This window comes from Myotis lucifugus, unplaced genomic scaffold (genome assembly GCF_000147115.1).
Source record: "Myotis lucifugus unplaced genomic scaffold, Myoluc2.0 scaffold_214, whole genome shotgun sequence".
Classification (NCBI taxonomy): Eukaryota; Metazoa; Chordata; class Mammalia; order Chiroptera; family Vespertilionidae; genus Myotis; species Myotis lucifugus.
The window spans coordinates 973,930-1,046,018 of record NW_005871262.1 but is presented as its reverse complement, the minus strand read 5'-3'; positions in this window follow the sequence as shown (position 1 = coordinate 1,046,018).

The following is a 72,089-nucleotide window of genomic DNA, read 5'->3' as shown; positions in this document are numbered from 1 at the left end:
ACACACACACACACACACACACACACACACCCCAAAAAAACAATAATCCAGAAAATAACAAGTGTTCACAAATATGTAGAGAAAATGGAATCATGTGCACTGTTGGGGACCGGGTGTAAGCTGACAAGGTCCTTGCACCTGAAGGGGCTAGCTAAGCTGGGACCCTTACCCACACAGTTTTCCCAGACTTGTTTGGATGGCGATTATCAGTAGAATGAGAGCAACCTTTGTAGAATGAGAACAGCCTTTCATGGCTTACCAAGAAATCTGTAACTATTTACTGAGATTTGCTGTACCGAGAATTTGTCCTTCTGCTGTGTCTCTCCCTTAGAGATTAAGAGGAACAAAGAATACATTCCTCTTGACAGACCTCCTATTCAGTGTCGTGTGTATAAATAGAATCGTGTGGCTAATAAACTTGCTGTAGTTCCTCGAATGAGCTGCAGTCCTCCTGATCCCGCTTTCCTATCTTTCTTTCTTTTCTCAATTTCCACCTCCCTACCTCAGCCCGGCTCAACCTATCAGGCTGGCCCTGACAGTGCACTGTTGATGGGAATGTAAAATGGTGCAGTTTCTGTAAAAAACAGTTCGTTGGTTCCTCAAAATTAAACATAGAATTATCATATGATACAACCATTCCACTTCAGGGTACATACCCCAAAGAATTGAAGACAGGTATGCAAAGAGGTATTGTACATCTATGTTCATAGCAGCATTATTTAAAACTAGAGGCCCGGTGCACGGATTTGTGCACGGGTGGGGTCCCTTGGCTTGTCCAGCGATCGGGGCCAATTGGGGCCTGTCTCGCCCAGTTCCAATTGGGGCTAATTGGGGCCAGCAGGCCGGGGTGTGTGTGGGGGGGGTGGAGGAACCATGTAAGGTTAGCTGTGGGAGTGCACTGACCACCAGGGGGCAGCTCCTGTGTTGAGCATCTGCCCCATGGTGGTCAGTGCGCATCACAGTGACTGGTCGACTGGTTGTAATGGTCGCTTAGGCTTTTATATATATAGACTAGAGGCCCGGTGCACAAAAATTTGTGCACTCGGGGGGCGGAGAGAGAGGGGTCCCCCAGCCCGGCCTGTGCCCTCTCGAAGTATGGAACCCCTCGGGAGATAACGACCTGCTGGCTTAGGCCTGCTCCTGGGTGGCAGAGGGCATGCCTAATCCCTAAGTGCAGCTCCTGGTCAGGCTCAGAGCAGGGCTGATTGGGGGGTTGGGCACCGCCCCCTGTCACACTCAAGGCAGGGTCGATGGGGAGGTTGTGGCACCACCCCCTGTCACGCACAGAGCAGGGCCGATCAGGGGGTTGGGGCGCTGCCCCCTGTCACTCACAGAGCAGGGCCCATCAGGGGGGTTGGGGCTCCGTACCCTGTCACACACAGAGCAGGGTCAATCAGGGGGTTGAGGAGCTCCCCCCTGTCACTCACAGAGTAGGGCCGATAGGGGAGTTGGGGCACCGCCCCCTGTCACACACAGAGCAGGGCGGATCAGGGGGTTGGGGCGCCACCACTGTCACACTCAGGGTAGGGCCGATGGAGAGGTTATGGCTCTACCCTGTCACACACAGAGCAGGGCCCGTGGGGGGGGGGGGTGGGTTGGGGCGCCGCACCCTGTCACACACACAGCAGGGCCGATCAGGGGGTTGTGGAGCTCCCCCCTGTCAAACACAGAGCCGCAGGGCAATCAGGGGATTGGGGAGCTCCCCCCCTATCAGGCACAGAGCAGGGCTGATCAGGGGGTTGGGGTGCCTTTCCCTGTCACGAACAGAGCAGGGCGAATAGGGAGGTTGTGGCCCCGCCCCCTGTCACACACAGGGGGTTTGGGAGCTGCCCCCTGTCACGCTGATCCCGGTGCCGGGAGCCTCGCTGCTCCACTGATCCCGGTGCTGGGAGGCATATTATCCTTTTACTTTATAGAATAGAGGCCTGGTGCATGGGTAGGGGCTGGCTGGTTTGCCCTGAAGGGTGTCCTGGATCAGGGTGGAGGTCCCCACTGGGGTGCCTGGCCAGTCTGGGTGAGGGGCTGAGGGCTGTTTTCTGGGTGGCGAGTGACTAAAGCTTCCAACCGCTCCTTGTTTTCTTTTCTTTTTTTTTTTTTTTTTTATTCTGGGCCAGCTTTAGCTCTGAGGCCTCGGCTGCTGAAAACATCGATACAATGTTTCGGTCCGCCTGACTTTCAGTCCGGCTGATTTCTGGGGTTTTGTTTAGCTTCTTATTTGCAACATAGTACATAGTTGCTTAAACTTGCAGCTGAGAGGCCGGCAAGTGAGGCGGGGAACATTTGAGTCCGCAGCAAGCAAGCCTCATGCTTGCTTCAGTGCCTGGCTGCCGGCCGCCATCTTGGCTGACAGTTAATTTGCATATACTCACTGATTAGCCAATGAAAAGGGTAGCCGTTGTACGCTAATTACCATGTTTCTCTTTTATTAGTGTAGATAGCCAAATGGTGGTAGCAACCCAAGTGTCCATTGATGAATGGATAAACAAAATGTGATATATACATACAATGGAATATTATTCAGTCTTAAAAAGAAAGGAAATTCTCACACATGCTATAACATTACTGAACCATGAGAGCATTATTTTAAGTGAAATAAGTCAGACACAAAAAGACAAATGCTCTATGATTCCACTTATATGAGGAAACTAGTGTAGTCAAATTCATAGAAACAGAAAGTAGAAAGGTAGTTACAGGGGGTCCTATGGTGTGTGCAGGGCATGTGAAGAGTGGGGAGTTATTGTTTAAAATATATGTTTCAGATCTGCAAGATGAAAATAATTCTAGAGATGGATGTTGGTGCTTAAAATGGTTAAGATGTAAATTTATGTTATGTGTATTTTATCACAAGAACAATAAAAATATTGAGAAAAGAAACTTAAGAATATAACTCAGCATGGTGGGTCACTTATCGAGTCTTAAATAACATTTAAAAATATTTTCATGCAAATTATGCTTAGGGAAATCCCTTCTTGAACCAACCACAAGAGACACACACACACACACAGATCTGGACTAGCCGGGCTCCCTGGTGACCACCAACTCACTGGCTCTACTGAATTCAATTATTTTCTTTAACCTCTAAAGCACTTGATGTGGTCTACAAACACAGCCACTGAGAAAGCCTTCCAGATGTCCCCTCAAACCCTTCCCTGATCATGGTTCACATCTCCTCTAAAGTTCAATCCCTTGTTTCTTCTCCGGTATGCCTTCTTGCTCTGTAGCATTTTAAACCCTCTCAAAGGCAATAGCCACACCATCTCATTTCTTACCTTCTAGCAGTGGAAGGAGAGATGGGCCAGGGCTATCTGACCAGGCTGGGTTGTGGGGGGGTAGAGAGTGGGGCATAGATCTTTTCCAGAGGACCCAGCTGTTCTCACACCCACTTGCAGCACTGGCCTGCAGGCAGCCCATGAATGAGACGGGGAGAGGAGAGACCACTGGCTGCCTGCAAGATGCCAATTCAGCAGGAGTGGACTGGAAGCTTTTCTAAGCGACGTTGTGGGGCCAAGATCTGCACTGTGAAAACAAGGTCCAGAGTTGGGGCTAATGAGCTTCAGATTCATAAGCAATAACAAAATACTTTTGTACCAGATGCTGTCAGTGCCCCTTCGGCCTGCCCTGGAAGTTATCAGCAGAGAGTTTCAACATGTTGATGGCTCCCTGCAGCTTTTAGCCTGAGGGCAGCGGCTGATTGGAGTTAACAACCCCTCAAGTCTCTCCCCATAGCAAGGAGCAATGGGGGTGTTGCATAGGTGCCCCAGTGTCCTCGCCCCTTGGTGGGAGGAGTCTGAGGTGTTAACTCCACATTGAAGCATCTTTTGTTGGCTGTCCTTCTGGCCAGGCTCCCCTGCCTCCCACTCCTGCTTCCTAAGATGTCTACCAAATATTCTACTTGCCCCCAAATCCTTGTCTCAGCATCCGTTCTGGGAGAATCCAGCCTAAGGTACTTTTCCTTCAGGAATCTCAACAAAAGTTTAATGTTATTATAGTTTTCCTAGTACACAGCTGCCTCCATAAGTAAAGCAGAAATTTAATTTAGTTCTCTAATGTCAAACATCTGAATATTTGGCATATTTAAATCTAAAAGAATCCACTGACATTTCCTTATTTAATTTTTCAATATGAATGCTCACATATAATGTCCAAGAGAGGAGTCAAATGCGTTCCTTTCTTTCCCTTCCTCCCCCCCTCTCTCTCTCCCTCTACCCCTTTCTTTCTGAATATGGAGCTGCTTTTTAATACTTTCTTCAGTTGGTCTGGAGGCTAAGGAAATAAGTCTGTTTTTTTCCTGAGATCCTTGCAGACTCATACATTCTGATTTTTTTTTTTTTACATAAGAAATTTCACAGGCCATCCTGTGAAAGGGGCCATTCAGTCCCAGAAACCCAGAAACCCATTAGCACCTGAAACTTCCTTCATCACTTTAGGGAAAGACAAGGGTCTGGTTGTTGAGCATGGTGCCCGCAGGGACTGTGAAGAAGGCACTTCATTGACAATCTATTTTCTGACTAAACCGAGGTTCTCATGACCCGTTAACATGAAAGGGGTGATCTTTATTTATTGGGAAACTGAACAATATCACTTGGGAAACTGAATGTTGTTTTCATTTTTTTAAAACATGTTTTTATTGATTTCAGAGAGAAAGGGAGAGGGAGAGAAATAGAAACATAAACGATGAGAAAGAATCATTGATTGGCTGCCTCCTGCATGCCCCACACTGGGGATCGAGCCTGCATCCCCGGCATGTGCCCTGACCGGGAATCGAACCGTGACCTCCTGGTTCATAGGTTAACACCCAACCACTGAACCACACCAGCTGGGCTTGTTTTCATTTTAAACATGTACCTATTTAAATATTTCTTACGCAAACAGAACACATTGGTGTTTACCTAAGAGGTAGACCTAATTTGTCACTGTGGGAAATGTTGAAAGTTTTGTTAAATTTTTAAAGATTCCCTTTTAGCTGAATATTGTAAACATAATTAATGTAAACAATGGTGAAATCATTATGTGAGGCATTAGCAAAACTGCTTTGAATTGTCACAGCTCAACATTGGCTTTACATTTATTTTTACCTTTTAGATATTTTTTGTTTCTGAAGTTTTGCACCTGCTCTTAAGATTTGGCACAATTCTGAAAAAAAAAATAACAACACGCAAAAGAATCAAAACAAAATGTTGCATTACTTAAACATACGTTGAATTTGAGAGAATGGCTGTTCATCTAATTAATTAATTCAATAACATTTACTGAGCTCATGCAATATCCCAGGCACTGGAGAGGCAGAGAATACAGTTACAAAAGTTTCAAATGGGGAAATAAATGCACGTGGGCTTCTTAAGGAGCATTGGCATCTATAATAATAAAAGCATAATATGTTAATTAGATTGGACAGCCAAATGACCTTCCGGACGTCATTCTGGACATTCTTCCGGATGAAGCCGTGGTGGCAGGGGCCAAGGCAGAGGCGGTTAGGGGCGATCAGGCAGGCAGGTGAGTGGTTAGGGGTGATCAGGCAGGCAGGCAGAGGCAGTTAGGGGTGATCAGGCAGGCAGGTGAGTGGTTAGGAGCCAGCGGTCCTGGATTGTGAGAGGGATGTCCGACTGCCGGTTTATCCCCCAAGGGATCCCAGATTGCAAGGATGCAGGCCGGGCTGAAGGACATCCCCCCCTCCATGCCTTGTGCATAAATTTCGTGCACCGGGCCTTTATCTCTATATATAAAAGCCCAATATGCAAATAGACTGAACAGTGGAACAACTGAACAACCAGTCACTATGACGTGCGCTGACCACCAGGGGGCGCATGCAGAACATGATGGGCATTGGCTGCGGCGGGATGGTGGAGCAGGTGAGCAGGGGCACCAGACCAAAGCGGGGTGCTGGTCGCTGTCATCGGGGTGAGCCTCTGGTGGTTACTGAGAATTCTTTGCTCCCGTGCGCCACGGTCCCACCAGGTGCTTGCACCTGCTGTTGGCACCTGGCACCGGTCCTGATTGCTTGGCGCTGTCAGCGGGTACGAGCAGCAGCTGCCAGCTCTGATCACCCCTGAGGGCTTCTCCACTTCCCCCTGCTCCTGAGGGGCGATCAGGGCAGCAGTTGCCGCTCGCACCCACTGATGGTGCACCCACTGATGGTGCCGTCAGTGGGTGCGAGTGGGGCTGGTGCCGTCAGCACATGGGAGTGGTGGTGGTGGGAGCAAGGCTGCCGGCAGGCAGAGGACCATGGGCCGCAGTGGGAGGGTCTAGGTGGGGGCGCGGAGGGTGGGCTGAGACCCGCCCCATGCCCACCGCAGCCTCACGGCCCACAGTTCTTTTCAAGGTACATGAATTCATGCACTGAGCCCCTAGTTTTCAATATAAATACATTAAAGATGAGAAACACCATTCATCTTTTATGCATTTTTGTATTTAATTTAGTAAAATATTAGGACTTTTTTCCATTTAGAAACTAATATTACATTGGTTTCCCCTTTCAAACCAAAGTAGAAAAAAGGTTTCAAGTGCTGTTTAATTATCAGAGGAAATAATCATGGAGGCACTGTTTGGCCCCAGGTCACTTTCTTGGGAACATTTGGTATCCTGAACAAGGCTGAAACCTAACAAGTAAACAGAAAATGGGCCCTGGGTTACCAACATAGGGGCCTTAATCTCAATAAACTGATGTGTTTTCCTCCGGCCCCAGTGACCCTTGCCCTACACACAACTGTTACAGTCAATGCGATGGCTGCCTGGTCCTTGCAGGCTTCTTACAGCACCTGGATAGAAACAGGGGACTGTCCAAGGGAGGCATATATGTAGCAGCAAAGGTGACAGGTCTAAAAGGAAGAGAGAAGACAAAAATGTGAAAAGCAGGAAAAAATAGGAAAAAATATAACAATCTGAAGCGAGTTCTATCAGACATTTTCTTGGCTGGGTTTGGAGCTGGAAGCAGGGACGCCAGTGGGTTCAGACATGTTTAACATAAGAAACATTCAAACCTGTAAAGAATTTCTGTGAGTTTGTTTGAGCCAAACTGTTGACAATTGCCGGGAAGCAGAATCTCAATGGATTGGGATAATGCTCCGGAGAATGGCAGCTTTGCACCTTGTTTTATACATTACAATCAAAGAAGGAGATGTAAGTGGGTTACAGGAACTCCATTGGTGATAGAGTAGAGAGGCGGGAGAAAGCAAAGCAAGGAACCCTCTGGCATTGGATAAACAGTAAAATGATAGACACACACTTCTTTTACATAGGTGGGTGCAGGAAAGTTAACAGTCAACAGTGAACTCAATGACAATGAGGGGATTTGTGATCTCCACAGAGCAGTGCTTGTGCTTTGAGGGGTCCAGAAAAAAGGAAAATTGCTTTGACATTCCAATAATATGTTATCGTAGATGCAAAAAGACAACAGGCTCAGTTAAGGTAAAGATTGACCTTTGTCAGGGAAGATACCAGCCTCGGACATGACTACCCACTATAAACTGCTTTTCAATTTAAAAAGTTTTAATGTCAGACCATCCTTTGTGGTTACTTCAGGTCTCTGAGTTTGCAAGGCCACCGCGCAAGCCTTCCCTGAGCTTGTCAGGTAGCATGTGGCCCCTTTTTGCCCACAGGCACCTGTGAAGCTGAGGTGGGTGGGACTGAGCAGGGACTCAGAGGGCTGTAGGCAAGAGAGACACTGAACTCTGAGACAAGCCAGATAGAGACAGATGTCAGGAACAGGGTGACACCTGCCGTGACAGTCCGAAACCAACTCTGCTCAAACTGAGTTACGGCGTTCGACAGAAGGCCCTTCTGGAACAGAAATCTAGGAAGGCCAAGTGGGTCTTACCCAGGGAGCAGCAGGACCAGGGCAGACCAGCGGGGAACCAAGAACCCCTCCAGGCAGCTTCTCCTGCTCACTCCAGGTGCTGCGCTTTCCTCCTCTAATGCTGAGTCTTAAAGCATCAGCCTTGGGGGAAGCCTGTCACCTGAGTGGGGAGGACTTTATGAGAGATTTTCTAGGTTCCCCAGATACCCCGCAGAATAGGTCGCCCTAAGAGTCATTTCCTACTGCTCAGGTGCAGGCACTGGTCTAGATACTAGGGACATAGCAGGAATACAGATGCATTCTCTGCCTTCCTGAGGTTAAACGGATGGATGGAATCAATATACAGTTGAACACGACCTTACACTTGTTTTGGAACTTGGTTACAAGCACTTACATAATTAGCAAATATTACTAATGATCACTGGGAAAAATTAGGACGGTAGCGAAGTTTGCTGACGGAGTCCTCCCTCTCTCACCTCCCCATGAGTCCCCTCTTGGAGCAGATTGTTCTGTGTCCCACAGATGCCCTTCCTGGAGATATTTCTCAGTGTTCCAGGGTTTCTTCCCTCATCTTCCTAGTGTTCTTCCTTCTTCTTCAAAACCTCCTCTCCTCTCTCTTATTCATCAGGTTTTTTTCCTTCTAAAAACTCAAAGCTCTAGTTCAGCGGTTCTCAACCTGTGGGTCGCAACCCCTTTGGCGGTTGAACGACCCTTTCACAGGGGTCGCCTAAGACCATCCTGCATATCAGATATTTACATTATGATTCATAACAGTAGCAACATTACAGTTATGAAGTAGCAACGAAAATAATTTTATGGTTGGGTCACAACACGAGGAACTGTATTTAAAGGGTCAGAAGGTTGAGAACCACTGCTCTAGTGAGTCAAGTTATCCATGGGTATGTGGATATGAATTAGCCTATAGCACAGTAAAACAAGCTAGACAAGACCTGAGTTCTACATTCAGCTCTTCCGTATACCAGTAATGTGACCCTGGTGAGAAATGTAACCTGCCTGAGCCTCAGCCTCCCAATCTGTACAGTGGGGATAACAGTGGTTACTTCTGGTCAGTGGTGGGAGGATTAAGTGTCTAGCACATGGTTGGAACACAGAGTAAATTCTGTTCTCCATCTTTCTCATTCACTGTCCTGACATTTGGTTGAGGGTGATGACCCACTTAAATCTATGAAAGAGACTCTACTGGTAGAAATGTCTGGTGAAGTGCGGCTGATAGGAGAGATGTGGCGCCATCAGAACGGCTGGAAAGCCTCACATCCCAGCCTACAGGCATCTCACTTCTGGGCTGCATGAAGGGCCGGCCAGCCGCCAAATGCCCAAAACACTGTGGCTTGTGGCTCAGGCAGCGTCCGTGGGATAAGGTGGACCCTGGTAATGAAGCCACCTTAGGTCAGTGAGCGGGGAGGTGCAGAGCTGTTGTTGGCTCTGCAATGAATCGCCCCGGGAGGGAGAGCATATTTGAGTAAGTGGTGTTTTTAAAACTTGGATATTGTAGGAATCCCTTTTAAGGGGGAAAAACAAAACCTTTGTTCCTAAAAGTGTGCGTGTTGTGTCACCACGGTCAGTGAAGTTCATGAGAGCACTGCCACTGCTGTGTGGAGAGTGACAAGACAGGAGAGGTTTTAGCTTCCAAGGGCAGCACACTGTGGGATGGAAATGCGGGGAATCTGGCTTGTTGTGCAGGCTCATCTCCGAGCCAACTTGCTGTCTGCTTCCTGGTTGGAAAGCCTCCTGAAGAGGGATTTGGGGCAGTCTCATTCCTCAGAAGTTTCTGATTTTATTCAGATAAGAGGAGCTCCAGTCTGTTGATTTTTTTGTGTGTCTGTAGCTAGTTTTATAGCAAATTGACATATTAAGAAACCAAAACTAGCCCTGGCCTGTGTGGCTCAGTTGGTTGAGGGTCATTCTATGCAATGAAGGGTCACTGGTTAGGGCACATACCCAGGTTGTGGGTTCGATCTCCAGTTGGGTGTGCATGGGAGGCAACTGATTGATGTTTCTTACATCGATGCCTCTCTCTCTCTCTCTCTCTCTCTCTCTCTCTCTCTCTCTCTCCCCCCCTCTCTCTCTCCCCCCATCTCTCTCTAAAACCAATAAAAACACCCCCAAAAAACCCAAGACTATAAATAATACTACATCAATGCTTTCCAAAAACCTCTGAAATTTTTACTACCTGGGATAGCAAAAACAATTATAATAGACTATGTCTTTTATTTTTTTGTTTTGTTTCCTTTTTATTGGGCCCCCAGTGCAGGGCTTTGGGCAAAGAGGTGGTGTCACTCCCACGGGTTGTTACTGGAGTGATGTTTTGCTGCTAATATGAGTAAAGCACATGATGTCTCAAAGCCAACCTATGATGCACCAAAGTTCCTTCACTCTGACTTCAGTGTCTCTGCGCCAAAGGGTGTGGAATGGCAGAACCACATCGCTTAGGGAACCTGGGCAGAGATCATGGGCTTTGAAGGAGGGGAGCCCCGAGGACAAGGCTATTTGTCTCTGGACCTGCGGGGCTCTGTCTTTGTGCTTTGAGGTTAGTTGTTTTGTTTCCTAAATCTCTTGACTTTATTGGCACAGGCCTGCAAGCCGGGAAATGGTACAGAGCTGCACAGAATAAACAGTTTCCCCAATTCCCACTCTCAACCCAATGTTTTCTCAATCCCCCTTAGGAAGAAAAAGAAAAACAAAGAAAGAAAACACAAAAAGCTTTGCTTACACCAAACACTGCCTCCTGCCACAATGGGCTAGTGCCACAGAAGCCATGCCTGGCCGTTCACTCAGAGTCCTGTTCCTGTCACCATGCCTTCTCCCGGTCCAGTCCCGTGGGCCCTCCTCTGACTCCTGGAGCCTGAGGCCCCTCCGGTCCTGTCCCAGGACTCCAATCCCTTCTTCCGAATGAATGCTTTCCCAGCTCCCAAAGGATTTCCTTTCCTGAAACTGGTTCCCTGATTTGTGTTTTCACTCACACCACTTTCTTAAAAGGCCTCTGCCCCATTCTCTTATGAACATTTAAAGAACACATTTTGAGCAAAACTTATTTCAAATACAATTGCTATCATCATGATTAGCGAGTTATTAATATGAATAAAGAGAAGAGAGCAAAGGGAAGCCAGACATTCTGAGCATGGTCGCCTGGGAAGCTTCCCCAGGAAGCTAGAGCTTCACACACAGCATTGCTCCTCCAAGGGGATCCACACCCCTCCCTTCCTCCACCCAATACTGGATTGTTGGGGGGAGACCAGGGAGATGGGCACATATACAGTAGAAATCGGAGTGGTGCCGAAGAGTGCTGGATCATATGGTAGTTCTATTTTTAATTTTTTGAGGAAACTCCATACTGTTTTCCATAGCAGTTACACCAATTTACAATCCCTCCAACAGTGTACAAAAGCTCCTTTTTCTTTACACCCTCACCAACACTTATTTGTTGATTTATTGATGACTAGAGACCCGGTGCACAACATTTGTGCACTTGGGGGCGGCAGGAGTGGGGAGTGGGGGGTGAGAGGGGTGGGGGGTAGGGGTTGTTCCCCTCAGCCCAGCCTGCGTCCTTTCACAGTCTGGGAGCCATCAGTTGGACATCCTTAGCGCTGCCACGGAGGCGGGAGAGGCTCCTACCACTGCTGCTGTGCTCACCAGCTGTCAGCCTGGCTTGTGGCTGAGTGGCGCTCCCCCTGTGGGAGCGTACTGACCACCAGGGGGCAGCTCTTGCCCCAACCCCCATCATCTTGCTGCCACTGCTGGTAGCCTCCCTTTGCAGGAGGTGACTGGAGGGCAGATCAGGGTACTGCTGGCAAGCGGCCAGCCCCACCCCCCGATCGCCATCTCCTCCCTCTGTCCGCTGGCCCCCACCTTGGCTGGCTTGGCGCTGCTGCTCACTGACCCTGCCCGCCGCCGACCTGTTGTTCTGCTGTTCAGTCGATTTGCATATTAGGCTTTTATTATATGGGATAGCCATTTTGACATGTGTGAGGTGATATCTCATTGTGGTTTTAATTTGCATTCTGCTGATGATTACTGATGTTGAGTATGTTTTCATATGTCTGTTGATCATCTGTATGTCCTCTTTGAAGAAGTGTTTATTTAGGCTTTTTAAAATTGGATTGTTTGTTATTTTTGGTGTTAAGTTGTATAATGTCCTTATATATTTTGGATATTACCCCTTATTGGATGCATCATTGGTGAATATCTTCTGCCATTCAGTAAGGTTGTCTTTTTGTTTAGTTGATGGTTTTCTTTGCTGTGAAAAGAACTTTGTAGTTTGATGTAGTCCTATTTTTATATTTTTTCTTTCTTTCCCTTGATTGAGGAGACATATTTAAAAAAATATTGCTAAAAGCAATATGAAAGAGTTTACGGCTGTTTTCTTCCGGGAGTTTTATTGTTTCAGGTCTTACATTTATGTCTTTAATCCATTTTGGATTTACTCTTGTATATGTTGTGAGAAAATGGTCTTGTTTCATTTTTTTTGCATGTATCTGTCCAGTTTTCCCAATACCATTTATTAAAGAGACAGTCTTTACTCCATTGTATATTCCTCCCTCTTTTGTCATAGATTAATTGACCATGTGGGCATGGGTTTATTACTGGGTTCTGTCTTCTGTTTCATTGGTTGATGTGCCTGTTTTTATACCAGTACCATGCTTTTTGATTATAATACCTTGCAGTATAGCTTGATATCAAGTAGTGTAATCCCTTTTTCTCAAGATTGCTTTGATTATTCAGAGTCTTTGTGGTTTCATATAAATTTTAGGATTCTTAGTTCTATTTCTGTTAAAAATGCCATTGGATAAGGATTTGGATAAGGATTTGATTGAATCTATAAACTGCTTTGAGTAATATGGACATTGCAATGTTAGTTCTTTCTATTTATGACCATGTTTTAGCCTTCCATTTATTTGTATCTTCTTCAATATTTTATTTAATGGCGTATATAATTTTTCTAGTACAGGTCTTTTACTTCCTTGGTTAAATTTATTCATATATACATATATACATAATTTTGATGCAATTGTAAACTGGACTATTTTTCTAATTTTTCATTCTGATCATTTGTTATTAGTGTATAAAAATGCAACCAATTTCTAAATATTACTTTTGTATCTTGCTACTCTACTAAATTCATTTATTAGTTCCCATAGTTTTTTGGTGGATTCTTTAGGCTTCTCCACATATACTATCATGTCATCTGCAAATAATGACAGTTTTACTTCTTCCTTTACAATTTGAATGCCTTTTTTTCCCTTATCTGATTGTTGTGGCTAGGACTTCCAATATCATGTTGAATAAAAGTGGTGAAGGTAGATATCCTTGTCTTATTCCTCTTCTTAAAGGAAAAGCTTTTAGCTTCACTATTGAGTATGGTGTTAGCTGTGAGTTTGTCATATATGGCCTTCATTATGTCGAGGTATGTTCCCTCTATCCTCACTTTGCTGGGAGTTTCTTATCATAAATAGATATTGGATTTTGTCAGATGCTTTTCGGCATCTATTGATATAATCTTATGATTTTTATCTTTCATTTTGTTTATGTAGCATATCAACCTAATTGATTTGTGGTTATTATACCAGCTTTGCATCCCACATATGATCAAGTCCAAGTTCTCTTCACTGGGAAAGACTGCCCCTTGATCCTCAGATGCAAATATGTTTAATGTTATAGAAACCTGTGATGTGACCCTTGTGAAGTTACAGAATTTACCAGGCAACCGAAAAATACGCAGGAGTACCCGGAGATACAGGAAAAACCCATTTATTTTCAGATGTTTCACATGTACTAGTACAGTGACTCAGAGGGTCAGTTCTCCAAATCCTGAATAAACCAATATGGAGGGAGCTTTCTCTGTATACCCTTTGTTTCTTTGTCCCCCAAATAAGGATCAGACTTCCGGACCTTTCACAGACTTTGCAAAAAGCCCCATGTGTTGGCATGGGGGCCATGAGACCACACCTAAAAGGGGGCCGTGAGATCACACCTAAAGGCCTGGCCTGGCGCCAAAGCTGATAACCCTCTCCAGGGGGTTGTGTATTGTTCATGGTTTATGGCCTCTGTAAAATGTGAGTATTTAGGTAAACAGGTCTTGCAAGACCAGATAATTAAGGAAGGGGCAGTGACTAAGACTATAGGCTAACAGGAATGTGCATTAGGGATGCTAATTAACTAAATACAGAGTAAGGCTGCTGGTCTACCCCCGCCCCCCCCCCCCCCTCCTTGGCCAAATGTCTTATTTTCCTCATCAAAGTGAGCATGATGGTGGGACCCTTCTCACAGGGAAGGTGGCTGTGTCCCCTTCTGACCAAGGTACGCAGGATAGAAGCTGCTTAGGTAGCACGGGGCAGTTAAAGGAGTGCTGAGCCTGGATGGGTCGATTCCAGGCTTTGACACTTAGCTGTGCCTCTTTAGCAGCTGCTCTGAGCCTCAGGTTATTCATCTGTAGATTGAGGATGGAAATGTGGTCAATTTAGGGCCATGGGGTCTGTGAGCACCAAGATGAAGTAAGGTTCTGCTACGTATTTGTAGAAACCATGAAGGCCCGCGTGATTGCAGCCTTTGATGTTGGCCATGGGGATGTGAAGAAAAGCTGTTCAGATGGAAATGCTATTCACTTAAGCAACTGGATGGGTTCTCTGCCCATAGTAAGTGATAGGGTTTCATTTGTTCTATCAGAGATGAGTGGCCAGCATTTCCCTGGGCTGACACCCAGACCCTTGCCTCGTGAAGGAGCCAGAAAAGGCATATCTTGGAGCCCAGCCTGGAAATGAGCTTCTTCCTTCTGGGAGGGGTGTGGTGCCAACTGTGCTCAGCCAGGAGGAAGGGCGGGGCCTGGAGGAAACCGGAGTGGCTGGGCCCATCTCCTCCCCCATCTTTGCTGGTTTCACTGGTGCCAGAGGCAACTGCTTCTGTGTCCATTAAATCTGTGCTCCCTGGTCAGCAATGCCTTCCAGGTCTTATCAGTGATGAGTGACACCGGAGGACAGACTGTGACAGAGGATGGTGAATTGTGCGAAAGAACAGGATGGAAATGTTTGGAATAGGCTGCCAGGGCTGAAGGCTCAAATTTATTTTCCCAAGTTGTTCTTGTTATTAATGGCAAATGCAGAGTGGCATGCATGAGGATGTGCACTCCTGGGTTCTTTAACCTGTGGCCTTTCCCTCAGCAAGCCCTAGATGGGACAGTCAGAGTCACCGTGAATTGAGCACTTAATCTGTTCAGCACTTTCTATGCATTTTCAATGGCATCTCTATTTTAAGATGATGATCTGCCCTGCAATCCCAGCTTTTCTTTTAGCTTTCTCTCATTGCTCACATGAAAATAAAGCCACTTTCCTGACATATGGTTATTTTCAGATACTCCCCTGCATGAGGGCTTGGCGCATTAGAGACAGATCTTAGAACAGGTCAGAAACCATGCAATGGAAGGGCAGCTAGGAGAGGCATCGCAGTTATAGGAACTGGCCTGCAGAGGCTCCAAATTCTCAAACAGCTGTGGGAGGAGGCGCCTCCTTGCTTGATCCAGAGTGGCCTCCTTGTCCCATGTTGTGTAATATGGAAGTTACGCCGTTTCAAAGCAGAAAGAGGGCGTTGAACTCTCCCAGATGCAGCGTCAGAACATGGTGTCAATGGTGTTTAAGGACAGCCCTGGCCTATCTGGGCATGCTGGAGCCCCCACGGACCTGCTCATGGAGAAGCAGTTGTCCAGCTTTCAGGATTCACATGAGCCAGTTGTTAACTACAGCCATTATTTAAAAAGTAAATTAGCCCTAGCCAGTTTGGCTCAGTGTATAGAAGGCCTGCGGACTGAAGAGTCCCGGGTTCAATTTTGGTCAGAGGCACATGCCTGAGTTGCAGGCTCAATCCCCAGTAGGTGATGTGCAGGAGGCAGCCGATCAATGATTTTTGTCATTGATGTTTCTATTTCCCTCTTCCTCCCTCTCTGAAATCAATAAAAATATATTATTTAAAAAAGTAAATGATATAAACACACAGTTAATAAACCACATTAGAACGAAGGTAAATAATTACCCCAAAGGCATCACTTTCTATTTTACAATTTTCCATTATTTATGCTCTTAAGTTTAATTTTACTATTTTTATCTATGTGGCCAGAATATTATATAATGGTGGCTTCTGCATATCTTTTCCCTATTGTGTATTCAGTGCTATCACTTTGGTAACCTGGCCACAGTGGGAGCATTTACAGCACAGAAATCAGCAAACCCTACAAATTGGGACTTTATTCTTGTTTTCTGGAGTGCCAGTTTTCAACATTTATCAGCACCACTGCCTCCACCCCAAGACTATGCATCAGAATGTCTACGAATGGGCCTGGACTTCGGTCAAACCCAATAGGCAGGAAAAAAATAAAATAAAGTGGAGAGGTTGACCTAATTGAGTGGTGAAGGTGTAAGAAATAAGTTTTCTCCACAGATGGTGGGAATGTAAACAGACACAACTAATCAGGATGATGATTGGTAATATCTATGGTCATGTGCAATACCAATGGCCATATAGTTTGACCCAGTGAATTTCCTTCTAAGAATTTATCATAAGAAATAGCAAGTGATCTAAGATATGTGCATACTGATGTTCATGATGATGATTAAAGTATTAAAAACAGAAGTGACATGTATTGGATACACTGTTTAATACATTTTACACTATATACAGGTGGGAGTCTATGCGATGGTGATGCAGAGCTGCACATTCCAGAAGGATGAGAAGATTGGATCATCCAAAGCCAATTACATGGGTGATGAGAACAAACTTTAATTCTTATATGTGGGAAAACTATGTTGGGTCCCCAATTCTGACGAATTCATGAGAGAGAAAGCAGAGAGGAAGCCACAGCCCTAATATTTTCTGAAGGGCAAAGCCTCAGGGGTAGGAGCTGTTGGAGGTTCTCAGCTCAGAGGTTCAAGAAGCTGGTGGAGGCACCCAATGTCCTTCAGGGAGTTTTATGTGGGAAACTGCATCTGAAAGCCCTAGCTGATCAGCCCCTTTCTCAATGAGATACTATCTGTGGGGTGAGGGACAGAGCAACAGGCACCCCTACACCCAGTAAGGAGGAGTGGGAAGAAGGCAGCATTCTTATCTCAACTACATCCAGCACCTGTAGTGCAGCTCCTGCTTTAGGCTAAAGTAAGTACAGCCCCAAATGCATAGGTGAGCACATTGGCCCCATGAAAGATAGGCATTGGGTTCAACCAATAAAAAAGACACTTGAGGAAAAAGAGCAAACACAATGTGATTTTGGCATGCGTACACATGATACAACACAATAATGGCATATGGTGAAAGTAGCTTTTCAAATATGTGGGGAATTTTGGTATATTCAATCATGATACTTCAATTCAATTACAACACTTAGATATAGCTTTGGGGAAAATCCAATTCTTCTTATATCTTATATTATTAATATTTGTAGAATGTATTTTTGAGAGAGAAGTAAGTATAAAAACAAATCTGTATTTGGAATGCATATAACATTGATATAAATAAAGCAAATCCATAAAAATTATTATAAAAGAAGTGGAAAATTTAGATTACATAAAAATAAATAAATTTTTTTATGATTAAGGGGATTATAAGCAAAGTTATGACATTATTTTCCTACCTTTTTACATTTTATATGACACCTACATGATACACACATTTAATACAGACTATTAAAAAAGTTCAAAAATTATTTTACCCCCAGCTGGATGGCTCAGTTGGTTGGAGCATTGTCCCATACACCAAAAAGGTTGGAGGTTCATTCCCTGCTGGGGAGTGCACAGGAGGCAGCTGACTAATATTTCTCTCTCACATTGATGTGTGTTTTTTTCTCTCTCTCTCTCCCTCTTTCCTCTCTAAAATGAATGAAACATCCTTGGCTGAGAATAAAAATAATGATTTTAATTTGCATCTCTTGGATGTGATTAGTAGCATTGAGCATTTTTTCATGTCTCTTGGCCTTCTGTATGTCCACTTTGGAGAAGTGTCTATTTAGATCCTTTGCCCATTTTTAAATTGGATTGTTGTCTTCCTTTTGTTAAGTTGTATGAGTTCCTTATATATTTTGGAAATTAACCCCTATTGGATGTATCATTGCCAAATATGTTCTCCAATACAGTGGGCTCCTTTTTCATTTTGATGGTTTCTTTTGCTGTACAGAAGAAGCTTTTTATTTTGATGCAGTCCCATTTGTTTATTTTCTCCTTAGTTTCCTTTGCCCTAGGAGATGTATCCATAAACATATTGCTACAAGAGATGTCTGAGACTTTGCTGCCTATGGTTTCTTCTAATTTTTTGTTTGTTTCATGGCTTACATTTGTCTTTTATCCATTTTGAGTTTATTATTGTACATGGTGTAAGTTGATGGTCTACTTTCATTTTTTTTGCATGTAACTGTCCAAACCTGGAGAGTATTATGCTAAGCAAAATAAGCTAGTCAGAGGAATACAAGTACCACATAATGTTACTCATATGTGGAATCTAATGAACAAAACAAACTGGTGAACAAAATAGATCTGGAGACATAAAAGCATGGAACAGACTGACAGATCTCAGAGGGAAGACGGCTGGGTGGGGAGAGATTAACCTGGTGAACTTATATGCATATATGCGTAGCCCATGGCCACAGACACCAGCGTGGTGAAAACCTGGAGGAGCGAGTGTGGGGTGGAGGGGGTCAATGGGAAAAAAAGGGGGGCATCTGTAATACTTTCAACAATAAATTTTAAAAATTTATTTTAAAGGCTAACAACATAGGGGCCAGGATATGTCTGAGGTATTCACAGCAGAGGAAACTCACCAGCCAATGTAAACATCACTGGTGTTCAGGGAAATTCAAACTCAGGCCACCATGAGATGATAATTTTCACCTCTTGGTCTGGGAAACAGTAAATGTGTGATGATTCCACATGTTAGCAGGTGTGGGAAAACAGCTGCTCCAATTTGGGAAGAACAAATCAGTACAGCTATTTTGAGAACATTTTGATGTATTTATTAAAATAGAGAATGCACACAATCTTTGACTCAGCAGTTCTATGTCTCCGGGTCCACTCTGGAGAAACCAGTGCATGCCAGAGGCCTCAGGAAGATGTCCACTGCAGTTCTGTTTACCAGCGTGAAATCACAGCCAATGAATGGGGCATAAGTGAATGTGAGGCCCATGGGGAGGGGACCCTGCTCATTTTCATGTGGCTCGAATCTTTTGCAATATATTCAGGTACTGATTAAAAACTAAATTATAAGTTGCTAGGTGAGAAAAATAGATTACAGAATGAACTTATTTTTGTAAAAAGATTATTCATTTTCTATCTTTTTCTACACAAAGACAGGTTTTCTCTATAATATATATTTTCAATGCATATCATTGCTCAGTGACATAAGCACCCTGGTTGGTTGCGGAGTACGGTGAGCCGTAGGTGTGGCAGAGTTCTGGGCAGACCTGGCTCAATAAGGGAAAGGCCAAGGCGGGGCACCAGAAAGGGGTGCTCCAGGGACACTGTGGGCTGTGGGCTATCCAGACCCAGGTTCTCTGCCAGAATCTGCTCTGCTTCCTCAAGGTTAGAGCATCCTCTTCACTCTTCATTGGGGTCTGTGTGGGGACCACCTGCTGTGCATTACACAGACTCTCCCCAACCCCCCACACCAGGTTCTGCCATGGTCCATTCTCTTGAGGGGTCTTAATACAGTAAAGCCAAAATCCAGGGTGGACATTCCCGAGGTTGGTAAGGACCCTGGCAAACAAACACCTGGCCGTATCCACCCCAGTGGCTCCCTGCTGGTGGGTTTGAAGGGGGAGGTCATCACCACCTCACTCACCTGGCCCTGTACCTCCTGGGGTTGTTGCTGGAAGTTTGGAGGCTCTAGCTGCCAAGGCCTCTCAGCGGGGATCCAACAGAGGAGAACTAGACAAAGGTGTTTAAAAGTCACAGCCTGTGGTGAGGAGAACTTTGTCCCAAGATGACTATGTCATTTGTTGAAAAGTCTGGCCAAAGGCTTATGAGGAGTTTCAACCACCCCAAGGGAACTGAAGACCCTAGATCTGCTGTGACTCCAAGCAGTTTCCATCTCTTTGATATGTGAGCCTTCACTGAATGTCCACAGCTGGCCAGACAGATGTGGCATTCACACTCCCCAAGAGGCAGGAAACATGGCTTAAGTGGCCTGTGGATGAAGCACAGGCCTCGGGACTCCCGCATCCCAGAGATGAGAAACCACCACTAAAGTGTATAACAAAAGGACACACAGTTTTAGGTCTTGGACAAAATTCTAAGTAGTATGACTTCAGAAAACAGCTGAATCCTCAGTTTACACAGATGGGCTGTGTCAGAAACATGGGTGCTAGGACAAGACATCTGCTTTTGTTTCCAGGATCAAGGAGATTTCCTGAAAACCAGAGCCCTGTTCCAGGTGTGTGATCGGGAACAGAGGCTGATACCTTATTACGTGAACCACCAGGGGTCATCCTGCACCACGAGAAGTAATCAGTGAAACTAGGAGGCTAACTAAATCTAATATATATATATATTTTAATCCTCATCCGAGGATATTTTTCCATTGAATTTTAGAGTGGAAGAGAGAGGGAAAGACAGAGGAATATCGATGAAAGAGAAACACATCGATTGGTTGCCTCCTGCAACCAGGGCCCGCCTAGGGAGCAGCCTGCAACCGAGGTACATGCCCTTGACCGGAATCGTATCCAGGACCCTTTGGTCTGCAGGCTGACGCTCTATACACTGAGCCAAACCAACTCAGGTTAAAACAATATAGAGAAGATTTTTCTCAAGTATTAATGCAAAGTCTGAACAAATGCTGTGGCTAAAGGAAAGGTGTACATGTGTCCCAGTGAATGTGAGCTATGTGCTTAGAGTTGCTGATTCACACCCAGCCACTGTCAGCCCTGGAGATAGCGATCGCAAATTCAGCAGATTCTTCTGAAAAACACAGGGTTGGATCAGAATGTCCTGTGAGGCAGACCAAAGGCTACTTCCATGGTCCTTTGCCAAAATTTCATACCAAATTTAAGGCCCTGACCCTGGCACTGATTTTGCAAACTACAACCGAAGCTCTGGAAAAGTGGATGGAGAGGCAGGAGAGGAAGCAAGGGTAGCAGAAGCAATGTGCTTCTGTGCAGGGCCTAAGTGGCCAGGGATGACTTCCAAGACCGAACCATTCCTGTAATCCTCAGTGAAAACTCAGCCCAGCCTCAAGCTGCGATGCGGACGTACTAAGTGGCCCAGCTCCACTTGCATTCGGCATGTGGCTATTCTGTGCTGATCATGTTGTTATATAGGAAGCCACCTCTGCAGCCTGTTCCCTGCTCCCATTCCGTTCTCCTCAATGGAAGGACCACACTCATCTCTTTCTTATGTTAGTCTCTTAGAAAATATTTGTGTCCTCCAATTCTTACAGAGCAGTGACCCAAAAAGCAACAACAGGTATAAGAGCATGGTGTTGGTGACACAGGCCAAAAACTTGGGAGGGATCCAAGCAAGTGTCTCAAGAACTCTGTCTCTTGTCTGTAAGATGGGATTGCAAACCTCATCTCTGAGGATGTGTGTGGTGACCTCAGGTGATGAATGCAAACCTTACAAAACTGTGCTACTGTTGGTATTAATTATGAGAGGCCTGGTGCACAGATTTGTGTATGGGGAGGGGGGTTCCTCAGCATAGCCTGTGGGGATCGGGCCGAAACCAGCAGTCCAACGCTGCTTGCTGCTCCTGCCTGCCACTCCTGCTCATCCTGGCCCTGATGTGCCTGCTGCCACTCCGCTGCAGTCTCCCGGCTGTGGCGGCCAGCCATGGGCCCTGTGTCTGGCACCCGTTGGTCAGCTGAGAGAGCACACTGACCACCAGGGGGCAGTTCCTGCATTGAGCATCTGCCCCCTGGTGGTCAGTGCGCATCATAGCGACTGGTCGACCGGTCATTTGGGTGTTCGGTCTCTTAGGCATATCTATCTATCTATCTATCTATCTATCTATCTATCTATCTATCTATCTATCTACTGTTATCCTTTGTTTGATGAATTCAACAGCTGTTAGGATTTGTGCAGCAATGCTGGGACTCCATAAAGACAAGGTAGTTCATGGCCGTTCAGCAGACTGTTTCAGTCTGATTCTCTTATTTATGACCAGAGAGGAAAGGCTAGGACAGAGAGGGACAGCTCTAGACTATGGGACTTGTGGGCATCTCCTAGGACATAAGGCTGACCACTGAGGGATCCGTGGGCAAGAAGGGATGTTCTGCCAACTCAGGCCAGCAGAACATTCAGACAACTCAATCACCCACCCTCCCTCCCAAGGGCCATCTTGGTGCCAGTCCCTAAACTGGACACCAGGGGCAAGTGTGAGCCAGGCAGGTACCAGGTCTGTCCTCTGAGCTGGTGAGTTTGGGTTAAACAAGTGGTTTGTACTAGAGGTGATGCCAGGAAGCACAGGTAAGGGTGAGGAGGGTGAGGAGGTTAAGGGGGGAGGGTAGGTGCTTGTATGGGTGTCTAGAGCTCAGTCCTGTGAGATTTCAAGAATCAGTACACGTGTGTATACAGACACAGAGACACAAACACATTCATATACAGATACACACAGAGACACACACACAGACACACACACACACACACACACACACACACACACACACACACCTCAGCAATGTCCCTTCCTAGGGCCAAAGAGGCCCAGGATTTTACACCACTCACAGTCGCTGGGTGAGGGTTGCTGCTGGGTGATTTACAAGCGTTTCTGGTCTGTTGGATGTGAACTTGTGTGTGTGCACACACTTGTGTGTCCATGTATGCACACACCTACAGCTCTGAAAGAAAGCTGTCAGCACAGAATTGCAAGCAAGGACACTGGAAGAGGGCAAGGGCCAGCTACCGGGTGAGAGGTGATGCTGGCAGCTTGTGCTGCACTCAGATGGGCCGCAGGAGGCGATGAGTACCACAGAGAGTGCCGAGGTTAAAAGAGACTGACTGTCAGAGGGGCAAGGAAGCGTCCCTGGGGTGTGGTGGCTCAGTGAGAGGGAGGGTGGGGCAGGGGGGAGACTGGGTAAGGGAACAACCGTCACAAACGCCTTGAGTGAGGACAAGGGCATTCCCATTTTTCCTGAGTTTTTAGAACTGTGTTAGAGTCCCACCCGTGTTTAAGATCTCTGGTCTCAGTGGAGCCTGGAGGACAGGGAAGGGAGAGGCCATGCAGAGCCCGGGAAAAAGCTGTAGTCCTGGCAGGATCATGGTTTGGACTGGGGCTGGGAGAGAGGGAATGTGGGTTGTTGGGAACGTACTTAGGAGTGAGAATGGACAGACGGGCCTTGGAGCTGACTGGAGGTGGGAGGTGGCAGCGAGGGAGTGGTGGAGAGCCACTTTCACTGCAAGGAGACACTCAGCTCAGCATCACTTCCATTCCTCCTCCCTTCCTGGTGGGCTCCGCTCTGCGCATCGCCGCAGGCTTCCTGATCCCTGCCCTGGCTGTGGCCCCCCGGGTGTGGGCGGATCACACCTTCTTTAGGGCATCTCCTATGAGCCCCAGCCCTGCGTAGGGCACTTGCTTATTGCTTCACCGTGGCTGAAAGTGCCACAAGGCTTAAAAGCCTTATTTTTGAGAGCTGTGAATAAGACATATCGTCTAAATGGGCAAAGACAAGTTCAGCACAATAAAGACTCAAAAGGTGAGAATTTTAACTTCCATGGAAATGCATTCCAAAAGAGACAGCCACTGGGGTTCCGGGCGTTCTTTTCAATCTCAAGAGAGAGCCTCGTGTCCTGCCGTTATTTCCACTGTTGACACAGATTGCCCTGGTTGTATATGAACGTCACATAAAGGTCCCTCGATCATGCGGTTCCCCCTGTACCTCTCCTGCTGGGAACATTGTACTGCAGGGGAGAAAATGAAAGCCAAGCAACTTCTAGGAGGGAGCCCTTGGTCTTTTGGGGAGGAAAACCCTGTCTTCCTCTACACGGGGTCCTAAGGTCCAGGGCATAAGTGATAGGTGAGAGGAGGACTGAGGATTAGAGGGAAATGCCGTGTGGACATGTGGGGAAAATCACTCAGGCAGAGGGAATGGCAGGTGCAAAGGCCTGAGGCAGGGAGAACATCTGGAGGGGGATACTTTTGTCTCCTTGATTAAGAGAAGAAAAATCAACCAAAAAGATGAGTTCACGTGTCACCTCTGACACGCATGTCATAGGTTCGCCATCACTGGTCTAGGGCATAAGTGATAGGTGAGAGGAGGACTGAGGATTAGAGGGAAGAGCCGTGTGGACATGTGGGAAAATCACTCAGGCAGAGGGAATGGCAGGTGCAAAGGCCTGAGGCAGGGAGAACATCTGTAGGGGGATACTTTTGTCTCTTTGATTAAGAGTAGAGACAGAATGCTAATTAAAACAATAAGATACAATTTCATTTCTGGCAAAGTGACAAAAATTAAAAGTTCAAAAATCCAGTTCTTAGAGAATGGGTGGGGAGTTGGGAGTTCTCAGGCACTACCTACGGGGGTAGGAATGTGCGTGGCAGAAAGGCCGTGGCAGGGAGAGCAGGCAGGAGGCGACTGCAGTTATGCTCAGGGCTGTAGCAGCAGGGGTAGTGAACACAGCACTCTAGGGCAGTGATAGCGAACCTTTTGAGCTCTGGTGCTGTGTCACATATAGAAATTTTTTGATATTTGCAACCATAGTAAAACAAAGACTTATATTTTTGATATTTATTTTATATATTTAAATGCCATTTAACAAAGAAAAATCAACCAAAAAAATGAGTTCGCGTGTCATAAGTTCGCCATCACTGCTCTAGGGCCTCCACCGTTGACCTTGGCAGTAGCTCCCCATTGCTGACTCAGCTGGGCCAGAGGCTTCACGGACCCCACACTCATGCTAATCCCCATGTGGCTGCCTGCTGATCCAATCGTAGTCATCTCCCATGACGGAGCATGAACCCAGCACAGAGAGGACAGGAGGGGAAGGGAAGTGGCTGCACACTTGCATATGCGCACGTGTGTGTGTGTGTGTGTGTGTGTGTGTGTGTGTGTGAGAGACTAAGCTTGGCACACATGGTACCCAGGGTCATGAGCCATAACAGCAGCTTCTATTCACACAGCAGCCTGGACATAGACTTCCAAATGTTCTATTGGGCCCGTGGACCTGAGAAGGGGTGGAGAAATACTTCGGAAAGAAGCAATGGAACAGACACGGTAGAACTCTGGGTGGAGGTAGGGTAGCATTAACACATTCCTAAGTAAGAATCATGGAACTGTTCCATGGAAGTGGGAATGACACAGAGGTTGAGACCAGACCACCAGCGCCCAGTGCTGAGTTTACCTGTCAAGCTGTGTGGTCTTTGCAAGTTCCTTATTGTGTCTGTGCCCAGTTTTCTCCTCTGAACGAGGGGGACAAGCACAGCACCTGCCTCACAGATTGTGAATCAATGTTCTGCTGTCACATCGATGTTTCTCTTTCTCTCCTTCTCTCTTCCTTTTTATCTAAAAATCAATAAAGAATCTTAAAAAGAGAGGGGTTCTATGGATAGTAATCTCACAGGATGATCCGATTATAAATTCCTAACTGGGCATGGTGGGTTGTCAGAGTCACCCCCAGAAATATAACCTTTTTGTACAAGGTTTATCTTTGTCTTAAGCAAACCCTGTCCATTGTTTTTGTGCATCTAGGTTAACACACTTTTGAAATAAGCCTTAACCACCTTCAAGAAAGCACATAATCTTGTTAACTATCCTTTAATCCAATCCCCACTTTGTTTTCTCTCACCTTCATGCAACCTTCCTTTTATTCCTTCATTAATTTTAAAGGCATAAAAGAAGCTGAAAAGCCATTATTCTTGGGAGCATTTGCAAACGTGCTCCCCTGCATATGTCATCAGTTTGGCTCAAATAAACTTTTATAAAAATTCTCTGCATTCTTACATTGACATTGTGCAACCATCTCCACCACCCATCTCCAGAAATGTTTAATCTTCCCAATCTGAAACTCTGACCCCATCAAACAGTAACTCCACATTTTACCTGTTCCTCAACACCATTCATTTTTTAAAGATTGATCCTCATAAAAAATATACATCAAACTACAAAGTTTTGTATAGCAAAGAAACTATCAACAAAATGAAAAGATAACCTACTGAATGGCTGAAGATATTCACCAATGATATCAATAATAATAAAAGCATAATATGCTAATTAGACCAGATGTCCTTCCGGATGACCTTTCAGATAAGCTACGGCCAGAGGGAAGCCTGGGTCCCGGGTGCCAGAGGGAAGCTGGGGAAAGGAAGGCCTACTCTTGCATGAATTTTGTGCATCTGGCCTCAAGTCTATATAATAAAAGCCCAGTGACCATTACAGTGGAATGACCAGAATGAGTGGTCACTATGACGGGCACTGACCACCAGGGGGTATATGATCAATGCACACATGCCATGCACATATCTTGGTGTGATTGAATTTCAGAGGTCTATATCTGGATCATCTAGAATTTAAATTGCTGAAACATGGCAAGCCCAATAGTCAACATTGCCTGATATTTCCAGTGACTCTTCAAAGCTGTTCTTCAAATTTCTACTCTCCTCGGTAGTGTCTGAGAATTCACAATTTCCCACCACGTCTCCAAAATTTGTTAGTGTGGTACTAGACTTTTTTTAAGTTTTCAATTTCATATTAATTAATTGTAAATAGAAAAAGCCATTATTCTGTGAGTCTTTCTCCTGTGTGTCCCTTTATTCTCCCATTACCCCACACTCATGCAAAGACAGAACGCTTCACTTCTGACACTCTGGTCACTAGATGTGTGAGTTTACCCCCCTCCCTGCTAAGTAATTTTCTGCAACATTAGTGGGGTGTCCTATAATTTAACTCAGTTCTGGCACCATCTACCTGGAGACAGTGTCAGATCCCACAGATTAAGGGCTCAGTCCCACAAGTCCGCTCTCACCCACTTCAGATGCCCATCACTATTAGTAATTTATCCACAACTTCTGTCTGATTTGACTTCCGCTTTCTCCTAATTTGCTAGAGCTGCTCACAGAACTTAGGGAAATCCTTACTTAAATGTACCAGTTTATTAAAAGGCATGATAAAGGATACAGATGAACAGCCAGATGAAGAGATACATAGGGTGAAGTCTGGGAGGATTGCCAGTGCAGGAGGTTTTGGCCCTGTGGAGCTATGGGTAGGGTGTCACCCTCCTAGTACATGGATATGTTCATCAGCTGGAAGATCTCCAAATTCCATATTGTTAGGATTTTATGGAGGCTTCCTCACATAGACATGATCAATTAATCCTGTTTTTAGCCCCTTTCCCCTTTCTGGAGTGAAAATTCCAAGCTTCTAATCATGGCTTGGTCTTTCTGGTGACCAGCCCCCATCCACTAGTCCACTCAGAGTCATCTGAATAGAACAAAACATTTTCCTAGTGTTCTTATCTCTTAGGAAATTACAAGGGTTTCGGGAACTCTGCAGGAACTGAGGGTAGAGACCTATATATATTTTCTATTATCTCACACTAACAATTAGGGCAATTAAGAATTTTTAACAGCTAACACAACTGTATTTCTATTTCCATTTCCCATTGTTCTAATTGTCTAATCTTTTTGTGTGTGTGCTGGGAAGGTGAATCTGATTTTATTTTTGTATATTTTACCTTTTGGGGTGAGTGTATGTTTAATGCAAATTATCACACAAACTTTGAAGGTTCTGATGGGGGTATGAAGAATAAATAGGAGAGATAAAATATTCTGAATTATAAATTATTTAACAGAATCAGAATCAGAAATTAAGCCAATGCACCAGGATATGACCTGAACATTTTTACCTAAATGCTTCAATACAATTGGATTTGCTGTATAAATATTTAATTTTCACTTCATTTTGGTCATTCTTTTATTTCTTTTTATATTGGGGTCACAGGAAGAGCAGGAGGTGTGGTGTGATAAAGAAATGATCACATTGTCATCTGTTCAGATGCTAGGAGGTCCTAGGTGATGCATTAAAATAGGGAAAAAACAAGAGGAAGTGTAAGAATGGGAAAGTGTGTTGGTTAGACCGCTTAACACCCCAAGCAAAAAGGAACACTTGACTCAAATGGGCCTGAGACAAAGAAGGCATTCTTCCAGCAGCTCTGAGCGTGGGCTGTGCAGGCCCAGGCACACTGTATCCCGAGGCCCCGGGGGACCATATAAGCAGGTGCAATTAAGGCTTCATGTGCAAGCACAATAGCTCCTGTTTTCATCCACAAGGCCTATTTCCTTATAATGAACACCTCTGATATAGGGGATAAATAAGATTAGTTATTAGAAAAAAATGTAATAGAAACAAAACTTTAGCTTTTGCCCAATCCAGCCTGAGGCAAGAGCTTGGCTCATTGCATGTTGTGCAAATGTCTTCTGGACAATTGGCTTCCTGAGATAATCTCAGAACAGGGATCTACAGGAACCATTATTAGGACTAGTTAGTTACTGGCTCTTAGCAGAACTTATTCCACAGCTCACTTAACTGACCCATATTTATTTGGGAAAATTAAAGGGGTGAAGTCCCCCACCTCGCATCCTGTGCCATATTCCAAGTGGGGAGTGCATGCGGCACGGGGAAGGCAGGGCGATGTAGCCTTGGGGTGATTTTGTGGCCAGACGGTGATGGATTGGAATTCTGGAATGACTACCACACCTGGGTCTGTGAGCAGGAAACCCACATTCCCAAAGCTGTGGTTTCTGTATCCATGTGGTGAGTTATCAAATCTAACCACCTCACAGGATTTGTTTTAAGGAATAACAAGGATGACGTTGCAAGGAGAGCATGGACAACATGTAGCACAGTGTCCCACAAATAGGCACGGTGACAATAAGAAGAAGAGCCAAGATGATGGAGAGCTCATCATTTCTTTCTTGTAATGGCATAGACAGAAATCTGAGTCCTCCCTTGTCCGTGCTCCTTCCTCCTTGGATGCACAGGCAGGCAGCCACCACAGGTATTTTCTCATCCTCTTGGATATCCTGTGTGAGCTGCTTCTTAAGATCTGGCCAGTGCTTTTAGAATGCAGTCCTCTGAGCATTCTGATATACCTCTCTGAGGTGGTGACCCCGCAGCTCTTCGGCCTCCTTTGGGTGGGTGGGTGGGAGGGAAGGCCTGGTCAGCTTTGTGGGGACATGTGGAGGATACTGGGGGAGGTAGCCCTGACCCAGAACCTCACATCTGCTCTCGGGACTGATTCCTTTCAGGAAAGGCTGACTTATCTGGTGTTTCAGTGATGGAAATCCCTGCTACCTGGTACAAGAGACCCCGGGGCCTGACCAGGTTAGTAAAGACTACTTGAGACATCCTGAGCTGATGAGCATTGTTAGGTGATTAGAGCTTTTTTTCCAAATACCAGTTTTAAATCCACCTCTTACAGGGAACTCTGATAACTTCTGTTGGTATTGCTTTTTTACTTCTCTAACTTTTTAAGTACTTTTCTACTTGACATGTCATTAGTGACCTACTGTATGTGCTATGATTCAGTTGATCTTTGTAATTTAAAGTTACATTGGATAAAATGTGGTAAATGTCACTGCAGTAGGATCTGTTGCTGTGCTGCCCATGTCTCCTCACCATTAACACTTCACCAGTCTTCCAACTGCTTGTATGGGCATTTCTTTGCCTGTGGACTTTCTCTGGACGCCTGAGACAGCTTTGCTGGCCACCGACAGGCCAGGAGCAACTCTCAACCCGCAGCTGAAGGGAGTGGGTTTGTAGCTCTCTCATCTCTCAGGGTTATAACAACTGTCTGCTTTACACTGTTTCTTAGAGTTCCCCAGAAGGATTGTACCCCAGTTGCCCTCAAGCTATCTTACTTGATGAGACACCCTTTATTTGCTGCCTTCTCTTCTTAAATCAATTTCCCACTCCCCTACCTGGGCTTCTGGGCTTACCTTCCAAATAAACTTGCACTTGGAAAAATTAAAACCATCATTAAAAGTGGGACCCTATAATTCCATATATGAGCCCCTATAATTCTATCTTCCAGTTAAGAAACCAAATGAAAAAAGATGGCGGTTTATACAAAATCTCAGAGCAATAAATAAGCTAGTTATTCCCAGACATCCTGTGACTTCAAATCCACATACCTTATTATCAGCCATTCCTGTAGACTGCCAATATTATTTGATAATAAACTTATGTAGTGCTTTTTTCACATTCCAGGAAAAAGACAGTCAATACTTTCTTGCTTTCACCTGGGAAGATTACAAGTTCACGTGGACAGTATGTCCCAGGGATATACGAAAAGTCCCAACTAATGTCTTTAATACTAAAAATTGATTTAAATGATGTTAAATTTCTTAGAGATTCCACTCTAATCCAATATGTGGATGATTTCATATTATTGTCTAGAAAATTACTAGATTCCCCAAAGGACACAATATACTTATTACAGCAGCTAGTTATAAAGGAACATGGATATCAGAAATAGGCTCTAATTCTGTTTAGCCCAGGGAAAATACTTTGGTTACCTCATATCTAAAGATGGCCTACTAATTAACCCTGGAAGACTCAGAAGAATCCTAACTCTTAAAAAACAAAAACAATAAAGCAGCTTTGAGTATTCTTGGGTTTGACTGAATATAGTCACAATTGGGTTTCAATTTTTTATTAATGGCCCAGCCTCCATATGTCTTAAAATAAAATTGATCTGATCCAATTAAGTGGAACCCAGAAGGAAAACAAAGTATAAAATCTCTAGAAGATAATTTAAAACTTTCCGTCTGGGACACCTTAATTATAAAAATTTTAAATAAAAAATATAGATCATCATGCTATTGTGATCTGAGAAGATGCTTGATGTGATTTCCATCTTCTTGAACATGTAGTGACTTAGTTTGGCTATTGATCTCTCCCTTAAAGTCCTCCAGAAGTTGTTAAGTATATTTAGGTGCTGCTATATTGGGTGCATATATGTTGACCAGGGTTATATCCTCCTGTTGAATCAATCCCTTTAATATTATGTAACGACCTTCTTTGTTTCTTTTTTGGTCCTTGGTTTAAAGTATATTTTTTCAGATATAAACATTGCTACCCTCCTTGTCTTTGTTTCCATTTGCTTGAAAAATTTGTTTCTATCCCTTAACTTTCATCCTGTGTGTTTCTCTTGTTCTGAGGTGGGTCTCTTGTAGACAGCATATATATGGGTCATGTTTTCTTATCCATTCACAGTTACCTTATGTCTTTTGACTAGAGCATTTAATCCATTACATTTAAGGTTATTATTGATAGGTACTTCTTTATTGTCATTTTTATTCTTTATGCCTATGTTTCCCTTTCTCTCTCCTTCTCCTTCTCCTTCTCCTTCTCCTTCTCCTTCTCCTTCTCCTTCTCCTTATCCTTCTCCTTCTCCTTCTCCTTCTCCTTCTCTTTCTCCTCCTCCTCCTCCTTCTCCTTCTCCTTCTCCTCCTCTTTCTCCTCCTCCTCCTCCTCCTCCTCCTCCTCCTCCTCCTCCTCCTCCTCCTCCTCCTCCTCCTCCTCCTCCTCCTCCTCCTTCTCCTTCTCCTTCTCCTTCTCCTTCTCCTTCTCCTTCTCCTTCTCCTTCTCCTTCTTCAAAAATGCGTTAACATTTCTTGCAAGGCTTGTTTGTGGTAACAAACTCGTTTAGTTTTTTTTCTTTTTCGTCAGGGAAGCTCTTTATTTCACCTTCAATTTTCAATGATAGTCTTGCTGGATAGAGTAGTCTTGGTTTCAGGTCCTTGCTTTTTATTACCTTGAATATTTCATGCAAATTCCTTATGACCTGAAGTGTTTCTGTTGAGAAATCAGCTGACAGCCTTATGGGAGCTCCTTTGTAGGTAACAAACTGATTTTTTCTTGTTACCTTTAAGATTTTCTCTTGGTTGCCAGGCCAGTGTGGCTCAATGGTTGAGCATTGACCTATGAACCAGGAGGTCATTGGCTCAATTCCTGGTCAGGACACATGCCTGGGTTGCAGGTTTGGTCCCCAGTGGGGGGCATGCAGGAGGCAGCCAATCCATGATTCTTGCTCATCATTGATGTTTCTCTCTCTCTCTCTCCCTCTCCCTTCCTCTCCGATATCAATAAAGATATATTTTAAAAAAATTCTCTTTGTCTTTAATTTTTGACATTTTAATTATGGTGCATCTTGGTGTGGGACTTTTTGGGTTCTTCTTGCTTGAGACTTCCTATGCTTCCTCAAGTCATGTGACTTTTTCTTTCAACAGGTTAGGGGAGTTTTCTGCCATTATTTCATCAAGCAGGTTCTCCACCCCTTGCTCACTTTCTTCTTCTTCTGATACTCCTATGGTGTGGACATTGTTTTGTTGCACATTGTCTCAAAACTCCCATAGACTATCCTCCTGTGTTGTAATTGTTTTTTTTTTGTTTGTTTGTTTGTCTGATTGAGTGATTTTTTTTCCTACCTTGTCTTTAAATTCACTGATTCAATCCTCAGCTTTCTCGCTTCCTCTAATTGGTTGTTCATTCCCTCCAGTGTATTCTTTATTACTACTGTGTCATTTTTCATGTCCAACTGGTTGTTTTTCATAGTTTTTATATCTTTTTTCATGCTGTTAAGCATTCTTATAAACATTACTCTGAACTCTATATCTGATAAATTTCTTATCTTCATTTCATTTAGCTCTTCCTCTGAAGAATTCTCTTGTTCTTTAATTGGGGGCCTTTTTACTTGTCTCCCATTTTGGCTGCATCTTTGTGCTTGTATCTATTTATAAGGTATATCTGCTATGACTCCTAGTCTTGGTGGGCTGGCCTTTCATAGTTGGTGTCTTATAGGACCCAGTGGTATAGTCTCCTTGATCTTTTGAACTGGTGCTCTAGAAATGTCTCTTGTATGGGTTATATGTGCCCTTCTATTGTAATTGGCTTGTGATTGCTGTTGTTCCTTTCATGGGTGGGCTTAATTTTCAGGCTTGTTGGCTATAAGCCTCAACCCCAACCACAGCTCCTGACAGAACAAGAAAAGACAAAATAAGACCAAACTGAAAATCACACACACACACACACACACACACACACACAAACACACAGAATAAAAACTAATAACAAGAACCAAAAATATTCCACCACCAATGAAAAAGAATAAGAAAAGAAAAGAGGGGAAAAGGGGAAAAGGGAAATAAAAAGGAATACTATAGTACAATAGATCAAAAGAATTAAACAGAAAGGAGCAAATGTAAGGAGATAATGTGAAGGAAAGGACAGTGGAGAGAAGAAAGAGAAAAATAAGAATAGAAGAGAAGCCGTAACCGGTTTGGCTCAGTGGATAGAGCGTCAGCCTGCGGACTGAAAGGTCCCAGGTTCGATTCCGGTCAAGGGCATGTACTTTGGTTGCGGGCACATCCCCAGTGGGAGGTGTGCAGGAGGCAGCTGATCGATGTTCCTCTCATCGATGTTTCTGACTCTCTATCTCTCTCCTTTCCTCTCTGTAAAAAATCAATAAAATATATTAAAAAAAAGAATAGAAGAGAAGATGAGAAATATATATATGTGTGTGTGTAAAATAATAACAATTAAAAAGGTTAATGAATAAAATAATATATGGGATAGGAAGAAAAAATGAAAAAGAAATTAAAAATAAAAAAGCAAACAAAGAAAGAATAGATGGAGAAAAAGGAAGAGAGAAATGAGGGATATGAGAAAATAAAAGATAAGCTGGAACAAAGTTAAATCAAAATAATCTAATCTAATAAAAGAGAAACATGCAAATTGACCACACCTCCGCTAAGCCCAAGCCATGCCCACCAGCCAATCAGAGCGACTCTATGCAAATTAACCCAACCAAAATGGTGGCCAGCAGCCACGGAGCTGGAGCAAGCAGGAGGTTTGGTTGCCCCGGCGATGGAGGAAGCCAAGCTTCCTGCCTGCCCTGGCTGGCCTTGGGCTCCACTCAAGGCTACAAAGTTTCAATTATAGAAGATAAATAAATCCCAGATACCTGCTTCCAGCCAGCCTCTACTGGGAGCTTGGGTGGCTGGGGGCCATGGCCAGCCTGCAAACAGCCATCAGCCCCTCATCCAGGCTGGCCAGGCACCCAGTGGGGACCCCCACCCTGAAGGGGCTGTGGCCAGCCTTCAAACAGCCATCAGCCCCTCACCCAGGCTGGCCAGGCACCCAGGGGGGACCCCCACCCTGACGGGGCTGTGGTCAGTCTGAAAATGGCCCTCAGCCCCTCACCCAGGCTGGCCAGGCTCCCCAGCAGGACCCCCACCCTGATCCGGGACACCCTTCAGGGCAAACCAGCCGGCCCCCACCCATGCACCTATCCTATATAATAAAAGGGTAATATGCAAATTGACCCTAACAGCAGAATGACTGGGGATGACTGGTCACTATGACACACAATGACCACCAGGGGACAGACGCTCAATGCAGGAGCTTCCCCCTGGTGGTCAGTGCGCTCCCACATGGGGAGCTCTGCTCAGCCACAAGCCAGGCTGATGGCTGCCAGTACAGCGGTGGTGGTGGGAGCCTCTCCTGCCTCCTCAGCAGCATTAAGGATGTCTGACTGCAGCTTAGGCCTGCTCCCTGCTGGCAAGTGGACATTCCCCGAGGGCTGCCAGGCTGCCAGAGGGATGTCTGACTGCAAGCTTAGACCCAATGCCCTGGGGAGTGGGCCTAAGCCAGCAGGTGGTCATCCCCTGAGGTGTCCCAGACTGAGAGAGGGCACAGGCTGGACTGAGGGACCCCCCCCAAGTGCACTAATTTTTGTGCACTGGGCCTCTAGTATTAATTAATAAGCATTTATGTGGCAAGTGCTAGGAGTAGATTCTAAGATAAATGAAAATCTTGATTGCTTCAACCAGAGTGACTCCTTTGAGAAGCTGCCCTGGTTAGGCATAAGCAGGATCTCCTCATGTAAAGGGCTTCAGCCAACCTTCCTGAGTGCCTGGCCTCACCTCTTTGCCCCTGGCCTCTCATTATACACCTCCAGTTGCCCATCATACTTCTCTTGCCTCTGTAGATGATACATCACTTTGGTCTTGTAAATAGTCCATTCTCCAGTTTTTAGTCACATCTTTCTCCCGGGCTGAGCCTTCATCTTTCTTTTTTGTGTTGGCACATATGTAGACAGCTCCTTGGAAAATGACCCTTTTTATGTTCAAAGGCCCCCAGGACACTGCCAGCCTGCCCTCACTACCTCAGTAAAAGCTGGGGAGTCTAATGTTGAGTTTGGACTTAAGACCCCTTCATATTGTCTGAGGTATCAAGTAGCATCATGAGCAAAGGACTATGGGAATAAGGGTGTGAAGGTAAATTTTGTGTGTTGGCTTGACTGGGCGACTGGATGCCCTGATACTTGGTGAAGCATGATTTCTGCATGTGACTGTGAGAGTGTTTCTGGAACAGATTAGCATTTGAATCCATGGACAGAATAAAGCATGTTGCCTTCCCCAATGTGAGTGGGACTTCTTTACGCTGTTGATGGCCTGATAGAACAAAAGGGCAGAGGAAGGTTGGATTGGCTCACTCTGCCTGCCTGCAGAGCTAAGGCATCAGTCATCTTCTCCTGTCTTCAGTGCTCCTGGTCCTTAGGCCGTCAGACCAAGACTGCGATCTTCACCATTGGTTCTCTGGCTCTAGGTCTATGAACCACACCCTCAGCCTTCCTGGGCCTCCAGCTTGAGGACGGCAGATTGTGGGACTTCTCCACCTCTACAGCCACATGAGCCAACATCTCATAATAAATCTTTCTTGATTGATCAATAGATATAAATATCTATCTCTATAGATATATCTTTAAAAATACCAATCATCTACCTGTCTCTCCTATTGGTTCTGTTTCTCTGGAGAACTCTAAGGCAATGGGGATGGGAGAAATGGCTTCCTCCTGGGAGGTCAGGGAAGGCTTCCACAGAGAAGGGACAGAGAAGTGAGTCATATAGTATATGTGATGTCTGCATAAGCAAAGGTGTTCCAGTCTGCTGGTACAGCATGAGCAAAAGTGCAGAGACAAAAAGGTGCATGACATTGAAGTAAAATCTAAAAAAGTTAAAACACATTTCTCTCACAAAGATTTTGGTCTCAAATATTTATTTAGCTTATTAATAAGGGAACCAATGGAGTAATAAAATTGATTCAAAAGATCTGAAAAACAAATAGAGACAGTAGATAAAGGGACAATAAAACAAGATAGTAAAATTATATACAAAATTGGTTAATGGCCCATAAAATAGTAAAACTCTTATCTTTGAGGTTATCTACTTAGCCAGAATAATTTGCAATTTATCAATATTCATCAAGTTACCATCTGCTTTATAAAGTTTATTCTTAATCAACAGTAAGTGTAAGTCAAGCAAATTAGTCATTTAGTGCTGTGTAACAGAGCACCCCAAACTCTGTAGCCTAAAACAGGAAAATTAACTCTGTTTCTGAGTGCTAGGAATTGGAAGCAGCTATGCTGAGTGGTCCTGCCTCAGGATCCCTGAGGAGGTGGCAGTCAAGTTGGAAGCTGGAGTTGCAGTTTTTGGAAGGTGCCAGAGGACTCACGTCCAAACTTACTCAGGTGTCTTTTGGCAGAAGGCTCCAGTTCCTTGCCACAGGGTCTCTCGATAGGGCCACTCACAAGACAGGGCAGCTAGCTTCCTCGGAGGAGAGTGATGAGAGAAGAAGGAGAGAGACAGGGACAAGAAGAGAGGGATAAGAAGGGAGAAGAAGGAGAGGGAGGGGAGAGGAGAGAAAGGGGGGGGAAAGAGAGAGAGAAAGAGAGAGAGAGACCAAGAGGAGGGGAGGAGGACCCTAGATGGAAGTCCTAGTCTTTTTATAATCTAATCTCAGAAGTGACATCCCATCTCTTCTGCTGTGTTCTCTCTCCAGGAGCAAGTCTCAGGACAGCACATTCTAGGGAAGGAAAATTAAGCTTCACTCTTTGGGGAGAAGGGTCATCAAAACCAGCACATTACCTCCCTTGGAGGGTCTGATGCCCACAGGCAGGCCTCTAGACGATGCTCTGGCATGATTTTCAGAGGATCATAGGGCAACCTTTTGACTTGTCTCCATGTTTTGTTCACTTTTTGTAGCAATGGCCTGTTTGGGGAACACCAGATGGTCCAGCTGGGCTGGGCTGAAATGTGCCCCCAAAACCAGCTGAGGCCTTGTCCTGTCGCTGGTCCCCAGTGTGGCTTTGTGACCCGAGAAGGCCTGGCAGCCAACCAGGTCAGTGTTTTAAGAAGAAAGGGCATATCGGGCCCTTGCACAAAGGGAGTTGAGAAGCTAGGGAGAAACCTTGTCTGTGGAGCCTGAGGGAAGGATGTGGTGGAGGAGGCCTGGGAGCTATGGAGGAGAAGCTGGCGTTAGAATCGCCAGGCACAGGGGCTGACCAAGCGCTGTTGAATATCACAGAGTGAGTGGATGGCAGAGGAGGATGGCACAGGATGAAGTCGGTGGAATGGCTGGTGTCTCACACTGCCAGCCCATTTTTGCACAAAGAGTAAAGGGAGAGGGAGCCATGAAGTGTGTCTGGGCAGCTGACTGAAGAAGTCCCAGGTAGTCCAGACTATAAATGTGCTGATGCCTTGGCTCAGGGACTCTAGAGTGCGCCCAGATTTCCTCCTCCCTCAAGGGGGAAGGGAGGGTTGGAAGGGCAGCGATTTTCCTGGGGTGAGGGGTCACAGAAAGTTCCCCGTGACTGGAGAGCTACTTTGCCCCAGCAGCTGGCAACAAACAAGCAGCCAGCAAGGCACTGGTACCAAGACCCCAAGGCTTGGGTGGAAAACACCAGGTGTTGGCAGGCTGTGGGCAGGGGCAGGAAGTTCTGTCTTGTAGATAAGGTGCAAACATTTCCTGCTGGAGTCAGACAAGCGCTTCCCGCCCCGGCACATTCTGGAGCTGGTGGCACCTTTCCTCCAGCTGCTGGAATTCCACCTCCCCAGTCTGGTGCACATTCCTCCAGAAGATATGGTGGGAACCACTGTGAAGCCACAGCTAGCACATTCCTCAATTTTTATTTCTGGAAGAAGAAGAAACTCACATGGTCATTCAGACCACACCTCCAGGTGTCAGTGGGTGGGAAGTTGTGCCCACTGGACATGATAGTGTGTGTCTAATTTGGTTATTCTGCAAGCTGACCCCAGGGAGAGCGTTGGGGCAGGTAGCGCACCTGGGGTGGTTCCAGAAAGCAGGAGGGAAGGTGGGGAAAGTGAGATGGGATGGGGAGAGGAGCCAACATGGTAAGGGATGTGTATGAGCAGGAACTTCGGGGCCTGTGGACAGGGACCGGGGTCTCTGTTTGCCATCACATGTTGTTCATCATCGGTCCACCTGAACCACATGCTTGCATGGGCCTAGCACTGGGAATGTGCCTGCATTTATTTTATTCATCCAAAATATGTTTATTTACTTCTTACTGCTCCTGATGTCTAAAAGTGTTGTTCTCTCAGAGTTAGAGTGTAAACTGTCAAGTTTCAAGTTCATTTCTTACTTTCTTTCACTTACCCCATCATCTCATTGTCAGTTTTCTGGGCAATTAAGACAATCATGAAGAATATCTGCTCCTCAAGTGCTGACAGACCTAAGTGGTGTGTGTGTGTGTGCGTGTGCACATGCAATGTCTATATGGCAGGGAGAGCATGTGAAGATGCCATGGGGGGCAGGGGAAGGGCAGAGAACAGAGGTGCTTCCTCCGCAGACACCTGGGAAATAACACCCCCAGGCCTGACCATGGAGTCCCTTTTCCTCCTTACTTAGGTACCAGCACTTATTTACTTTGTCTGACATCTGAGGTTCTAACTTGGGTATCATTTCTATATTGGCCCTTTAATTAAAATAACCTCCATATATTTCAGGTCCAGGCAAGAGCAAGTAAGGAACAGGCAGGCCAGATCTCAGGTGAGGTGATGGCCAGGGAGCACAGGTGGGCTTCTCTGGGCTATGGTCTGGCTCTGGACAGCCCAGAGTCTGGTATCACATGTGGCTCCTTGTGGCCACCGCTCAATGGAACCACCTGGGCCACCATGATCCCTGAAAACTCATCTCTAATATATTAATACTAGAGGCCCGGTGCACAAAAATTTGTGCACTCGGGGGGGAAAGGGGGGTCCCTCAGCCTGGCCTGTGCCCTCTCGCAGTCTGGGACCCCTCAGGGGATGACCACCTGCTGGCTTAGGCCCGCTCCCCAGGGGATTGGGCCTAAGATGGCAATCAGACATCCCTCTGGCAGCCCGGCAGCCCTCGGGGGATGTCCACTTGCCAGCCGGGAGCAGGCCTAAACTGCAGTTGGACATCCTTAGCGCTGCTGAGGAGGCAGGAGAGGCTCCCACCACCACCGCTGTACTGGCAGCCATCAGCCTGGCTTGTGGCTGAGCAGAGCTCCTCCCATGTGAGAGCGCCCTGACCACCAGAGGGCAGCTCCTGCATTGAGCGTCTGCCCCTGGGTGGTCAGTGTGTGTCATAGTGACCAGTCATTCCCAGTCTTTCTGCTGTTAGGTCAGTTTGCATATTACCCTGTTACTATATAGGATAGAGGCCTGGTGCATGGGTGGGGGCCGGCTGGTTTGCCCTAAAGGGTGTCCTGGATCAGGGTGGGGGTCCCGCTTGGGTGCCTGGCCAGCCTGGATGAGGGGATGATGGCTGTTTGCAGCTGGTCACACCCCCTTCAGGGTGGGGGTCCCCACTGGGGTGCCTGGCCAGTCTGGGTGAGGGGCTGAGGGCTGTTTTCAGACTGGCGGGTGACTGAAGCTCCCAACCTCTCCTTTTTTTCTTTCTTTTTTTTTATTCTGGGATTTATTTACCTTCTATGGCTGTCACTGGAGCTGAGAGCCGGCTTTAGCTCTGAGGCTCGGCTCCAGCTCTGAGACCTTGGCTGCTGAAAGCATGTATCTGGGCTTTGTTTAGCTTCTATAATTGAAACACTGTTGCAACTCCAGCTCTGAGGCCTGGCTGGCTGAAAGCAGGTTTCTGGGGATTGTTTAGCTTCTATAATTGCAACATAGTTGCTTAGAGTGCAGCTCAGAGCTGGGCAGCGGCAGGCGGGGAACCTTGGCTTCCTCCATCACTGGAGCAAGCAAGCCCCCTGCTCGCTTCAGCTGCCTGGCTGCCAGCCGCCATCTTGGTTGGCAGTTAATTTGCATATCGCCCTGATTAGCCGATGGGAAGCATATCGGAGGTAAGGTTAATTACCATGTTTGTCTATTATTAGATAGGATTAATATATATACTAGTGGCCCGGTGCACAAAAATTTGTGCACTCGGGGGTGCTGTGCCCTCTCACAGTCTGGGACCCCTCAGGGGATGTCCACCTGCTGGCTTAGGCCCGCTCCCCAGGGGATCGGGCCTAAGCTGGCAGTCAGACATCCTTCTGGCAGCCCGGGAGCCCTCGGGGGATGTCCACTTGCCAGCGGGGAGCAGGCCAAAGCTGCAGTCGGACATCCTTTGCACTGCTGAGGAGGCGGGAGAGGCTCCCGCCACCACTGCTGTGCTGGCAGCCGTCAGCCTGGCTTGTGGCTGAGCAGAGCTCCCCCTGTGGGAGTGCACTGACCACCAGAGAGCGAAGCTCCTGCATTGAACGTCTGCCCCCTGGTGGCCATTGTGTGTCATAGTGATCAGTCATCCCCAGTCGTTCTGCTGTTAGGGTCAATTTGCATATTATCCTTTTATTATATAGGAGATATATATATTCTATATTCATGACACTGAAGTAGTATATTAGCTGATAATCAAACATATATATATATATATATATATATATATATATATATATATATATATTAAAAGCATAATATGCAAATCGACCGAATGACTGAACAGCAGAACGGCCATCCAGACAACCTTCCGGATGACCACGCTATGACATGCATTGGCGCCAGGCCAGCCAAGGTGGTGCTATGGGATTGGTCAGGGGGCCCTGCCATTGCCCCATGATTGCCCCGCAGAGGGAGACCCAGGCCATCCTCTGCACAGTGATTGATTGCAGAACCCCAGCCAGGTTGGCAGGGCCTCCCTCTGCAGGCAATCAATCTGGGGGTCCCACAATCGATCGCCCCACAGAGGGAGGCCCAGGCCAGCCAACCGATCGTACTCCATGCCTGTTGCCTGCAGTGGGAGGCAACCAGTGACGGGGGACATGTGGGCAGCGCCGCACCGAAGGCAAGCAGTGGCAGCTGGGGGAAGGAAAGCCCTGATAAGCTCTGATCACTGGCCAGGCCTAGGGACCCTAACCGAGGGGTCCCAGATTGTGAGTGGGTGCAGACCAGGCTGAGAGACCCCCCCCACCCCTGCACAAATTTCATCCACAGGGCCTGTGGAGATCGAGACAAAGCCAGCAGTCTGACATTCCCCGAGGGGTCCCAGATTGCGAGAGGGTGCAGGCCAGGCTGAGGGACCCCCACCAGTGCACGAACCTGTGCACTGGACCTCTAGCATAAAATAAAAAGATAAACATAAACCAAAGATGAAATAAATAATATGAGAATGTTTTTCACTGTGGACACAATCTCTGTTTTCTTTACTAAAGTAGTATTGGAAGGGTGAGTAACATGACTGAGCATGCTCCATTGGTTTTATAAATCTTGGTTCACACTTTCTGATGCAGAATTCAACTCCTAAACATGGGGCACATTGGTTGTCTACACTGCCCTGGCTGGAGACCACCCCTCTGGAAATATGAAGCTCCAAGAGGATGCAGCAAGCTCACTGCCAGAACCACAGCACTGGTTGCTTCAATCCCATTCACCAATAATGCAAATATATGTGCAAAAATGGGTCTACTAAATGTCCATTAATGGGTCTATTAAATGTCCAAAGATGTGTTCAAAAAATGGGTCTACTAAATTTTTTTTCATTTAAAAATATTTTTATTTATTTCAGAGAGGAAAGGAGAGGGAGAGAGAGGTAGAAACATCAATGATGAGAGAGAATCATCAATTGGCTGCCTCCTGCATGCCCCACACTGGGGACCGAGCCCACAACCTGGGCATGTGCCCTGACTGGGAATTGAATCATGACCTCCTTTCCTGGTTCATAGGTTGACGCTCAACCACTGAGCTTTGCCAGCTATGCTGTCTACCTACTTAAAAAAAAAGTGTGTTTTCATTGACTTTTAGAGAGAGAGGAAGGGGAAAGGATAGAGAGATAGAAACATTGATGAGAGAGAAACATCATCAATCTGCTGCTTCCCACACATCTCCTACTGGGGATCAAGCCCACAACCCAGGCATGTGTCCTGACTGGGAATCAAACCGGGGACCTCTTGGTTCATGGGTCAATGCTCAACCACTGAGCACACCAGCTGGCCATTCACCTACTTTTTATGTCAAAAAGGTTTTCTTACAACACATTGTATTTTTATATATTTTTTAACAAACAGCTTCAAAATCTACAAAATACTTTGGACAATTTCTAAACAGGTTAGAAAGTTCTGTTTGCAAGCTTTTCAGTGTGAAGATATGAAGATCTTTATAAGTGATAGGTTTACAGTTTTTCTGGTAACAAATCGCATAAAGAGGAAAAAGTTCCACATTGTTCCATCTCTCCATACAATGAATTTCTGTGAAAAGCAGTTCCTTTCTCATTCAGTATTAAAAACATCCCCTTTCCCTTGAAAATTCAGCTTTAAAGTGTTTATATTTTCAGAAACACTTTGAGGCCACACTTGGTGATGAGCCCTTGAACTCAGAGTTCAGCCAAAGAAGTGCCCACATTTTTGTAAAAGAAAATAGCCCACCTCATCTCTAGAGCAGCTTTGTCTGAGCACATAAAACACTCCAGGATTTACTTGCATGGTCCCTCTCTATAGCATTGCAATCCCCTCCAAGGTGCCTGTAAACTGCATACCATGCAGCAAGGCCGCCCAGCCTGCTTCTCCCAGGTGGGGAATTCCCACTCTTCCCTCAGGGACTTGTGGGCTTCAGTGGTTGCAATGCTTGGCCATGCAGAGTCAATCCTTACACAAAGTATTAGGAGACAGTCTTTATCACATTCAGGTGAAATAGATGTAAAGAATGCCATGTACGTCTTGCACACTCTTGGGGCCACAGCCCCCACTTTGGAGACCGCAGATCTAAGTGCCCACAAGAGCAAGCTTCAGGCTCTCTTCATTGCCTGAGCCTGCACCTGCACAGGTACCCTCTGAAAACTGGCCCAGAAACCCCGCAGCACACCTGGTCACATTGACAAGGAAGGTGCCTTCCAGTCTTTCCAGTGTTGTCTGCTAAAGGTTCCCGTGGCTGTGCTGGGAATTTTAGATGCGTATTTCTGACCCTCGTATCTTTATGAAGCAGTACAGATGATGGCACTGAACCAAAGAGTTTAAGACCTTGGGGTAGAGAATGGCAGAGGCAGAGGTTAAGCACAGATCTGCCTCCATTTGCCAGACCCCCTCCATTGGTCTTGGGCTGCCATCTTGCACCTCTTGTCTTCCCAGCTCCACATCCATTGAGCAGTGGGAGGGGGCATCCTGCCAAAGTCGAATTTTCTTACTCTTTGTTGCAAGGAAGCATTGCCTAGACTTGCCAGAGCAAGCTTCAAAATGTCCTGTCCCTTACCACTCAAGGCAAAGCCTTTGTCAGGGTTATGGGTTGAAGCTGATTTTTCATAGGCTTTGGCCCTTCCTCACCATCCTCCAGGTAACTGTCATAGGCAGACACGGGCCACTGCTTTCATCGAACTGTCTCTGCTTGAACCAATCATGGCTTGTCAATGATCAACGAAGTAATCAATATTCCTACAGAAATTTGGAAAGACATCTGATCTCATCATGGAGGCTGAATTCTCAAACTATCAAAGGATAGAGCTTGCCCTCACTGGTTTGACTCAGTGGATAGAGTGTAGGCCTGTGGACTGAAGGGTCACGGGTTTGATTCTGGTCAAGGGCACATGCCTGGGTGGGGTCTCTATCCCCAGTAGGGGGCATGCAGGAGGCAGCTGATCAATGATTCTCTCTCATTGACATTTCTATCTCTCCCTTTCCCTTCCTCTCTGAAATCAATAAAAAAAAATGTGAGGATGGTCTACTCCCCACAGCTTTCTAAATCCAAAAATTTTTTTTTTAAAAAAAGAATAGAGCTTAAGGACATATCTACTCAGCCAAAGAAGACTTCCTGTTTTTAAGTTCAGGGATTTTATTTAAAAACATAAACCAATGGAAGTTACTTTGGACCTCCAGTAAATATTCCCCAAAAGCATTTTGCATGAAACACGAATAAGCAACACATGGGCTACGCTTCCTTCAAAATACACACACTTCAGAGGAAAGGGGCTTAGAAAAACACATCCTGGGCTTTTGCTGAGTGGAAAAATATCCGGAAAAATTACTGGACCTGATTTTCATATTTTATTTTGTCCGATGGTTAAGTACAGCATCTAAACTCAATTTCTGAGGCTGGCATACCTGGGATGTCCATGTTGAAAACCCAGTCTGTGCCCCTGTCCTCATTCCCCTGCAGGGTTTATGTTTGCTGCTGGCAACGCTTGGCGTTGGTCCTAGAATCCAGGCCATTTGGAACTGGTGGGCGGGAGAGATCCACTTCCTGATTTTCAAATTGAAGAGAGGGGCGCCCAGAGGCAGTGCCTGGCCCAGAGGGGAGAAGGCAGGGTTTGCTGGCCACTGAGCTGGTTCAGAACAAAGCCACTATTGTTTGCCATGTTTCAGCAGCAATCAGGAAGAACGGCCCCTCCCAGCAAGCCCTGAGCCATCCTCACTTCTTTGGGGCAAGCTCAGCTGGTGCCTGCAATGTAGCCTCCTGTCTGCTGGGCCTGGTCTTTGTCTTGTCAGAGGCAGACTAGTGCCTGGGGCTGGGGACCTGCTTGTGTAGAGGTTGTGCAACCAGGAAATTAGTCTCATAGTCACCCCTCTGATTTATTAGCCCCTCAGGCACATGGGGCAAGTGGCATATTTTACCATCTTGCAGAGACAAGGGCAGAGAACACAGAGTGTCTAGCAAGAGGGTGTAAGGCACGAGGCACCAAAGCTTTGTGATGAAACAGAATGAGTTCCCGTGTCCCTTTGGGGCTCAGAATGTACTGGAGGTTTGATCTGAGGGGAGACAGGACATATATGGGCCACCCTAATGCCTACATTCTTCCATAGCGTTCCCTGCCTCAATTCTAAATGACTGGATTTGTCCATGTTTGACTGGGCAGAGAGCAGCAGAGTGGAGAGGAGGCAGGGAGCGAACCCAGCCAACGTCTTTCCTCCGTCCTTCCTCATTGGTCCCTTCCTTTCCCCTTCCAGGGCCCTTCTTTCCTCCCTGTTTCTTTGCTTCATGAAGGATTCTGAGGTAGGTGTCTTAAGTAAGTCTATAAAAGATATTATTTGGGTGCAAAGTCCCTGAATTCCCACAGACACGTGCTTTATTCTGTGAGTGAGTGCTTCAGCCTCACTTTGCAGAACAGCAGGCAAGTGCCTACTGCCACCCACCCTGGAATCCCCATCCTGGCAACACTGTCCCTGTCTGTAGATGGACGTGGCCCCTTTCAGATGGCCAGCCTTCCAGAGTTCCTCCTTAGGTCCTCCTTCAATTTTTCTCCGGGAATGTGAGGGCATCTGGGGCGTGTATTTGACCTTGTGGCCTGGCCTCAGGTTGATCTCTGCTGTCCACTGGCTTCTGCCTTTGGGTCCTCTTGGTCAGGGGCTGCTCCTAGGCACATGCAGGGCTGGCGCTGGCCGCTGCACCTACAACTGGGTGGTATGGGGTTTGCTCCTTCCAGGAACCTTAAATAGGAGGGAAGCAAATGCCCTCAACGTGGCCATCAGCCTGCACAGCCTGCACATCTGCCTGGAGGGAGGCCATGTGTGTGCAGCCTCTCTCCACCTTTCCACCTTGGCTCTCATTCCATGGGTCACCCGCTCTGATCTTCTACGCCACATCGGAAGCTCCTGGAATGCCATGGAAACACAAACAAAACCACTCAATTAAAATGATCTTCGTCTTTGAAAACTAAGAACTTTCATTGGACTCGGCTCCTTCAGCAAAAACACCACCTGGGAAGATTCCTAGTGAGGACACCTAGTGAGGACGCCTGGATTTAGAAAGCTGTGGGGAGTAGACCACCCTCACCACACCAGGGAGTCCATTCACTTCCCCGAGTCTGGGTGAGGGGGTGGGAACAGTTTGAGGTTGGGCTTTGACTCAGCCATACGATATCTACAGCTCAGCTCAGAGGGGCATTGCAGAGGCTCTGAGCCAGTCCCGGGGCTCACAGGTGGGCCAGACTGTGCAGCCGGGATGTTTGGGAGCCAGGACAATTAGAGACCAGATGCTGAGCAGGGGTTAAGTTCTCTAGGCCAAGAGAGCAGCATAGCAGGATTGATAGCATAACAGGCTCAGATGGGCCACGGTCAGGACTGCCAAGTGCCAGGCAGAATCCTAAAGTGCAGAGACATAGCCACTCAGACAAAAAACATGTGTTTTTGTGCAGTTTACATACAAATAACCCCAATCAGCCCTTGTGGCTTAAAAGACAATCGCTGTTTACTCATAAGGAATTCTGGAAGTGGGACAGTCTGGATAACTTGTGGGCCAAGGAGGCAGGTCATCTCCATCTTAGGTCGCCCTATCCTCAGGTTTGACCTCAGAGATGCAATATGATTGTTCTCCTGTCCCCAGGTACCATGGCCAATGGCAAGCAGGCAGAGAGAGAACTCTCTGGAGGGAAAAGCCCTTCCCAGGAAGCACTCCACACCCCTCTCCTACCTCCTGCCCCCACTAGCTGCAAGGCAGTAGAGTAGACACGTGTGGGCATTTTAGCCTCTGTAGTTGCAGGTGGAGCTGGAAATAGAGGCTGGGCATCAATGGAGAGGGTCTGCTACATAGGAAAAGTGGGCGTTCTGCCTTGTTCACTTGGGGGGAGTGGAGAGCCTGATTTGGGGTAGCAGGAAAAGGAAATGGATGCCTGGCTTGGTGTCAGCTCAGTGGGCAGGGCCAGTCGTAAGGGTTGGACTCACCTCCATTCTCCAGCCTGAGACCTGGCATCTGTGAGGTCTGCCCGTGCCTGTGAGGTGTTCCCTGAGTGTAGACTTAATTTCCATGCAGCACTGACTCAGGGTTTCAAAATAAAGGGAGCTCTTGCACCAATGAGCTGTCAGGCGCCGGGGCTCACTCTTGCTTTGGGACTTCCTGTGACACCAGCACTGTGCTGAGGGAGAAGGCGGGGTGTTCATCAGGAGTGCTTAGCAGAGCCCCAAGTTGTGACTCAGGCTTTGTCTTCCTGCTTTTGGCTAAATGAGGGTCTAGGTGCAAATGAAAGAGTTCTTCAAAGTAGATTTTAAAGGTTGAACAGAGGTGTCCTTTTTCTTCAAGCTAAAAGGAAAGCAGGCCTACTAATCCCTTTGCGTTTCTCCAGCCTGTAGCATCCTTGCTCTTCCTGAGGGTGATATCTGGTCCCACACTTTTATAAACATTTGGAATTTTCCCTAATAAATGAATACTGTTACTCTCACTCATCTGCTCAGCACACTGCTTATTTGACATGATGCAATTTAACATATACCAGCATTCATTTCAACCTCAAAGTTTGAGGCCATTTGTTGGAGAGGAGATGCAGGAGATGAGGTTCTGAGAACCTCAGTGCTAGATCTGGGGCCTTTGGGAGGGGTTCTTTAAGGAATCAAATATGTTTTCCAAGCAAAAAGAAAGTGACAACCTTGACTGCCTCTTCCTTACAGGCTGTTGTCAGGATTAAGAGTGCACTAGTGCGAGATGAAGGATATAGGGCTTGGTAAAAAGGAAAGGCTGTTCAATACTACCCACTTGCCCAAGTCCCCACACCTTCCCCAGCCTGAGAGCGCCCCTGAATTTTCTCTCTTTGTTTTAGTGTTTAAATGTGACTTCTCCTAACTGACCCAGTTGGCACGGAAAAGTGTTCCTTATCTGGGGATTGAAGCAGAGGCCAGTGGAATTGCAACTAGCAGAAGTTAAAGTAAGCATAGAAGAAAATTCACTGTAGAAATTCCAGAGTGTTTGAAACAATAGACATCATAACCTAAATATTAAAATTTACTATTTTAGGTTCTCAGTCTTATCCACTTATTAGTTTATGGGAAGGACATAAAATACTTTGTAGGTACATCATGAGCAACGAAGCTTAAACCAGGAACTCTCGGCATGTCCTGAACTAGAGGCATCACATCCCCAGGGATTTGAGATAAAAATTCTCCAGCCCCGCCCCTAACCTGCTGAGTCAGCAGCTCTGACTTTGGGGGATATGAGGGCCCAGATGGGCATTTTAATCAGCCCTGCAGGGGATTATGATGTGCACATTGTAGTCTGAGCACCACTGGTTTAAAGAATGAGGACATATTATCAAACAGTAGAAGTGTGTGTGTGTGTGTGTGTGTGTGTGTGTGTGTGTGTGGTGATGGGGGAGAGTTAGGGTACCATGCAGTCAGGGTTTGCCCCTACACCTCTGTTAATGCTGGCTATCTCTTCCTCCTTTCTTTGTTGACTTTGCTCTTGGGCCAGCTCCCCTTCCAGGCAAAGATGGCTATCAGCTGCAATCAGGACACAGTGCTCCCTTTTCCATGGCCAGTGGGGGAGAGAATGTCTCCCAAACATGGAATAACAGGCTCTCCTTCCAGTGGGATTGGGCCAACTTAGGTCATGGCCTGCCTAGACCATGGGAGAGGGTGCCATGCACTGATTGGTCAAATTCCACATTCACAAGTCAATCAATGGTGAAAGGAAGTGGGCTCCATGTTACGGATGAGAACCAGTCCTGGGGGCAGGTGGGGTAGAGCCCTGAACCCATTTGGTTCTAAGGGGAGAGAGGAAGGTGGTGTCCTGCTACGTGTGAACATCCATGTCGACTTTAGAACCTGGGCTTTTTCTTTTATAAAGTTACCCGACCAGCAATTAGAGGATGGTTGCGATGATTGCCCATTCTGCAGATGGCTGATCACCTTGCACACAGCCATCAAGCCTGCACTGCTCTCAGGCAGCGTGCAGGTGGAAAGGGAAGGCCAGGATCAAGATTCCCGACCTGTGGGAGCTTGCAGTGTAGGTGGGAAAACAGAATACAGGTGCAAGTGAGGGGAAAGTGGGTCATGTGGGTCCTGAGTGCCAGAGGATTGTCAACAAAGAGCAGGTCGCTTCAGGTGGCCGGGTCAGGACTCACAGGGAGATCCAACCCACAGTGGGCACAGTCGCACTGAATTTGAGAAAATGTCTCATAAGCATCACGACAATCCATATGTTTTAAACATTTTGGAAAGTGTAAAAGTGGACATCAGACATACAAGCATGTGGCTTAAATTTGAAATGTGAAATTGCTGACTCTCGAGTTTAAATTGGTAAGTACAGGGGAATGTGATAAAGTTTGTAAATCAGCACTGCAATGCTTAAAAGAACATTGCTTTTCTACAGTCCTAAGTTTGATTTATTAGATTTATGCTGAAAGGGCTAAGTACTCAAATTACAACAAACTTAATGGCTTAAAACAACAGAAATAGGTTATTTTCCAATTTTGTAGTTCAGAAGCCTGGCATGGGTCTCACTGGGCTAAAACCAAGGTGTGGGCAGGGCCAGGAGCCCTTCTGGAGGCTCTGGAAGAGAATCTGCTTCCTGGCCTTCTCCAGCTGCTAGAGGCGCCCTCAGTTAATTCCTTGTTTGATGGCTCCATCCTACCATCTTGAAGCAGCAACATGACATTTCTCTGAGCCTGTTTCCACTGTCCATGTCCTCTCTGACTCCTCTGTATCCATCTTCCGCTTCTAAGGACCTGTGATTATATTGGGCCCACCCAGATACCAGGGTGCTCTCCCTGCTTTGTGGTCAGCTGTTTAGCAAACTGAGCTTCATCTGCCACCTCCATTCCTCCTCCCCTCCCCTCCCCTCCCCTCCCCTCTCTCTCTCTCTCTTCTCTTCTCTTCTCTTCTCTTCTTCTCTTCTCTTCTCTTCTCTTCTCTTCTCTTCTCTTCTCTTCTCTTCTCTTCTCTTCTCTTCTCTTCTCTTCTCTTCCCTTCCCTTCTTTTCTTCTTCTCTTCCCTTCCCTTCCCTTCCCTTCCCTTCCCTTACCTTCCCTTCCCTTCCCTTCCCTTCCCTTCCCTTCCCTTCTCTTCTCTTCTCTTCTCTTCTCTTCTCTTCTCTTCTCTTCTCTTCTCTTCTCTTCTCTTCTCTTCTCTTCTCTTCTCTTCTCTTCTCTTCTCTTCTCTTCTAATTTTCACCAGAGGATATGTTTCCCATTGATTTTTAGAGAGAGTGGAAGGGAGGAGGAGAGACACAGAGAGAACATCCATGTGAGAGAGACACATGGATTGGTTTCCCCCAACATGTGCCCTGATCGGGCCCAGGGATCAAGCCTGCAACCGAGGTACATGCCCTTGACCTGAACGGAACCTGAGACCCTTTAGTTTGCAAGCCAATGTTCTAACCGCTGAGAAAAACTGATTAGGACTCCATTCCCCTTTTCAATGTAACCTAACATACAGGTTCTGGGGATAAAGATGTGGGACATCTTTGGCGTGTGTGTGTGTGTGTGTGTGTGTGTGTGTGTATTATTTTACCTACCACAGGCTTTTAGAAAAAAATGCCTGGGGAATTTGTAATATGGCCTGGACAGTTATGGGAAGTGTGGTGTGGTAACTGCTGTGGTTCTGCAGGGCTGTCATTGGGTGAAAAGAAGCAGAGTGTGCAGCACACAGCCAGCGATTTTATGACCGTGTTAAACCAATTTGTCATCTCACGCCCAGGAGAACCAGCAGATGGTTGGAGAAAACAAGCAACAGATTCTTATTGCAGCTTCTAGAATAAACAGATTGTTTTATTAGACATTTTATGGACAACTATTACTTTCTTGATGGGTAGTCAAATAGCAAAGGGTTTTCTATTTCTCCTGACAGCACAAATTCCAAGCTGATATCATCCTTCCAGTATGAGTGTTGTCACTCCAGTCTTCATGGACTGTCTTAGGCCAATAACTAAATAAATGAACAACAAGGAAAGAGAAAATGAGAACCCGCTTCCTAGAATGGGCATGACTGACGTTGATGTCCTTGCACTTTTTGTGAGATGTCAAGGGTGATGATGGCCTATGAGCTCAACCCTCTTTGTAGCAAAGTTTATAATTATTCCTGCTCTCTAGAATTACAAGCACCAGGCATCAGTAGCTGGCATGTATTATGGAAGCTGAGAGTCCTTAAACTACTGCTGAGGCAAAGAGAGCTGGACTTTGGGTTATGAGCTCAGGCTTGGGTCTTAGCCACAGGTATCACTGGCCAATTTAGCAAGTTGACCTCTGACAGACACAAAGTGGAATATTTTGTGGTACTATGTCAAGAAGGACTAAAAGCCCTCGGTCCCAAACTCCCTACAGAGGAGAATGTGAAAGTGCCTAAAATGCCCACCCTAAAACATGCTTTTCAACACAAACCCCCAAGACTCCTGGGAAATTCAAATGTTGTTTGGGAGAAACAGCCCGTCTACTGATGGTCACCCACTGACACCTGAGCTTGACTAGTTCAAAACTCTGAGCACAGGTATGGGTCCCAGGAGGCTATGTTTTGGATGGGGGTTGGGATCAGGGAGTCTGGGGTATGTTCTCAACCATGAGGTCTGGCATGGGAGTAGAATAGGGGTGTCATGACCGCCTGAACCTGCTCTTGGCCAGATCCTGCTCTGCTCTCTCCTCTGAGCCCAGCCTTCATTGAGGCGGAGTCCCCATGTGTGCAGGCCCAGAGGGAGGTGATGTAAAGGAGTGAGAAGGAGAAGGGTATGTAATTATATATGTGTTTTCCCATGGTCTTAGGCGACCCCTGTGAAAGGGTCGTAGAGGAGTGTGCCATACGAAATATGAAGGGGCGTCTTCCTATAGGCAGTGCAAAGCCCAGGGCCTATGTGACTTTGTTGGGCTGTGGAACACAATAGCTGCAAAACAGCTCAGTGTGTTATAGTTTAATTATGATATGAGGTGTTCTGGCAGGGCACCCCCTGTGTTACAGCTCCAATCAGGTGAACAGCTCCACTCCCCTCAGACAGCTCTGCCTTGGTGTTGCAGCTCAGTCAACATTGCAGCTCTAGCCTGGGAAGCTCAATGAAAACTGAAAATGTACTCTACCGGGACAGAGGAGAAGCTGGCCTATTGGAGACCAGTGCCCACCCCCCAGTCTTTTATTGGTCCATTTCTATGCAAATGAGGACTTTAAATTGTCATAGTTTGATCAGTACAAAAATTACTGTCCTGATTGGTTGAATAGTGCTGCTCTGATTGGTAGGTGAATATGCTAATGAGGATATAACTGCATAATTCCAATTGGATAGGGAAAGTCTCAGTCCTATTGGTTGAAATACAATCCTAGGAGCTCTCTTATATGGTTAGACTCAGACAGCAAAAGCACAGTGCAGGAGTGTTAGCAACCCAGTTGTGGTTTTACTGATATGCAGCCTACATCAGGGACCTCTGCTGACAGTGACTATGAATGACTTTGGTTATGAATTAACCATGAGGAGTCCTTCTTGAGATCAACAGAGGCCACTGAGAAGGGACTGGATTTTATCATAAATCCAATAGGATGGATGCCTTGGAGGGTTTTCATAGGAAGAATGAATGGCATGATCTAATGTATGTTCATAAAGTACCAAAGTTAGGAGGAGGAGAAGCAGAGGAGAAACCACTGGAGGTGACTAGAATAGCCCTGGGCACAGGGAGAGGACCAAGGCCATCTCTGCAGGCAGTGGGATGGGGCTCCCCTGTACTAAGTCAGGTCTCTCTCCCTGTCTGGCGTTGCATTGCCTCTGACACCAAGAACCCTGCTCCTTCAAGCTCTAGGGCCAGGACCTACCTACCTCCTTTCCCTATCCCAGTTCACCTCTTGAAAATCAATTCTTATTATAGTTTCCATTGATCAAACACTGGGGATTTTACATTCACATGTTATTCTTACCTACCTACTAAGATCTGACAAATAATGAACACTGTCCTCTCACAGGTGAGAGACCATGGCTTGGGCAGCTCATTAACTTGTCCAACATCACATAGAGAGGCCATGGTGGAGGTGACAATGGAATTCAGATAGGTCTGGTTCCAAATACCCATCTTCTTCCTACAAATTGGTCTGAGACTGGTGGGGAAGTGTGTGAGGGGTGTGATTTTGAATAAGGCTGGGACACGTATACCCCCATCCTACACCCCATTGCAACTCTACCTTGGCATGTATTTAGGGTACATAAAACTATCCAGTGTCAGATTGAAAAGTCATTTATTCTGATATATGTATAAATATATATAAAATTGCTTGTCTAGCACATGCGTGGAGACCAACAAGCTCTAAGGCGCCAGGCCCTGGGAGGCCCCCATTTTATCGGGGAATCTGCTTTGGTTAACTTCCCTTCACATTTGTTCCTGGAGGGCAGAGCCTCCCAGGAGAGATAGTCACCAGGTTTGATGGCACGATGAGAACCCAGTGTCATGCACTGAGGGTGGGGACGAGCCACTGTAGAGATGGATTCATCAACTGCATCGTAGAGAATGAGCAGGTGACCCCACGGGACATAGGCAGCTTCTTATGCTTCTCTGTCAGGTTGGAAATTCCTTCTTCATGGGAATTCCACTGGCCGGACTCCTTGGAAGCCCCATACCCTGAATGGTGGCCCCAGGGGAACTGTTTCTACCTGTGGGTGAGGCCCAGTGCCACCCCTCCCCTGCAGTGTGTGTGCAGCGGAGGGCGGTGGGCAATTGGAGATGGATCTGGGGGCCCTGGTCACTGCTTACCTCACCAGGGCCACCGATGGTCAAGGGCTCCATTCTGGCCTCCCCCATCCCATCACTGCCCAGATGACAGCTGTTTCTCATTATGTTTTGTGGAAGCATAAACATAGATGCATTTTTAAAAGTGAGATTTTCAAATGTAAATCAATGAGATGTGGCTTGATTTATAACTGACTTTATAAATATTGGTGAGCTTCACTTTAAAAAAATCTTGTACATGAAAATGCAGACTCATAAGAGTAGTCACATTAATGAACACCAAATGGTTGCCAGGCAGCGTGCCAAGCATCTTTCATGCTTTTTCTCATTTTGTCCTTTCAGATATCCTGTGAGATACACATTATTAGTGCCTCACACCCTCCATTTTTTTCAATGAATCCAGGACCTGCCAGGTGCCCAGCATTGGCTCATGCTGGCCCATGATGTGAAGTAGCATGGCAGGATATCTGTCTCCATGTGATCAGGGAAGATGGACCAGGGCGCCAGGTCTTAAAGTACATGTCAGCTTCCGGGGTCACATAGTGAGAATTTTAATCCGGGGCTGCTGCAGGCCATAGACCACCCTGTGCACACGTTGGCCTCACTCTGGGCCCCTTGGAGCGTTACAAACTGTACCAGTATCTAGTGTGCGAGCTGGACACTGAGAACCACTCCCCTAAGCTCAGCCATGTGTGGGATCTTTTTGTTTCTGTTAATAATTAACATAAAACTGATGAACACATTTTCCAAGTTGTAAAACCTCTAACCCATGTCTGACAGCCCAGGCTAGAGCCCCAGGGAGATGCGAAACCACCCACAGCCTCTCAGAGTCCTCTGTAGCCCTCACCCCAGGAGCTCCCTCCTCCCAGGCCGAGCAGCCTCAGGCCTGAAGCTACACTTCCGAAGCCAGGAGAAGAGGGTTCCCCAGGGAGCAGGAGGAGAGAGAGAGAGAGAGAGAGAGAGAGAGAGAGAGAGAGAGAGAAGCCGCTGAGGTTCGCCTTGTGTGGAGAAGACCTTCCATTTGGGATGCATGCTCTTGGGGACAGAGCCATGGGAGCCAGGGCTTGGAGTGGGCCGGGAAGCAGCCTGGGCCAGGCCGCTGTGCTCTGTGGCAGGGCCTCTCAAACCGGGACACGTACACACGAATCATCTTGTCATAGTGCAGATTCTGATTCCTGAGGTCTGTGGTAGGGCGAGGGTTTCTGAAAAGCTGATGGATGTCCTTGATGTCTGATCCACGTGCATTTTGGGAAATAACTTTCCAGAGAATGCACTAAATATGTAAGAAATCTGCCACCCTCTGCAGGATCAGACACATGGCTAGCTGTGTGGACGTCAAGTGGCCCTACCTCTGGATCTCTAGAAGAGGAGTAGGCTGCAGAGGGAGTATCAGCCTGGCTCCTTCCTCTGCACAGTCAGGTGGGGTCAAATAAGAACAAATCTGGATTTAGGTGAGGAGAGACTTCATGCGAAAGGCCCACTGCAATAGGGAGATGGATAGGCCGTGAGGTCTGCATGCGTCTCAATGGGCAGGCAGAGACATTTGCTTTTTGAAAGGGAGGAATAGAGAAGACTAGCAGAAGCTGCATGGGAAGGTAGGTGCGTGGGATGAGCAGGTGGTGGGAGAGGACAGTGGAGCAGGAATGTCTTTCTTTCAGCCAGTTCATGGGAAGAACTGAGGAGGTCTGGCTGTGGGAAGGGGAGAAGCTTAACTAAACTTTGGGTGATTCAGGGGAGCGTGTATTTCATCTAAGCGGTCAGTGGCGACAGGCAAGTCAACTGATTATTTACGAAGCAAGGAGTGGGAATTTGGAAGGTCTGTGTGTGGCCTAGTCACAGGTAAACAAGACCGACATTCTTGCATCTTATCTAAGTCATGTGGGCAGGGCGGTTCTTTGCAGGGAGCCATTCCAGGAACAAAGGGTGAGGGATTTCTTAATGGTGAAACTCTGGGCTCAGGCAAAGCTTGGCATTGTTGGTGCCCATTGTTATCGCGTATCCTTCCTGTCAGTGTCATCTTTAAAGAATTAAACACGAGACTCATACAAATATAGAAGGAACACAAGCCCAATATTGTATCTGGCTCATTAGTAAAGGATTCAATAAGATGGTGGGGCTGATTCAAAAAGATGTAGAGAGCCAGGTTCCAGCCCCCCGGGAAATATATTCTGAGTTAAGTTTGCTGACTTAGGGCCACCGCTGGTTGGTTAATGTCCTATGGGGTAATCAAACTGTAATATCTGGGTTTCTTTTTCTACAGGACAGAAACAACATGCATCTGTACTAGGTTTGGTCTCTAATTGATCATGTAATTCACAGTGCTAACCTTAAATAATAGTAAATGGTGGGCCAAGCACAGGTGTGTCCCTGAAGAATCCTAGGTTGCTCTTGCTGAACATCATCCCGGTAGGTAAGTAAAGGCTGTACCACCCACCCTTTTTTGTACTCTTTCCATATTTTAAATACTTTCTTAACACGTCCAAGAATTTATAAAGGGCCTGCTTACGAGCTGACCAGTTCAAAGAATAGCACACTGTAGCCTTTTTCCAGACAAGCCTTGCAGGAAAGGAGCCCTGTTTGTTTATACCCATGGACAGCAGAATGGTGATCATGTTCTCTTGTTATTTGGTGCCACTAAATCTTCCACGAGTACCATTTTGGGAAACTTTGAAGTATTAGGGGGAGAAAAGCCTGTTTCTATTAACATCACCCCGCATAGCAAAAACAGCTTAGTAAGCTCCAAAACAAAAATATTTTCCTGAGGGCTACACAATACCAGGTATCAGAAGCCTAATGTGGTGAGGCTCTGAGGGGAAGTGCTTCCAAATGGAGCTATTATTAGTTCTCCTGTGAGCCAGAAGCCCTAGTTTGTACATCCAGACGAGCCCTCATTTCCTAAAACCATCAACGCCCCCCCCCCCACACACACTCTAATGAGAAACTTGTGAGCCCAGTTACCCTGGGTCTCCAATGTTTGCCTCCGATCTCTGTTAGCTCCATTGAACTTTATGTAGCAGGAGCAGTCCAAAGATCTCATTACCAAAAATAAGCCAACTTATCAGGTTTTAACAGTCAGATTGAAAAACAGGAATTGCTTGTAATCTTTCCAGTTAAAGTGGGAACAATATGATGCTTGTTCTTGGCAAATCCTTAGGTTTTCTAAGCAATTTAATTGCCCGTGTTATTTATAGAGAAGGTGTGTTTTTTGTTGTTGTTTGATTTTTTTTAATTGACAGGAGACAATGATGCTTCCCTGAATAGCTGAGCTCAATGCTACTAGGTATGGAGGGATGTGCACATAAGGTATTATCACCAAAGGAAGGTAAAGAGAGGACATGGGCTTTGCATCGGAGAGGGGACTGGCAAGTGAGGAAGGGGGGAGGGAGGAAGAGAGTGGTTTTGAGTTTTATCTCTTGCTTATTTGTCCTCACCAGGCACACTATTTTTTCACTTACCACCATCCATCTGGAATGTGAGCTCTATGAGGGCAGACATTTTTAATTGTTTTATTATTGGTGTTGGGACCTGCCAGATACACATCAAACTCTCCATGAATGTTTGCCAAATACTAAACAAAAGGAAGGAATGAGCGAAGCTGTCCTCTGGATTTCTGGGGATGGGCAAAAATCCTGAGGAGCTTGTGGGATTTGGGGTTTGATCCAATATCTGGGCTATGCATTAAGTGAGCTGTTTTTATTGAAAAGAAAACATTTTATTTATAAACCTGAGGCGACCCTGGGCACTCTGGAATCAGTGCCCCCCCCCCAAGCTGTAGCTCTCCCCATTCGTGGCTGGAGTGTTCAGTCCTGTCTGGTCATTTCATGTCCTCAGTTAGGAGTCCTCCCTCCTCACCCCTCCATCTGCCTTGCTGGACAGCTGGGAGTGCTCTGCATTCCACACTATTTCCTAATGTAAAACCTCCCCCTTCTGTTTAGAATAGTCTTTCCCTCATCATCCACTTGAAAAGACTTCTTGTTGAGTCTTCAAAGCCTGGCTGCGAGTGGCCCTTTTGACCTCACTTGAATGGCTAGCACTTCCCTTTGCGCTACCCCTCCGTTCTATATCTTTGTCTATTAATACTGCTCTGAGAATAATTCCGCTGCAAGTGATGGCAAAACCTCCAGATACCACTTATCAAGCCCTGCTGTGTGCTGGGCGCTGGCTGTGTCCTTGACATTTGTCTCCTGTATTCCTCAGAGCTCCACGTCATCAGGAGGCAGCCGACACTTGAAAGATGGAAAACCTGGGGTTCAAGGAGATTGAAAACTTACACATAGAGGCGACCCAGTTTGCAGGCAGGATCCGAAGACGTGTCTCACAAAGACCATGCTAGTTACAACAGGGCACTGCTAAGTCCCAGTTCCACCAGTCTCCCCGCCTGCCGGGATAGTTGCCATTAAGATTCACTCCAATTCCACAGGCTCTTACCCCATCAATTGTTGTAGGATGTTGGCTCCTTCAAAGTCTCTCTAGGATTTCTGGTGGGTGTCAGAGGGTCCCTTACATGTGCTCATGAACTTGTCAAATCCCATGGGCTGCACTGTTTCCTGCCACACACCTGCTGTGTCCTGTGGAGTCCGTGGGCATCTCTCGGTTGGTCCTGGCTGCCGGGCCCCCGGTCTCCACCAGGTGTCATGCTTTCTCCTTCTAGGCACTGCTCCCTACCACGGGCCTGAGGTCTCTGGGAGGGCACCTGCAGCTCCTTCAGGCACTTCCCCTGTGTTTCATTCTGGGAAGAAAGGCCTCAACCTCATGTTTATTCCATCCTAATATTTTAGAATAAAACACCTTTTCCATTTTATCACCTCACTGTTGTTTTCCATAAGACTCATACATGTGCCCTGTTGCAGGGGCCATGCCAGCCAGTCCAGTGTCGCCGTAATGAACAGAGAGCCCCTTGCTCCCATGGTGGTGGCTGACGTGTGGTTCCTGGGTGTGCTCACGAGCCCAGATCCTTGGCTTTGGGACGGACAGCCCCCGAGCGGCACATCCAATTGCCCAGACTTATGTGGCCCAGCTTGGGGGCACACGTAGAAGACTCCAGACTCCCTGCAGAGGCTTCCGGTGGGTCAATGCATGGGTGGCTGGACTGGCACCCAAATGCCCAGCCTGCTTATTGCAGCCTGCTGCATAGCAGGTGGTCTGCTTTCCCTGGGTGGGGGCTGCACAGCACCAGGTCTGTACAGCATCCTCATGCACATGTGTCCAGGGAATGAGTGAATGAGGCAAAAACAACCGAATTACATGTCTGGTAGCTTTGAACTGGGTCTAACATGGAGGCTTATTTTACTTTGAGGTGCTTCATTTATGTCGATAAAAAATAAGGAAGAGCCACACTCAAGAGGCCAATGCATTAGAAAAAAAATAGATCCACAGTTTACCGACCTCGGGTCTAAGTAGAATTTCTAAGAAGGCCACAGGTTTTGTGTAAACAAATACAAAAAAGCTAAAATATGAATCTATTTGTCAATCAATCCCCACTCAGTCAAGAGTCACTGTGAGTCCTGGATTGTACAAACACGATGTGCTCACACAAGTGTCTTTACCTAAACAAGAGACATGAATTTCTATTGATTTCCAACTGAATTGCAGTGTGATCAGGGAGTATATGAAACCTGCCCGTTGTATCTGCTGAGCTTTGCTCTATGGCCTCGCATGGAGTCAGCTTTCATTTAAGTTCTGTCTGCCTTTGAGAAAGTAAGGTGTTTCGGATGCTCCAAGAGTTGTCATTTGGACTCTCAGACCTCTCTCCAGGACTCCCTGCCCATGCAGATCCCTGTGTACTTCCCTCTCTCGTCCCCCTGCCCATTGGCACCCTTGGGAAAGGCTCAGATTGCAAATCATCTGCAGCTTCTTTGAGGATATGCAGTAGACACAGCTATTACCAGGTCAAGCTATTTGTTTTATTTTATTTTTTGTTGTTCCTCACCTGAGAGTATTTTTCCATTTATTTTTAGAGAGAGTGGAAGGGAGGGGGAGAGACAGAGAAAGAGAAACATCGATGTGAGAGAGACACATAGATTGGTTGCCTCCCACACTCACCCCAACCAGGGCTGGGGATAAAGCCTGCAACCAAGGTACATGCTTTTGACCAGAATCGAACCCAGGACCCTTCAGCCCACAGACTGACGCTCTACCCACTGAGCCAAAATGGCTAGGGCTCAAGCTATTTATTACAAGGAGAAGCAATGACAAAGTCAAGTTAAAAAATGCCACTGATGGAGCTAGGTCCAGTAGACTGAGAACCAGCCTTCCTGCAGTTGTCAACCCAGTTGGGCAGCAGTAATCCTGTTAATAATAACACTCATAATAAGTTCCTGACGTTTGTACAGCATTTTATTCTTCACAAAGCATTCTGCATCCATTTGCACCTTGGCTCCTTGCCACAAATCTCTGATGTCTGTATACTCTTGCCTTAGGAATCACGGGTTCTCCCTCTACCCCTGAGGCCTCTATCCTGCTCACCAGCATCGCCCTGTGGAGCACAGGTGGCTCTGATGTAAGACACAGGAGGTCTGGGTCTGATCCCAGATTGGATGCTAAACTTGCTGTCTGACCCTGATCACGTTTTTTTGGGGTGGGGGTTTGCATCTTCATCTGAAAATTAAAGCAACTGGATCGGATCCGTAATTCTTCAGATGCAATCTCCTCAATCCATGAAACAAGCTGCTTGGATTGGCACATGAAGAAATGGGCTGGTGTCTTCTCTGTGTGTCCCCTCGGACCTCCCTACCTTCCATAGCATCCTCTCAGCGTTGCTACACCCCAGCCTCCCCAGGGCTCCATGCAAACACTTGACTTCATGACATGCCTCTGTTTACCCTAACATCTTGTTTCCTTTTCTGTATCTATGGGAGCAGATGAGGCAGCCCTATGATGGCCCCACTCACTGTCTTGAGAGAGTTTCCAGGCCATGGTACAAAAAGTGGGAAAGCTAGCTGGAGCCTGGTGGGTGCCCTAACCAAACAGACAGAGCTGAGGATCCAGAGACCAACGTGGCTAAAATTACAGGATAGGGTACCAGAGAGGAGAGGAGAGACAAGTGCTCAGACAGAGGGAACTTGGAGGATGTTCAGAGGGTCCTCATCATATAGTCAACAGATTATTGATCAGCTCAAGCAGGAGAAAAATGGCAAAGGCTAGAGAAAGAATTGTTTGAAAGAATTAGAACAGTCTCCAGTGTTTACACAGGGCTGGAAATAGTGCCTCTTCTCATAATCTGGACTTGAAAATCTCATAAAGTTAATTTCTGTATCACTGAAAAAATGACTATTTCAAGTCCTTAGCCCATTTTTTTCCTTTTTCTTGAATTTCTTGAAGTGACACTGGTTAACAAAATTATGCAGGTTTCAGGTGCACAATTCTACAGCACTCGTCTGTGCACTGTTTTGTGTGTTCACCACCCCAAGTCAAGTCTCTGTCCATCATCATTTATCCCCACTATACCCTCCTCCATCTCCCTCCCCCCCACACTCACCCCCTGGCAATCATCATACTATTGTCAGTGTCCATGAATTTCTCCTCCTTTTTTCCCTCAATTCCTCCCCCTCCCTACTCCCCCACCTTGCTGACAGCTGTCAGCCTGTTCTCTATGAGTCTATCACTATTTTGCTTGTTAGATCATTTTGTTCATTAGATTCCACATATCATTGAAATTATATGGTACCTGTCTTTCTCTGACTGACTTATTTAACAGCATAATACTTTCCAGGTCCATCCATGCTGTCACAAATGGTAAGGTTTCCTTCTTCTTTAAAAAAAAATCCTCACCAGAGGATATATTTTCCATTGAATTTTTAGAAAGAGTGAATTAAAGAGAGATAAATAGATAGATAGGTAGATAAAGTGAGAGAGACACATCAATTGGTTGTCTTACACTGATGCCCTTACTGGGGCCAGGATTGAACCTGCAACCAAGGTATATTTCTAAGAATTTATCCATGTCATCCAGATTGTCCAATATAGTTGTACTAAATATTTTGTTTGGTGTCAGTTGTTACTTCTCCTCTTTAATTTCTGATTTTATTTATTTGTGTCCTCTCTCTATATATATCTTTTTTGTTTCTTGATGAGTCTGGTTTAAAGCTTGTTGATCTTGTTTATTTTTTCAAAGAACCAGCTCTTGGTCTCATTGATCTTTTGTATTGTTCCTTTTGACTCTATTTCATTTATTTCTTTGATATTTATTATATACTTACTTATACTCACTCTGGACACTGCTATTCTTTTTAAAGATACTTTAAGTTTAAAGTTAAATTGATTATTTGAGATTTTTCTTGTTTCTTGAGATAGGCCTATAATGCTATGAATTTCCCTCTTAGGACTGCTTTTATGGCATCCTATAGATTTTGCGGTGTTGTGTGCTTATTTTCATTTGTTTCAAAGTATCTTTCAATTTCTTTCTTGATCTTATTGTTAACCCACTAATTGTTTAGTAACATGTTAATTAACCTCCATGTCTTTGTGTGCTTTTCAGTTTTTTTCTTGTGATTGATTTTCCAATCACTTGGTGATGTGACACTTGTTCCCATTGATCGAAACAAGCGTTTCCTTTGGTCTGCAGCTGAGATTAGTGTGAGAAACCAAGCATGGATTTTTAGAAGTTGTATACACATTTCAGGTCAGTATTTGTTAAACCTCACTATTTGAAAATGCTCTTCCTCTATTGCTTAAATTTTTTTTTTTTGCTACATAGTTCAAATGAGGGAGAGAAAAACAATGAAATGAAGCCACAAATCAAACACTCACTCCTGAACCTCTCTCCCTGTTGGTTTTTGTTTTTGTTTTCCTTCCTCCTCAGTCATGAGATTCACTTTTGTTCAGGTCATTTTAATCTCTATACTATTTTCTAAGCAAAAAATAGCAGAAAGATAAAAAAAACCCTTCTCTTTTTTATTTAAAAAAAGTATGTTTTTATTGATTTTTTTTAGAGGGAGAGGGAGAGGGATAGAGAGCTAGAAACATCAATGAGATAGAAACATTATTGATCGGCTGCCTCCTGCACACCCCAATGGCGATTGAGCCTGCAAATAGGGCATGTGCCCTGACTGGGAATCGAACAGGTGACCTCTGGGTTCCTGGGTGGACCCTCAACTGCTGAGCCACACCAGCTGAGCACTGATCCTGCTCCTTAAGTACATTTTTTTGGTCCCTTGTTTTTTGAAAGTCTTGGCTTTGTTCGCTGTACCTGCTGTGTTATTTCTTTAGACCTAGCCAGAGAAAACTCCCCTTCCCCACACACGGTCTCTGCCAAATCTGCTGTCCCCCCTGCTTGTGAAAGGCTGAGTGAGCGGCCAGCCGGCCAGCTGGCTTCACGTCTGACTGGGTGCTGGCGAAATCCTTGGAGACATGTGCTTGGAGCCAGAGACAACAGCTCTCAGCCCTTTCTGGCAGCCTCAACTTTCCCCGAGCACATAAGTCTCCGGGTGGTGAGCGGCCCTCCTTTGGGAACACAGAGTGCACAATGCCAGCTCGAGGTTCCCTCCTCCCCAGGGACATGAACAAAATGTGGCAGGAGGATTGGGACAAGTACCTTTTCATCCCCACACAACTGTTACCTGCAGTCTCTCATGGTCTTGGCCCTCAGGAGGACTCTACCTGGGGAACATGAGTGCACTTCCCTGTGCTGTGCCCCTCACCCTCAGCACACGGGCCTCTGAAGAGAGACAAACTCAATGCAGCTAAAATTAGGGGTTTCCTTGAGTCCTTGTCACTCATGATCTTGTAACGCAAGGATCTGAAGTCAGACTTCATTGCAGTATTTCCAAGCTCTCAGCCTTCTCAGAAGACCTGGGGCTGTTACCAAACCCCAATCACTGTTGGGGTGCTCTATTCAAGGGGATCACTGTTGGGGTGCTCTATTCAAGAACTAGACATGGATGCCCAGGTAGTGTTATTTACTTGCAGTAAGAAAAGGAGACAGGGGATTCACATTCAAAGCTCTTCTAGGGGCGACTCTGATGGACTCACACGGTTCTCTGTGCCTGCTCTATGGTGTTCTGGACTCTTCTAGTGGTGTTTTCCATCTCCCTTCTGATACCAGGTCCTGCCCTTGATCTTTTGCCTTGGGGGCTTTGGTTCTGTCCCCTGGTGTATGGGCTGAATTGTGTCCCTCAAAAAAAGGTCTGCCGAGTCTTTACCCCTAGTGTCAGTGGCAGTCAAGGAGGTCTCTGGCCAGAGATAAACTCTGGCCAGAGAGTGTACTCTGCACTCCCAGTTCTTGTCTTGCTTATAAGAATGAATTCAAACAAGAGACAAGCAGTAACAGCAAAAGCAGGCAAGGATGTATTTGTAGGAAAGAAATACACCCAGAAAGAACTTAAGCAGGCAACTCAGCTGGCTGAAACCAAACCAAGTGCCCAGATACTGGGAAGTTCACAGGATTTATACCCCTAGGCTGGAACGCCCCTAGGCAAGGAGCAAGTCAACCCCTTCCTCACGTCTCAAAAAAATGTACCTTTAAGCCATCAAGCTCCTTCATCAAGGTGTTATACTACCAGTTAGGCCAGCAGTCGCCAACATTTTGGACCTCACAGACCACCAGTGGTCCGCGGATCACTGGTTGGCGACTGCTGAGTTAGATCACATCCCAGAGGGCTCTGAATCTTTCCTGCTCACAGAGGGCCTGCCACCTCCATTGTCTACTTTCAGTTTGTCACATCTGACACCCATCTCCGCCAAGCCCAGCTGCCTCTCCCAGCTCAGATCTTTCCGTCCGCCAACTCTAACACCAACACCTTAAGTGTGACCTTACTTGGATTAGGATCTATACAGAGGCAAGTTAAAAATGGGGCCATTAAGGTTGGCACGAATCCCAAGAGAGTCCTTGTAAAAAAGGGGCAATTTGGACACAGAGGCAGACACTCATAGAGGGAAGATGATGTGAAGCGACACAGGGAGAAGACGGCCACTTGGTCGCCAGGTGCTGTCACCTGGGTTTTTGCCCGTCTCTACTTGGAGCTTCAGGCCTGGGGACACAGCCATGCGGCATGCATTCTTTATTCCTACGTAATCTAACCTGTGTGTACTAGTAGGTGCTGAGGAAATTTCTTCAGGAGATTGACTAGTGATTCACAGCATGATGTGGAGATGGAGTGAGCACCTCTGTGCTCGCCAGAGGCCTGTGAGATGCCCACACACTTTCTCTCCTTCTGGAGGCGAGTGTGGCTGGCAGGGAGTGCAGCTCAGGCAAGTGACTCTGGCTATTCCTTAGTTTTCTCTCTTATGAGATATAAAATGTAATTCCTGCCTTTCTCGCCATGACCCAGGGCAGCTCTGCAAGCCCCTCTGAGTAGGGAAAACATCAGCCGGGGAAGTCACATGGTTGATGGCTTCTCTGATCATCCCAAGGTCAGTGTTTCTCAAATTTCCAGAAGCCCTTGGAGCCTTTTGGAGGTCACCTCTGTGATGAAAAAAGCATGGACAGAGGCCAGACAGAGTTCAAGTTGCAGACCCGTGACCCTGGCCGGGTAGCTCAGTTGGTTAGAGCATCGTCCGGATTCACCAAGGTTGTGAGTTCGATCCCCGGTCAGGGCACATATAAGAGTCAACCAATGAATGCATAAATAAATGGAACAATACATCGATGCTTCTCTCTCTCTTTCTCTCTCTAAAATCAATCCTTAAAAAAATCAAGTTGTAGACCCCTGCTTCCTAGCTTTATATCTGAACAATGGGGTGGGGCTACATAAACACAGAGTTCTTCTTGGGAGCTCTTGGCACAATATGGGCACTAAGTAATTAAAACTAATGTCATCACCAATAAATGGTAACACCAAGGCAAGCAAGCAAGCAAACAAATAAAACATTTGACACTTAAATGTGCTTATCAGTATTTTACAAAACCACAGTGGCTGCTAGTGATCTGGAGATAAAGCCAAGGCAGTGAGAAGGACAGAAAAGGAACTCGGCCGCAGGAGGACCAGGGGAAGTTCAGGTGGGAACTTAGAAAAGCACCCGAAGGTAGCCAAGAAGATCTTCGGTGGGTGGGGGAAATCAGGCCTTAACAAATGGCTCTCCACACCCTTGGCCCGGAGGCACAGGAAGACTCACTCCCTGATGTTTCTTAATTACAGTGAGGAGTTGACCTGGCCTTGAGATGAAGGAGGGAGGGTGAGTGGTCTGCCCCGTGACACCTGGTCTATGAGATGCTGGAGGATTTTAACCAAACTTCCCAGTGCCACGCTGGGCCCTGGGTGACTGAATTCAGGTGAAATCCTGTTTTCTATCTCTTTCTTTTTTCCTTTAACAAACATGTGGGTGACGGCTCATCTGTGTTCAGATGGTCTGGGAAAGAGGTCCAACGCATCAGCTGTTTGCAGCTGCTACATCTGTTCTTGTCTGGGAACACGGAGGCTGTCCTCAGTCACCCTGCAAGCAAATGCATCTCTTGTCTAGGAAGGATAAGGGGCTGGCTGGTCCCCAGGTGTCTCACCAGCCCCCAACCCTCCCCCCCCCCAGCTCTCTGGGTTGTGGGCAGGGTCTGTTCTGGGTCTCCTAGGGTGGGCTGGCCTTCTGGGTGGCTCTCAGGGGGACAGTCTTTCAACCCCCACCCTCACCCTAATGCAGCGATGGAGCCACAGCACACTGTGTGTGGTCCAGGATCTGGAAAAAGATGCAGAGGGAAGGGGCTGGGCGGTGAGGAGAAGGCCGCTCCCCACGACCCACGCATGATCCCCGACAGCTGCTACGGTCTGAAGCTTTCTTCTGACCCTCACTGTGACCTGGCTATTCCCTTGGAAAGGTTTGTCTAGGTGGCTGCCAACATCCAGGATGGGGACTCTGGGGACACCACGTCCAGGGTAGTCCACAGGCAGTTTTATCTAGAAAGAAAAGAATAAAGTGGGAGAAACAAAGCAGATTCCCTGTTCTTGGTTTGGCACAATTCCCGTGACTGTGCTGTCAGTGGCGGTGCTCACAGGTTCAGGCCTGGTCAACTCTGAGAGGACTCTGCACCTGGGGTCACTGGTGTCCTTTAGAGTCTGGACAGCTCACAGATGTCCTCTCTTCTGCTTTGGGGTCATTTGTCCAGACACTCTGCTCCTCTTGGTTGTGGGAGGGGAGACTCTAGAGAGGACAACGTTTGCTGTGCGCAGTGGCAAATTTGAGCCTCGCAACCATCATGGAGCACTTGTTCTGTGCTAACGGAATGTTTGATGTGGAAGAAGCACTCCTTTCAGGGAGAATTGGTCTCATTACCAACTGTCCACCACAGCCCACGCTGAAGCACAAATGTCGTTCCATGCCCACAAGCAGGGATGGGGCTCGGAGAACCTTCCTGGAGATGTGATGACAGAGCTGGGTTTTGAGGGATGAACAGGAGCCTGGGGAAGGGGAGATGGAGTGTAGGAGGAGATAAGGAGACACTCCAGGCAGGCCATCCAGCGTATTCAATGACAGGAGACAGGCGGGCGTGTTTAGGAACAGGGGCAGCTCAGACTGCAGGAGGTGCATTGTGAACAGGTAGATGGGTCCTAGAGAGAATGTACACTGGGCCTCCTGGTCTCCTTTTCCTTACATGCCCTCCTCAGACCACTGTTCAGCCATTCATAGAGCTCAGGTTCCCAGCGCCCTCCCTGCTGGCATTGAGCCTCCCAGAGTCCTCTCTGTCCAGCCACCCTTAGTCTGCTGTGTTCTCAGCCTGGTGAACTCTCCACTCTCTCCTAACCAGGCAAACGCACCCCCAGCACAGCCAAATCTTTTACATTCTGAGCCAGCCAACACTTGTTGGGGGCCTCAGGACTTCTCACCTTAGTTATTTCACCTGATTCTCACATTCACTCCAGAGAAATAAGTATCCTGAACCCCGTGTCCAGGTGAGAAAACAGAGATCAGAGAGCATGACTTGTTCAAAGTCAAAGCCAGGAAGTAGGGAAGCTGTTTCTTGCAACCTGATCCTGGGAAAAAGCCCATTTTCTTACTGTGCACACCCATGGGTACTTTAGCATCAACAGAAGATTACTGTAGGAGGGAGGTATTTTCCCGGAGAGTGAGAGGGGTCTGCAAGTTCAAGTTCAAAGGGCTGAGACCTGGTGACAATCGTAGCTGATATTTTCTGAATACTGAATACCACGAGTGCCTTCTCTAATGACTCCCCATGAGCTGATGACGTGGGGGGCTTTATTTCTCAAATCCTTAGGTGAGAAAACGGAAGCTTGACCTAGTCCAGTGATGGCGAACCTATGACACGCATGTCAGAGGTGACACACAAACTCATTTTTTTGATTGATTTTTCTTTGTTAAATGGCATTTAAATATATAAAATAAATATCAAAAATATAAGTCTTTGTTTTACTATGGTTACAAATATCAAAAAATTTCTATGTGTGACACGGCACGAGAGTTAAGTTAGGGTTTTTCAAAATGCTGACATGCCGAGTTCAATAGGTTCGCCATCACTGGCCTAGTCCATCGACTTACCAGGTGGTCAAGTTCACTCATCAAGGACAGGATGGCAGCGCTTGCTCGGGGCTCTCCCGCCCTGTGGATCCAGACACCCCAGCTGCTGAGGCAGGCAGATAAGCAGCTGGATCCTGCTGTTGTTTCCCTGCAAGGCGGAGGAAGGGGAAAAGGACCGCTTCTGTCGGAAACGCTTCTGCATTCTCCAACACTAGACTAGAGCCATCCATCTAGATGTGTTCTGGCGGGGATCTGGCAGGTTGCTAAGGAAAGGGCTGCTGAAAGCCAGGAGCCCTGGGAGGACTTGTGTTTTGTCTCATCTACAACCCTTTCTTACTTCAGGGTGGCTGGATACAGAGGACTGACCCTGTTGCAACCCATCCTCCCCGTCCCCTTGTCCCCTCTCTCAGGGGCCTCATTGGCCTGGAACACATTTTGATCATTGGACAATTCAGACACAGTGACCAAGTGGTATTGATGGCATAACAATTGACCTTGATAGAAAGGGAAATTTTGGAAACATTGACTCTGCATGTGTGAAAGTGGTTGCTGCCTGGCATTCTGTCTCCAAGTTTAAGAACAATCAGGCTAGGGGACCTCAGATACCATGTAGGCCGCCTCCTTACTTTCATAGTTGAAGCAACAGAGGCCCTGACAGCGCACACTACTTGCCCAGGGCTGGTGGGTGTCCCCACTGCGATCAGGAAAAACCTGGTGTGATAAAGATGTGAGAGCTGCACGTCTGCCACACTCCCACCAGCAGGAGCAGGGCTCAGTCATGGTGGACTGAGTGGGTACACACACGGATGAAGAAATGGTGTTCTGTGGCTCCCGGAAAAGGAGCACATGGTAGCCACAGGGATGGCCCTGGGCCTCTTAAACAGCAGAAGGAAGAGTCCTCAGTGGGACCAGAAAGGATGTGCAGGTTGAGTTCTCAGGGAAGCAAACCCTGAAGTGGGAATAGCATGCAGGATGCATCATGGGCATGTTCCCCTGATCACCTTTGGGAAGGGGCTAGAACAACACAGGGTGGGCTGAGAGAGAGGCAGGCCTGCAATGCCAGCTGGCCAGTCGGAGGCTCCAGCACATCCTGTGAGGAGCTGTGAGGCATGAACCTTAGCAGTTGTCCTAGGAGAGGCAAATAGCCCATGCCTTTGACCCCCCATATTTTGGAAGCCATTCCTCATGAACGGGGAGTGAATGGATGAGGTGGCTCTCTGTAGCTGAGATAAACCACCAGGGAGCTCCAGGCAGCTGAGGGGGGAGCTGGGCATGCCCCCTTCATTGCTGAAGGGCGTCCAGGAGTGGGTCCCTAACACCCTCTGCACCCACCCCTGCAGCATTAGCATCTCGAAAGATTGAGTCACATCTAGCAGGAATTTGGAGCCAGCTGCCTTCCTGCAGATGCCACTGCAACCTCCCCAGCCTTCACACCATGTTAGCACCACCAATGGTGCCCACCCAGAGTAACAGAACTTGGAAAGGATGCTCATTTGCTGACATCTTTCAGGGCTACTGTGTGAATGATTCTACTGGGGAAGTTGAGGGAGACAGGCCAGGCAGCCAGCAGTCCATCAGGCCAGGAGCAGCTGTTTCTGCTATGACTAGCAGAACTGAACTTCTCCCCTCTCAGCGTCTCTGACAGGAGATCCTTAGGCTCTGCTTGGACCCAGGCAGCGATGGGAACGTGGGCACCGCACAGAGCGGGTCCCATGGGCAGCATTGGAGAGTCGCTGGTTACTACTGAGCTGAGGTTTGCTCAGCTTCCACATTGGTCCTAGAACTCTCCTCTGGGGACAAACGGAAATCTGCCTGATATTTTTGTGTTGTGGTCTTCAGACACATGGACTGAATCTCTGATTCCATCTTGTTTTGCCATCAGAGCCTTTGAGGAGGAAGCACATGGGGAGGTAGCCAGGCGCTTGCATGTGGCCAAGTGTCCTTGCCGACCAAGGTAAGGATTCCGGATTTCCCCCGCTAGCTGTGGTGGGAAACCATTGGGGGTTCTTTCATCTTTCTGTCTTGTTATTCAAATGTAATGTGCATACAGGAAAGTGCCCAAATTAATAGATCTATAGCTTATTGGGGTAGTCATTGATCTTAACAGTATCAAATCTTCCAACCCATGAATATACATTTTTTTAAAATATATTTTATTGATTTTTTACAGAGAGGAAGGGAGAGAGATAGATAGTTAGAAACATTGATGGGAGAGAAACATCGATCAGCTGCCTCCTGCACATCTCCCACTGGGGATGTGCCTGCAACCCAGGTACATGCCCCTGACCGGAATCGAACCTGGGACCTTTCAGTCCGCAGGCTGATGCTCTATCCACTGAGCCAAACCGGTTTCAGCAATATACAATTCTTTTAATAAAATTTAAAAAATGTATTTATTCTTTTAAGTTATTTAGATCTTTAATTTTGTCCAGCAGTGTGTTGTAGTTTTCAGTGTACACATCTTGATTGGTTGAATTTATTACCAAATATTTTACTTATTTGGAAGCTGCGTTAAATATAATTTTTAAGTTTTATGTACCGTAAAGTTTTTAAGTTTTCTTAATTTCTTTTTTTCAGGTTGTTTATGGATAATGTGTAGAAATACAACTATTTTTGTGTGTTGATCTTTAATCTTGTAATTTTGCTGTGTGTTTATTAGCTCTAACAGGTTTTTTCTGTGGGATCTTTCAGGTTTTCTACACATAATCACCTGAGAATAGAGATGCTTTTACTTCTTTCTTTTTAAATTTTGATTTGGTTTTGGGATGAATTATGTGCCCCCCAAATTTAGAGAGAAAGGGAGAGAGAGAAAAATTTATATTTTGAAGCCCTAACCCCCAGCACCTCAGTATGGGTGCTCGGAGATAGGTCCGTGAAGGAAGAAATTAAGCTGAAATGAGGTCATCTAGATGGGCTCTAATCCAATCTGACTGGTGTCCTTACAAGAAGAGGAAATTTGGACATAGGGTATATGTGCTCAGAGAAAAGACCGTGTGAAGCAGCAGCAAGGGCATGGCCATCTGCAAACCCACGAGAGAGGCTGCAGGAGAATCCCAACGCACTGACCCCTTCATCTTAGACTTCTAACTCCCAGAACTGTGAGCAATACATTTCCATTGTTTAAATCCCCCCATCGGTGGTACTCTGTTATGCCCGCCCTAGTCAATGAACACAGACAGATACCTTTGTTTTCCTTTTTTTGTTTGTTTTACTTTTGAATAGCAACAATGACCCCACAGGAAATGGTGCCTTGTCTCTTTTGTGCCCCAGGAAGCCAGATCAGGTCTGGCACATGCACCTTTGTGGCCTAATGGGGTCCTCTGATCAGGCAGGGGCTGGGGTGTGGCTAATTTTAAGCAAATATGACATTGGTTCTGTGTAAGCTGCAGAGGACCTGCTTCCCTTGATCTGTCACTTCTCACCGGGAAGCTTCAGTCTGCCCCCAAGCCTCCTGCTTCCACATCCAGACCCAGGATGTCGAGCAAATGTGTCCCTCCCAGGGAGAGGTGCTGTATGGCATCTCCTTTGATTGTTGCATCTGCTCCATGATCATTGCCGGGTCACACGCCAGGTCTCTGCCAAGTTAAGGCTCTGACTCGAATTTTCGGACAGAGAACGTTTAGGTCTTACACACATGTGGGGAGGAAACCTTATTCTGGAAAATGAGTTCTCTTGGCAGGGCTGGCCAGAGTTATGCTTCCCGTGCTATTTGTCCTTCCTGTGAAATGAGACTAATAATGCAGGCCACTCATTCCCCCTGGGAGCCAGAGGTGGCCAATCCAAGAGGTTGTAAGTGCAACAGGAAGAAAGGACAACTTGGTGAAGATCCCTTTTTCAGACACTGCCCCCTTCCAGGTCCTTCGATTTGGGGCTGAGAAGCCATGTCTCAGCGTGGAGACAGCCCTCCTGTGAGAGCATGCACTGGGGCAAGAACAAGAAATGCCTCTGTGTGTGTCTGAAGGCTGAAGTGGTCCCAGCCTCTGCTGCATTTCCCTTTAGACCAGCGGTTCTCAACCTGTGGGTTGCAACCCCTTTGGCGGTCGAACGACCCTTTCACAGGGGACGCCTAAGACCATCCTGCATATCAGATATTTACATGACAATTCATAACAGTAGCAACATTACAGTTGTGAAGTAGCAACAAAAATAATTTTATGGTTGAGTCACCACATGAGGAACTTGATTTAAAGGGCCAGAAGGTTGAGAACCACTGCTTTAGACAGAGTCAGCCCTCAATTTGACTGTGGCTTGTCCATTCATGGCTCATTTTTAGGTCCATGATTCTTCTTTGGC